Source organism: Lethenteron reissneri, unplaced genomic scaffold (assembly GCF_015708825.2).
Source record: "Lethenteron reissneri isolate LAM-NWPU_2019-01 unplaced genomic scaffold, ASM1570882v1 scaffold_1661, whole genome shotgun sequence".
In the NCBI taxonomy this organism is placed as follows: domain Eukaryota; kingdom Metazoa; phylum Chordata; class Hyperoartia; order Petromyzontiformes; family Petromyzontidae; genus Lethenteron; species Lethenteron reissneri.
This window is the reverse complement of record NW_026891401.1, coordinates 1-68,038: the sequence shown is the minus strand read 5'-3', so window position 1 is coordinate 68,038 and position 68,038 is coordinate 1. Positions and strand designations below refer to the sequence as shown.

The 68,038-nt window shown below is 55.1% G+C and overlaps 1 protein-coding gene across 1 annotated transcript; it reads right to left on the bottom strand.

Annotated features, from left to right (window-relative positions):
• Positions 1-23,039: 23,039 nt before the first annotated feature.
• Positions 23,040-46,277, bottom strand: LOC133339212 (metabotropic glutamate receptor 2-like; the record flags this gene model as incomplete). The annotated part of the gene is made up of 6 exons (XM_061547363.1): positions 45,471-46,277; positions 33,541-33,684; positions 31,143-31,799; positions 30,836-31,046; positions 25,682-26,769; positions 23,040-23,171 (listed from the first exon to the last, which is right to left on the bottom strand). Coding segments are annotated over exons 1-6 (3,039 nt in total), but the record flags the coding sequence as incomplete, so codon positions are not given.
• Positions 46,278-68,038: the final 21,761 nt, after the last annotated feature.

Here is a 68,038-nt window from a genome sequence, read left to right as displayed (position 1 = left end):
GGTTGTAGCCCAAGGGTCATGCACGAAGTGGGCGGGGCTAGTTATGTTAAAGTGAGAAATTTGCATGTCAATGTAAGTTTGGAGAGCTACCGCCACATCGAGGACACGAGCGATAGCGGCTGTGTTAGTGTGAGACATTTAACCTGTTAATGTAAAACCAGAAAGTCGAAAATAACTGCTAACATCGGAAGGTAGGATGGAAACAACACAGCCAGTTATGACTTAAACTGGTTAACAACGTCCTTCCAATGATTTCTCAGTTTGTACCCATTTTCTCGGTTGAAACTGTGTCTGTGTCTATATATGGATAGTGGTAGGAGTCAGGTTTTAGGTAGGCATCCGTATGGGTGGCTTTCCTGTAGACAGTGTCCCATTGAGCCATCTGGTCTCTTTTCAATTAAAACATCCAAGAATGGTAACTTGCTGTCCTTTTCCACCTCCATGGTGAATTTGATGGCTGGGTGTATGGAATTGATGTGGTTGAGGAATTGGTAGAGCTGGTCGGCCATGTGGCCAGATGACGAACGTGTCATCTGCATACCTCTTCCACAAGGACGGACCAAGAGTGGATGCCTGGATGGCATCTGTCTCAAAATTTTCCATGAAAACATTGGCTGCAACTGGAGATAATGGAGAACCCATTGGGGTACCTTCGACTTGTTAGTAGAATGTTCCATCCCAGGTGAAGTAGGTGTTGGTGAGGCAGTGTCTCACCAGGGCCGGTACATCAGCATTCAGTCCATGTTGGACCAAATTTCAATGATTGCAATGGTGTCATACACAGTAACTTTGGTAAACAAAGAGACGACATCGAAACAAACGAGCAAATCACCTGGAGACCGTGAGATGTCCTTAAGTAACGATATCAAGTGAGCTGAGTTGAGTACAGCTAAGGTGGTCTTACCAGTGAATGGTTGAAAGGCATTAGACAGAAATCGGCCAGCTTGTAGGTGGGTGAGTCAATGATGGAGACGATAGGACGAAGGGGTGTACGCTCTTTTTAGATTTTTGGTAAGCCATACAGTCTGGGTGGTCTAGCAGCAGTGGATTTTAAGGAAAACCGTTTGGTTGGTTCGATTAAAGATGTCGAATCTGTGATGATATTGTTGGTTTTCGTAACGAGGCGGTTGTTAGGGTCTCTTTTATTTTTGTATAACTACCATCATTAAGTAGGTCCTGAATTTTGTTATTGTGTGTGGTTTGTCCATGATGACTGTGGCATTGCCCTTGTCGGCTGAGAAGATGACAATGTCATCTCTATTTTTTCAATTGAGGAAAGCGCAAAGCGCTCATCCTTACTGATGTTGCTAATAGGTGTCTTAGCGTTTTTGAGGATTGCAGCGATTTCCAATCTTGCCAACGTCTGCAGTAATGTATCCCAAACCCTCAAGGGCCACGTCGACCTGGGCAATGATACCATCAACTGGGATGTGTTTAGGGGTGACTGCGAAATTCAACCCTTTGGGCTAGAACCGATTTTAGGCTGTCTGAATTTGACTGTTACTCTGATTGATAACAATCTTGTCAACGTCTAACTTTTTGACGTGTGGATCTGGCTTCTTCTTGGAAAGGAGGTTGAACTTGGAAATCAAGTTATCTTTGCATTTCGCTGACATTGAGGCGGATGAAGAGGCTGTCATGTTATCTACATGTTCCTAATCAGATGTAGACATTGTTTCCGTCAATGTTAAGTGTGATTTCAGGATAGTCTTGTCTAAATTGTCTCGTTCAAATCAGAGCAACCTTATTCTATCTACGTGACTTTACCGAAAGACTATGAATTCCTGCAGTTATGAAAGCTTTAAGTCAAGATACAACTTATTATGAAAAATAAACACCACAAATTATGAATAATGATAAATACAACTCGTTATGAATAATAGTGATAAACACAACTCATGAATAATGATAATAATGATAAACACAACTTGTGAATAAAAGGTGAAAAACACAACTTATCTTGAATAATACTAAGCAACATAACTCGGCATCAATCAGCTGAGAACACCTTAGAAATAAAGACCGCATTGTAGCAGCGGCATCATCATCAGCAGCAGGACCCTCCTGATCATGACTCACACGACTCAGCATGGCCCTTCTGGATAATTATTACTACTAACAACCTACTCGTCGAGTTTCCTGACTGGCTGCTGGCTGGACTCCTCTCCACCCCACCGAAGCTAGCTGGGTAGCTGGCTACGTGGCATTTTTGCGAGTAACAAATAAGCGTAGATATGAATTGACACGGCGCCAAAAGTGAGAAAACCTTTAATAACAATATAAATAGTCGATGAAAGCGACGCCAAAAAGGTGGAAGTAATGAATACAATTTGTGCTGGCTGTCATTAATATTGATCTATATGATATCAATACCATACGTATGTACTTTATACAAACAAGAAACACACTCGCGGTACACACATTGTCACAGGCACAGGAGCGAGAATCGGAAATGTCTCGAGTCTGTGTTGGAACGGTGGGGGCGGCAGGGAGTCGGCAGCGCGGATGTCTGGAAATTGCAGAGGGCAGGCACAGCAGAGGAGAATGAGTGACAGCCCCACCGAGTGAGATGAAGGTGAGTGGAGTGAGATGAGAGGGGAGTGGAGTGAGATGAGACGGGAGTGGAGTGAGATGAGAGGGGAGTGGAGTGAGATGTGAGGGGAGTGGAGTGAGATGAGAGAAAAGTGGAGTGGAGTAAGATGAGAGGGGGAGTGGAGTGAGATGAGAGGGGAGTGGAGTGAGATGAGATGGGAGGGAGTGGAGTGAGATGAGAGGGGAGTGAGATGAGAGGCGAGTGGAGGTGAGATGAGAGGGGGCGTGGAGTGAGATGAGAGAGGGGAGTGGAGTGAGATGAGAGGGGAGTGGAGAGAGATGAGATGGGAGGGGAGTGAGATGAGAGGGGAGTGGAGTGAGATGAGAGGGGAGTGGAGTGAGATGAGATGGGAGGGGAGTGAGATGAGAGGGGAAGTGAGATGAGAGGGGAGTGGAGTGAGATGAGATGGGAGGGGGAAGTGAGATGGGAGGGGAGTGAGATGAGAGGGGCGTGGAGTGAGATGAGAGAGGGGAGTGGGTGAGATGAGAGGGGAGTGGAGAGAGATGAGATGGGAGGGGAGTGAGATGAGAGGGGAGTGGGAGTGAGATGAGAGGGGGAGTGGAGTGAGATGAGATGGGAGGGGAGTGAGATGAGAGGGGTGAGATGAGAGGGGAGTGGAGAGAGATGAGATGGGAGGGGAGTGAGATGAGAGGGGAGTGGAGTGAGATGAGAGGGGAGTGGAGTGGAGATGAGATGGGAGGGGAGTGAGATGGGAGGGGAGTGAGATGAGAGGGGAGTGGAGTGAGATGAGAGGGGAGTGGAGTGAGATGAGATGGGAGGGGAGTGAGATGAGAGGGGAGTGAGATGAGAGGCGAGTGGAGGTGAGATGAGAGGGGACTGGAGTGAGATGAGATGAGAGGGGGTGGAGTGAGATGAGAAGGAGTGGAGTGAGATGAGAGGGGAGTGGAGTGAGATGAGAGGGGAGTGGAGTGAGATGAGAGTGGAGTGAGATGAGAGGGGGGTGGAGTGAGATGAGAGGGGAGTGGAGTGAGATGAGAGGGGAGTGAGATAAGAGGGGAGTGGAGTGAGATGAGAGGGGGTGGAGTGAGATGAGAGGGGAGTGGAGTGAGATGAGAGGGGAGTGGAGTGAGATGAGAGGGGGTGGAGTGAGATGAGAGGGGAGTGGAGTGAGATGAGAGGGGAGTGGAGTGAGATGAGAGGGGAGTGGAGTGAGATGAGAGGGGGTGGAGTGAGATGAGAGGGGAGTGGAGTGAGATGAGAGGGGAGTGGAGTGAGATGAGAGGGAGTGGAGTGAGATAAGAGGGGAGTGGAGTGAGATGAGAGGGGAGTGGAGTGAGATGAGAGGGGAGTGGAGTGAGATGAAAGGGGAGTGGAGTGAGATGAGAGGGGAGTGGAGTGGGATGAGAGGGGAGTGGAGTGAGATGAGAGGGGAGTGGAGTGAGATGAAAGGGGAGTGGAGTGAGATGAGAGTTAATTCTGATCTTGACTTGTTACACAACAATGCGGCCGCGGTACCGAATCGATAAATTAACAACAACAACAAAATCCGTCACAATGTCATTAATCCGTTAGAATGTGTACCCTTTCTCTACCATGCACTCACGCCTTGTGTGTCGTGTTGTTGGTTATTGTAGCGTTCTGACCCCGTGCCCCGACTGGACATCCGTGAAAACGATCTCCACAGCGTATCGGATTCCTCCTCCTCCGGTGTAAATACAGATTCATTAGGCAGTCAGAGGGCCGCTCGTTCGCTGCGATGGGGCGAACTTCGTTTAAGAGCGAGCAGAGCCGATGCGCCCAATTGGGACTCGACCGCTCACTTGCAATGCGGAGGGCGGCCTGCGGTGCCAATTAAAGTGGAAGGCCAATTACGCACCAACCGAGACCCACAGCGGCCGTGAGCGGCATCGGTGAGAGAGAGAGGGAGAGAGAGGGGGAGAGAGAGAGAGCAACGCGAGATGTTGACTACCTCGTCTGGTGTCCAGGAGGTCGTGAGATCCAGCCCGACCCTGACGCCTGCTGCTGTATATTTAGAGTCTGCGTGTCTCTCTCTCTCTCTTCCCGTGGTCGCGTAGATTTTTCTTCAGTTCCCCGGGTTTCCCTCTGCACATTTAGAAACACCACCACGCGTTTACAGTATTTGACTGTGACACATTTCCAAGTGGGGATGATAAGCCACATGGTTGAGCTATCATTTGTGATCGGCAGGTCACTTCTGAAATAGAGCTGTACCAGGTAAATAAGAAAAATGTTTAGTTAGGAGTTTGGACTTCTTTCGCGCCGTACGTAGCCAACCGTTGCTAATCCTACGGTGTGGAACATCGCTCTTGAGAACACTCCATTGCGCCTTACTGCTTCCCATGCACGCGGTGTGCACGTTCAGCGCTCCTAGCCCGGCGGTGGAAATTCCACGTTTCTATGGCAGGGGTCAGTGTGAGCCAGGCAGCTCGTGTTTCGAGAGCAATGCATTGTGGGTGTATCGTCACACGTCGAGGTGCGTGAGAGAGAGGAAGAGAGAGAGACGTGGCCACGTATCTGGGGTCGACCTTCCATCATCATCATCAGTGGATAGATCACTGATGATGATGACGATGCAAAGTGATTGGGCATGGGCAGGACACACTGGTGACGGCCCATGGGGAGAGGGGATGCCACGGCGGTGGGATGTTCTCTTTCTCGCCTGGTATGCAGGAGGTCGGGGGTTCGATACCACTCCACTCCCATCCACGCGTTTAGGGGATTTCGCTGCTCATATTTCCACACGATGATAAGCCACTTCGTTGGGCTATCATTTGTCATGGCCAGGCCAGGGCTGCTGAAGAGAGCTACATAGCTCAGTGGGCCCTACCTGGTATATTTTTAGTTGTGTACAGAAATCATCTCGTGTGCGGGGCTGGCGCTGCGGGTGACGTGGGCAGATCACAGGCAGGACGAGAGATGGCGACGGAGTTTGGGAGGCCTTCGTCATCCAGCAGGAGATAGATCTCGGCTAAGGTTCATGGTGAGGACGGTGATTACAACCCGTCAATGTGTGTGAACTCACCCCAACCTCCCTGTCCAACCCCCTGGGGTGGGGGCTCCGGTCGATCTCGGTGACGGGAGCGGAGGAGGGAGCGAGCGAGGGAGAGGAGCGAGGGAGGGTTACGGAGGAGGGTTGGGGTAGCGCAGGGGTCAGAACACCGCTAAACCCGAGCCCAGGGGCCGGCAACCAAAATAACAAGCAGAGACTTGTTTTTATTTCTACAAATTCGGTAAAACCGTCAGTCCGCAGTGCACGGCGTGGTGAGCACGAGAGCGGCGGGTCCCTCGCCACGTGACCAAGCGGCAGTCCTTGCAGAGCCGCATGCGGCCCGCTCCGTGCCGGATCAGCTGCCCCATCCCCCCCGAGCGCCCTCCCACTCTTAAGCCCTTGCCCTACCATGCCCATCCCTGCCCTGCCCCTTCCTGCCTTCCATACCCTGCTCCTCCATGCCTTGCCCCTTCCTGCCTTGCCCCTCCCTGCCACTCCCTGCCCTTCCGCTTCCTGCCTTGCCCCTCCCTGCCCTGCCCTTTTCTCCCCTGCCCCTCCATGCTCTGCCCTTCCCTGCCCTGCCCTTCCCTCCCCTGCCCCTCCCTGCCCCTCCCTGCCACTCCTTGCCCTTCCCCTTCCTGCCCTGCCACTCCCTGCCCCTCCCTGCCCTTCCCCTCCCTGCCTTGCCCCTCCCTGCCCTGCCATTCCCTCCTCTGCTCCTCCATGCTCTGCCCCTCCCTGCCCTGCCCCGCGACGTCTGCTGTCGCGCACTGGGCAGCTAACGTCATGGCCCGGGCTGTAGCGGCTCTCCACCAGCCGCCGACCGCCCGAGTTAATGCCTCTCTGGTTAATGGCACCCTGGTTAATGCCACTCTGGTTAATGGCACCCTGGTTAATCCCGCGGTGGCTTTGTGATTCACCACAACACTTAATACGCACCATCGGCGTATTTATTTTGCGACTAATCTGCTCTACGACGACGCCGGTGATTATTCTGCGTGGTGCGTTCACTGTATGTATGTGTGATAGACTTCTTTCACACCGTACGTAGCCAACCGTGCGAATCGGAGAGATGTGTGTCTGGGTATGGCCTGTGCGTCTAACAGGGAGACGGTGCTTGCCTCTAAACATCTTGGCAGTTCACCAGCATTGGCTGTGAACCACATTGGTTGCAAGGCGCCGTGGTGGCGAGATATTAACTCCCTCGCCTGGTCTACAGGAGGTCGTGGGTTCAATCCTGGCCATGGCGATGCCTGAGTGAGTGTGTGAGATGTTAACTATCTCGCCTGGCATACAGGAGGTCGTGGGTTCGAACATGACCCTGACGATGCCTGAGTGAGTCTGTGAGATCTTCTTGGTTCTTTCGGTAAAGTCACGTAGAATTGAAATAATAAAATAATAAAAATAAAACAATTAAATAATTCTCACGACGTTTCGGCCACAACGCAAGTAGCCGTCCTCAGGTGGAGAACAGGTCTGTCGAGGAGACAGACTCTGTCTTTATTTTTATTTTTTATTATTTCAATTCTACGTGACTTTACCGAAAGAACCAAGAAGATGAATCCCTGCAGTCACGAAAGCTTTAAATCGAAAAGTCTGTGAGATGTTTACTACCTCGCCTGGTATACATGGGGATTGTGGTCGCATGGATTTTTCTCCGGGTCCTCCGTTTTTTTCCGTCCACGTTTAAAATCAATATCACGTGTTTAGCGTATTTGGCTGCTATACATTTCCACACAATGGTAAGCCACTTCGTTGAGCTATAATTTGTGGCCAGGTCGCTTTTGTAATAGAGCTACATCGCTTAGTGGGGCCTTACCTGGTAAAATATGAATAGTTTTACAGTAAAAACTAGAGAAGGCTGACTGCTGATGAGACGCTGAATGTCGAAACACGTGCATAGCTTTGCTTGCACTGAATCGATGTTTGCTAAACGTATGAACTCGTGGATGGAAACCGTGTGGATGATGGGATGTGTAAAACATATGTTACGTGGAGGAGACATATGGAGGCGTTTTCCGGTGAACATAGATCGTTGGTATAACGTTGGGATAACGTTGGGATAACGTTGGTATGTGGTTAGAATCGTCGGGCCAGCGTTGTACCAACGTCCCTTTTTCTGAGCAGCTACCCAGTAATGCAAAGTGTTGACTGAGCAAGCTAGTGAGGCAAACAAGCAACGTTGGGTAAACGTTTGGAAGTGTTTTGGAGGCATTGGGCCTTACGTTGTCCTAGCCTTGGCTTAACGTTGGCTCAACGTTCCGTGTCTACTGGGTAGCTAAACATGCGACGTTGGCACGTGGTTGGAAACGTTGGTCAAACGTTGGCTCAACGTCGGGCAGGTCAAGCAGGTTACGCAGGTCAAGCAGGTCACGCAGGTCAAGTGAAACAAGTAGGTCCAGCAGGTCAGGCAGGTCCACGAGGTCAAGCAGGTCAAGTAGGTCAGGCAGGTCACGCAGGTCAAGTAGGTCATAGCAGGTCCAGCAGGTCCAGCAAGTCAAGCAGGTCCAGCAGCAGTGCTCTCATTATGTAAATGAGAGTGACGAGATGTACATGTTGTTGTTGTTGTTTTTAATTAATTTCCGGTAGTTGTATTCTTTATTTTTGTACATCCAGCACCGTGACCTCATGCTCGTGACACCAACGCGACGCACGTACACACAGCACGGGGGCACAAACGTGGCCCCGAAAAGCTTTTTTTCGTCGTTTACTTCCTGGAACGAAACGTCGGACATCGCGCCGAACGCACATCGCGAGAGAGTCACAGAGAGCGTGAGAGAGAGTGGGGACACAGAGAGAGAGAGAGAGGCAGCGAGAGAGAGAGCGTGAGAGAGAGTGGGGACACAGAGAGAGAGAGGCAGCGAGAGACAGCGCGAGAGAACTCAACACTGTTAGCAACTCGGAGCATTTACCTCTACAAAGCTCAACTTATGGCTGGTTTCGAGTACCACTCGGAGTCTGCCGTTGCAAGACTCGACACAATTGACAGTCACGAGGGCAATGCCGGAGTTTGCCTATGCAGGAGAGCGTGAGAGAGAGCGTGAGAGAGCGTGAGAGAGAGAGAGAGCGAATAAAGTAGCACACATTTATTTTTTTGCACAATGGTAAAACACGTAATACCTTTCATTTAAAAGGGGGGGGGGGGAGCACATGAAGCAAAGCAATGGAAAAAAACCCGAAATGATGAACGAAGCAAAGTGCCGACTAAACCGAGCATCTTCTTGTTTCCTCTGATCGTAAACAAAAGAGAGAGAGAGAGTGGAGTAGAAAGAGAGAGCGAGAGAGCCCCAGAACCTGCTTAGCGTCGATGTCCGCTCCGATCTCCCTCTCGCCGTCACTGCGACTCGTTATAAAACATTCACAATCACTGTGCACGCGCACACGCGCACACACAGACAAATAAACCATTTGCACCGAAATCACAACACTCGCATCATCGACACACGTCCGCTTCTTGTGTCAACGCGTCGGGTAGTGTTATCATCATCATTTATGTGCTGATTACCTTGATTCAATACGTGGGAATATCTCCCAACTCACGACACCAAAGACAGAGATCCCCGTGTAAGCCTGAGCAGACTGTTGGGGCAAGTGCTGTTATAGCGAGCAGCACCTATGAAGGCCGGCACGGCACACGAGGACGTGGGTAGCCTTGCACCACGCCGAGCCACCTTTGTCTCCCCGGTGGCGAGGTTTTTTTTTACACACAGCGCATCAGAAATTCATTTGAGGCTGAGTCGACCTAGGAGGGTAGGCTCAGTCCCGGTTCGGATAAATCGTCACCGGTGTTTGGTGGCCGTGAGCGGGAATCGAACTCGGGTGGCAGCCGTGTTGGTTGCGCAGCGCACGCCAATCGCTACTACACGACCGCTCCCCACCAGCAGCAGCAGCAGCAGCGCCACCACCACACACAGGGCAGGGACGACTCACAAGAAACACTTACACCAGTGGCTCACGGGGGTGTGACGAGGAGGAGGAGGGGGGTCACAACGGGTCCATGATGGCCTAGAGCCAGCGCCGCTCATCATCCTAGATTGTTGATCCTGGGTGTCGCCACGCGGGTTGTTGATATTTTGTTGTTGACGTTGTTGTTGTTGATGATTCTGGCTGTTGACCCAGGAGAGCCTCACTGAATCCCATGGCCCAATCTGTCTCTCAGGAGGGTCCTCCAGCGAAGTTGTCGCGAGCGAGGGGCCCCCACGCGGCGGCCGCTGGCACGGCGGGCGGCGGTTGGAGGCAGCAGCAACAGTGAGTGGTTAGTGGATCACGCACGGATGCGCCCTTCCTACCCGTGGCCGGGCGTCGAGGAGGAGCCGCAGCGTTGTGTCGCCAGCAGAAGGCGGTTCACGTTCAGTAAAACTGCGGACTCCCACCTGTTCCTCCAGTGCGGGGATTGAGCGTTGCCCCCTCTCACGTATGGGTCATCTCCGGGTGCTCTGGTTTGCTCCCACGCGTAAATTGCCCGATAACACCACCATGTAGAGGGGACCGCAGAGCTTGGGGGGACAATTGTCAGTGGTGGCGGCTCCTCGTCACCGCGCGGCTGCTTCTGCTGCTGCCTTTCCACTCCTTGTCTGTGGTCCCTCCTCTCCTGGTGCCTCTAAGCCTCCCTCCCTTCCTCCGAGAGCGAGTGAGCGAGTATACCGCGCAGCGTTACCAGTTGACGTACATTGCCACTCCGTGTAATCCCAACTGAGAAATCCGCGTGGTATAATTTCTCAACGCCTGCACGCCTACTCCCGGCAAATCTTTATCTGCCACTGCATAATGCCGCAGGCAATAACGCACGACCCGCAAACATTAACCAGGGCGGCCGCTGTAATCGAACCTGTGAACCTCTGCCGCGAGCGGAAAAACACGAAAACCCCGCCAGGCCGGAGCCACAGCGAGTTGGAACAAAAAAAAATTCCATCAAAACCTGGCCGCACGTAAACACGCAAACACAGCGACCCCCCCCCCACCGTATAGCCTCAGCAGGCCGTTGGGGCAAGTGCTGTTCGCGAGCAGCACCTATGAAGGCATGCACGACACACGAGGGGGAAGGGTGGCTATCACCACGCCCGGCCGAATTTCGTCTCCCTAAGTGGTGACGTTTACACATCGCACTAGGTACTCATTTGAGGCCGAGTCGACCTAGGGTAGGCCCATGACCGGTTCAGATAATCGTCCCCGGTGTTGGTAACCGTGAACTCGAGTGGCTGGCTTTGGAGCGCTGTTCACTAAACGCTTACATTACCGCTCTCCAAAAACGTAAACACACGCACACACAAAGACAAAGATCCCCCGTATAGCCTCAAAATACTGTTTGGGCAAGTGCTGTTAGCGAGCACCTATGAAGGCCAGAATGGTACACTAGGGGGCGGCGGGTAGCCAATAACACGCCCGACCGCCTTTGTCTCCCCAGTCACTATGTTTTACACATCACACCAGGTACTCATTTGATAGCTGTGGCGACCTAGGGGAGACCCAGGACCGGTCCAGATACTCGTCACCGGTGTTGGCCGTGAGCGGGAATAAAACGCTAGTCACTGGGTTAATAGTGCAGGGCGCTAACCGCTACACTACTATTCTCCACACACAAAGACAAAAATAAAGATCTCCCGTATAGCCTTAACAGACTATTGGGGCAAGTGCTGTTAGCGAGCACCTATGATGACCGACACAGCACCCGAGGGGGTGGGTGGCCAGCACCACGCCCGACCGCCTTTGTCTCCCTAGTGGCGATGTTTGCACATTGCACCAGGTACTCGTTTGAGGCTGAGTCGACCTAGGGGAGGCCCAGTTCAAATAATCGTAACCGGTGTTGGCCGTGAGCGAAAAACTAAATCGCGTTACTGTGTTCTTTACACAGCGTAGCACTAACCGCGACTACACTACCGATCCCACACACACACACGCGCGCACACACCAACAAAGACAGTGGCTCCCATGAAGCCATTGTCAGATAATGAGCCAGCAACAGCTGTGACACGTGGGTTCGACTCCGGGTGCGATGGCCTCAGCCCGGCCGCCCAAGGACTGCGCAAGCGAACATCACTCGTCCGTGCGCTCGGATGAACCTCAGCCAAGTAGGTACCATCTCGGCACGGTGGCGAGATGTTAACTACCTCGCCTGGTGTACAGGAGGTGTTGGGATTGGTCCTGACCCTGACGCCTGCTGTATATTTGGAGTTTGCGGTGTATATCTCTCTCTCTCCCCGTGGTCGCGTAGATTTTTCTCCGGGTCCTTGGGGTTTTCCCCTCCGCATTTAGAATCGAAGTCACCACGCGTTTAGAGTTATTTTGCTACTGCTACACATTTCCACGTGATGACGATGATGATAAGCCGCCACTTATCGTTGAGATATCATTTGTGATGGCAAGGGTGGCTTCTGAAAAAGAGCTACGTCGCAGCTCAGTGGTGGGGGACCTTACATCGTAAAATAAAAATAGGAAAAAAAAGTTAAAACTAAATATTCACATGGTACGACAAAAATAAAAATAGAAAGTAAAAAAAAACTACTTAAAAAATTTGGAATTTTTAAAAATAAAAAGAAGATTGTGAAAAAAATGTAAAAAATGAAAAAAAGTGTAAAAAATAGTTTGTAAAAGTTTAAAAAGTCGTAACAAAAAACCCAACCTCGCCCCGACAACTCACGCGGCAGGAGCCCCACTCAGCTCCCACAGCGTCCCCCGGTCACTTGGCAAACTGTGGGCGGTGACACCGGTGGCCACTCGACGGCGCCGGCTCTCGCGAGCGACGTCACCGGGGGGAGGGGCTTCTTGAGCGTCCGCGAGCAAGCGACGCGGCAGCAACGGCGCGGAGTGTTTCGCAGCGACTGCGACTCCGATGGCGTTCGCCCTCGTGAGAAGGCGAGACGTGGGTGATGCGGCGAGAGAGACACCCCCAATGAGGGGGGGAGTTGGGGAAGAGTTAACAGCCTGAGCATCGAGGCCCACGTGAGGCTTCGGAACGATTGGATGCCACTGGGAGGAGATTCCACCGCAGGGCTTTTGAGTAAAATCTTATGGACAGAGCTTGACTAATACTACATATACACTAACACTGCCTATAGACTAACACTGCCCACAGACTAACACTGCCCACAGACTAACATTGCCCATAGACTAACACTGCCCATAGATTAACACTGCCCATACACTAACACTGCCCATAGACTAACACTGCCCATAGACTAACACTGCCCATAGACTAACACTGCCCACAGACTAACATTGCCCACAGACCAACATTGCCCACAGACTAACACTGCCCATAGACTAACACTGCCCACAGACTAACACTGCCCACAGACCAACACTGCCCACAGACTAACATTGCCCACAGACCAACACTGCCCACAGACTAACACTGCCCACAGACTAACACTGCCCATAGACTAACACTACCCATAGACTAACATTGCCCACAGACCAACACTGCCCATAGACCAACACTGCCCACAGACTAACACTACCCATAGACCAAGACTGCCCACAGACCAACACTGCCCATAGACCAACACTGCCCATAGACCAACACTGCCCATAGACCAACACTGCCCACAGACTAACACTGCCCATAGACCGACACTGCCCACAGACCAACACTGCCCATAGACCAGCACTACACATAGACCAACACTGCCCATAGACCAACATTGCCCATAGACCAACACTGCCCACAGACTAACACTGCCCATAGACTAACACTGCCCATAGACCAACACTGCCCATAGACCAACACTGCCCACAGACTAACACTGCCCACAGACTAACATTGCCCACAGACCAACACTGCCCATAGACCAACAATGCCCACAGACTAAAACTGCCCACAGACTAACACTGGTCATAGACCAACACTGCCCACAGACTAACACTGCCCACAGACTAACATTGCCCACAAACCAACACTGCCCATAGACTAACACTGCCCACAGACCAACACTGCCCACAGACTAACACTGCCCGTAGACTAACATTGCCCACAGACTAACACTGCCCACAGACTAACATTGCCCACAGACTAACACTGCCCACAGACTAACATTGCCCACAGACTAACACTGTCCATAGACCAACATTTCCCACAGACTAACATTGCCCATAGACCAAACTGTCCATAGACTAACACTGCCCACAGACTAACATTGCCCATAGACTAACATTGCCCATAGACCAACACTGCCCATAGACTAACACTGTCCATAGACTAACACTGCCCACAGACTAACATTGCCCATAGACTAACATTGCCCATAGACCAACACTGTCCATAGACTAACACTGCCCACAGACTAACATTGATCATAGACTAACACTGCCCATAGACCAACACTGCCCATAGACTAACACTGCCCATAGACTAACACTGCCCATAAACCAACACTGCCCATAGACTAACACTGCCCACAGACTATCACTGCCCATAGACTAACACTGCCTATAGACTAACACTGCCCACAGACTAACACTGCCCATAGACTAACACTGCCTATAGACCAACACTGCCCATAGACTAACACTGCCCATAGACCAACACTGCCCATAGACTAACACTGCCCACAGACTAACACTGCCCATAGACCAACACTGCCCATAGACTAACACTGCCCATAGACCAACATTGCCCACAGACTAACACTGCCCATAGACTAACACTGCCCACATACTCACACTGCCCACAGACTAATACTGCCCACAGACTAACACTGCCCATAGACTAACACTGCCCACAGACTAACACTGCCCATAGACCAACACTGCCCATAGACTAACACTGCCCATAGACTAACACTGCCCATAGACCAACACTGCCCATAGACCAACACTGCCCATAAACCAACACTGCCCATAGACTAACACTGCCCATAGACTAACACTGCCCATAGACTAACACTGCCCATAGACTAACACTGCCCATAGACCAACACTGCCCATAAACCAACACTGCCCATAGACTAACACTGCCCACAGACTAACACTGCCCATAGACCAACACTGCCCATAAACCAACACTGCCCATAGACTAACACTGCCCATAGACTAACACTGCCCATAGACTAACACTACCCATAGACTAACACTGCCCACAGACTAACACTGCCCATAGACTAACACTGCCCATAGACTAACACTGCCCATAGACTAACACTGCCCATAGGCCAACACTGCCCAGAGACTAACACTGCCCATAGACTAACACTGCCCATAGACTAACACTGCCCATAGACTAACACTGCCCACAGACTAACACTGCCCATAGACTAACACTGCCCATAGACTAACACTGCCCATAGACTAACACTGCCCATAGGCCAACACTGCCCAGAGACTAACACTGCCCATAGACTAACACTGCCCATGGACCAACACTGCCCACAGACCAACACTGCCCATAGACCAACACTGCCCATAGACCAACACTGCCCATAGACCAACACTGCCCACAGACTAACACTGCCCATAGACCGACACTGCCCACAGACCAACACTGCCCATAGACCAGCACTGCACATAGACCAACACTGCCCATAGACCAACATTGCCCATAGACCAACACTGCCCACAGACTAACACTGCCCATAGACTAACACTGCCCATAGACCAACACTGCCCATAGACCAACACTGCCCACAGACTAACACTGCCCACAGACTAACATTGCCCACAGACCAACACTGCCCATAGACCAACAATGCCCACAGACTAAAACTGCCCACAGACTAACACTGGCCATAGACCAACACTGCCCACAGACTAACACTGCCCACAGACTAACATTGCCCACAAACCAACACTGCCCATAGACTAACACTGCCCACAGACCAACACTGCCCACAGACTAACACTGCCCGTAGACTAACATTGCCCACAGACTAACACTGCCCACAGACTAACATTGCCCACAGACTAACACTGCCCACAGACTAACATTGCCCACAGACTAACACTGTCCATAGACCAACATTTCCCACAGACTAACATTGCCCATAGACCAAACTGTCCATAGACTAACACTGCCCACAGACTAACATTGCCCATAGACTAACATTGCCCATAGACCAACACTGCCCATAGACTAACACTGTCCATAGACTAACACTGCCCACAGACTAACATTGCCCATAGACTAACATTGCCCATAGACCAACACTGTCCATAGACTAACACTGCCCACAGACTAACATTGATCATAGACTAACACTGCCCATAGACCAACACTGCCCATAGACTAACACTGCCCATAGACTAACACTGCCCATAAACCAACACTGCCCATAGACTAACACTGCCCACAGACTATCACTGCCCATAGACTAACACTGCCTATAGACTAACACTGCCCACAGACTAACACTGCCCATAGACTAACACTGCCTATAGACCAACACTGCCCATAGACTAACACTGCCCATAGACCAACACTGCCCATAGACTAACACTGCCCACAGACTAACACTGCCCATAGACCAACACTGCCCATAGACTAACACTGCCCATAGACCAACATTGCCCACAGACTAACACTGCCCATAGACTAACACTGCCCACATACTCACACTGCCCACAGACTAATACTGCCCACAGACTAACACTGCCCATAGACTAACACTGCCCACAGACTAACACTGCCCATAGACCAACACTGCCCATAGACTAACACTGCCCATAGACTAACACTGCCCATAGACCAACACTGCCCATAGACCAACACTGCCCATAAACCAACACTGCCCATAGACTAACACTGCCCATAGACTAACACTGCCCATAGACTAACACTGCCCATAGACTAACACTGCCCATAGACCAACACTGCCCATAAACCAACACTGCCCATAGACTAACACTGCCCACAGACTAACACTGCCCATAGACCAACACTGCCCATAAACCAACACTGCCCATAGACTAACACTGCCCATAGACTAACACTGCCCATAGACTAACACTACCCATAGACTAACACTGCCCACAGACTAACACTGCCCATAGACTAACACTGCCCATAGACTAACACTGCCCATAGACTAACACTGCCCATAGGCCAACACTGCCCAGAGACTAACACTGCCCATAGACTAACACTGCCCATAGACTAACACTGCCCATAGACTAACACTGCCCACAGACTAACACTGCCCATAGACTAACACTGCCCATAGACTAACACTGCCCATAGACTAACACTGCCCATAGGCCAACACTGCCCAGAGACTAACACTGCCCATAGACTAACACTGCCCATGGACCAACACTGCCCATAGACTAACACTGCCCATAGACTAACACTGCCCATAGGCCAACACTGCCCATAGACTAACACTGCCCATAGACTAACACTGCCCATGGACCAACACTGCCCATAGACTAACACTGCCCATAGGCCAACACTGCCCATGGACCAACACTGCCCATGGACCAACACTGCCCATGGACCAACACTGCCCATGGACCAACACTGCCCATGGACCAACACTGCTCATAGACTCCCCGAGTCGTTGAGTCAAAAATAAATAGAAAATCTGGAGAAATGTGAACGAGAGATGCGGAATGTTTGCGAATGTCATTTGTCGGATTCGTTCAAGTCGCGCGTGGTGCTGTGTGGTGGCCTCTGAGCCCGTGGTGGTGTACATTCCACGTTTCTATGGCAGCGGACCGGGTCTACGCACTTGAGGGTCAGCCATCACTCCGCCACTCCGAGCCTCAACCACACGCTCGCCGGGAGGAGCGAGGGTAGGAGGTGAGGGGGAGGGGCCAAGGGGGGGGGAGGGGCAGGGCGGGCGAGCGGGGGATTGAGAGAGGGGCGGGGTGGGTTCCCCCATGTATGAATTCTCACCCCACCCCGAACCCCTTTCATAGTCCCGGCACCTGAACCCCTCCTGCTCACCCCCCCAACCCACTCCCCACCACCAGCTGACCAGTTGACCCCACTGGAGTGGCCATGAGATAGTTGACTCCGCTGGAGTGGCGATAAGAAAGTTGACCCTGTTGGAGTTGCTTTGAGCAAGTTGACCCCGTTGGAGTGGTGATGAGAGAGTTGACCCCGCTGGAGTTGCTGTGAGAGAATTGACCCCGCTGGAGCGACCGTGAGAGAGTTGACTCCGCTGGCCAGGCTGTGAGAGAGTTGACCCCGCGGGCAGCGCCGTGAGAGAGTTGACCCCGTTGGAGTGGTGATGAGAGAGTTGACCCCGCGGGCAGCGCCGTGAGAGGGCTCTCTCTCCCGATGAGCAGAGCGCTCACAGCGAGGAGGTGGTGGAGTCGATGACTTCGCGTCCGTTGCACAGAGCGGGGTCGCTCGGGACGAGCACGGGAACTGGGGGAGCGGGGGGGGGGGGTTGAAGGGCGGAGTGAGATACAGAGGAAGAGAGAGGGGGGCAGGGTCGTGATTGATAATTCAAGTCGGGGGCGATGCTGAGATTGTTTATAACACGTTGTAGGCTTTCGCGAACAATATCATCCACAAGAGGTTTTTTGGGTGAGATTTAGTAATTAAAATGTGTCGTGAAACCCACCACACCCGACACAGCCAGTTAGTAATCACATCTATCATCACATCTATCCCTCTATTTACTGGAACTAAACAGGAGGATTTCCCCACAAATCTGGCTGTCCCCTTGATGATGTTGGTTGTAATTACTGGCGAAATGTCGTACTCAGATTGTAAATGCTGTGGGTTTGCTCTGCAACACACAACCGTTTCCTGCTGAAGTAGTAACTAATTGGCATGTTTTATTTACGTGAAAAATATTATTAGTTGGCTGTGTCGGGTTGTCTTGCCTCACGGCAGTTATGGAGCGTACGGTCACAGGAAGTTCCTGTTTTTTTATGCTAATGTTGGTCACGTGACCAGGAAGTGACGATGTCAGATTTCCACTGTACCACACGGGCGTCAGCCATTACACAGATAAGTCAAGATGGCGGCACGCATCGCATCTCAGTGAGACCACAGCCGCACTTGTCCATTGTGGGAGCTTAAGAAGCATTATCTGTAAGTTGTTTATATTCTTATAATATTGGAAATGCTGTTGTAATGTTGGAACCACGTTATAGCAATGTAAATGCCTTTATGGTGCCGTTAAGTTGTTGTAGTAAATACGAGGCCTAGTTAGTAACGAAGCCTGTGACTTTCCTTATTGTGGATGTTACTTGTGATTTAGTAGGTCGAGTCAGACTTGTGCCTATGTTGCGATCCTGAGAGTGATGACGAAGTATCTCATCCACAGTTTAGTGTTAAGTGTAATGTTGTACATTTGGGGTGCAGTGGGATGAATACACTAATAGCCTGTATGCAACGCACCAGCTTGTGCCTTTGTCTAGTTGTTCAGGGGTAATGTGGGGGCCTGGTCCTTCCAGGATCTATTGCTATCTGAGACAATGTTCTGATGCTGTGGTGTTCATTGTGTGGGTGTTTCCGAATTATAACAGATGCTGTATCTGTGTTTTCTCACCAGTTTTACCTGTTACAATCAATAAATGACGATCGGAGTTGGACGGTCATCCTGGCTTCGAGGGTTTATTGAACACATGGTTGTCTACTCGACAAGCGGTGCAACGCAGCACACAGCGAGGCCGAGATACGGGTGGTGGCGTGTTTAACGACACATTTATATTCACGAGATGTAACCCAAAACAAAACCCCCCGAGATTATGGATGCTGAGATTGTTCCCCGAGGAAAGCCTCGCCGAGTCTGTGGGCTCCCCTGGGGAGCGAGGCGGCTCCTGCCCGGCGCCTGCCGCACCAGGGTGGTGGTGGTGGTGTGGCTGGGCGAGACGGCCGCCCCCCCCCCCAACGTTGTTGATCAACCCGAGTGAGCGACGCAACGCCGGGTGCACGACGGCTTCCCGCCCCGGCGGATGACGCTGCAGGGATCGTGAAGCGGAGCGGGCCCCCTTGAGGTGCGTGTGACCAGTGACGAGTGCGGTTAACAGACGGTGGCGGTGGCGGCGGTGGTGGCGACGATTGGGGCGATGATTGTTGCAGTGGGTTATCTGTCGAGTGCGCAGGCGGTGCAACTGCACATTAAGCGGGGGACTTCCCCGTTCAATTCATTGCGGTGATGATTTTGATGATGATGATAATATCGGTGGTAATAATAAACACGATTGACAGCGAGAGTGTATGTCTTGTACATCGGACCCGAAGTTCAATGTTCCATCGAGAACTCAGAGGCGCGGATCCTGAGCTCAAAGTCCCCTCGTTAGCCAGCCTGAACATATAAGAGACTGAATTGGTGAGTGTCTAGACAGGTGAGAGACTGAACCGGTGAGAGCATGAATAGGTGACAGACGGAACTTCATGGGCAGTGTTGAGTCTATGGGCAGTGTTGAGTCTATGGGCAGTGTTGAGTCTATGGGAGGTGTTGAGTCTATGGGGCAGTGTTGAGTCTATGGGCAGTGTTGAGTCTATGGGAGGTGTTGAGTCTATGGGGCAGTGTTGAGTCTATGGGCAGTGTTGAGTCAATGGACAGTGTTGCGTATATGGGCAGTGTTGAGTCTACGGGCAGCATTGCGTATATGGCAGTGTTGAGTCTATGGGCAGTGTTGAGTCAATGGGCAGTGTTGCCTATATGGCAGTGTTGAGTCAATGGGCAGTGTTGCGTCTATGGGCAGTTTTGAGTCAATGGGCAGTGTTGAGTCAATGGACAGTGTTGCGTCTATGGGCAATGTTGAGTCTATTGGCAGTGTTGCATCGATGGGTAGTGTGTATGTATGTTGAATTTCTTGCACACCGTACGTAGCCAACCGTGCTAATCGGAGGTACGAAATGATCATTGCAGGGATCGCCCCCCCCCACTTAAGCCCCCCCCCATCCCCCCCCAGGATCGCGGCGCGTGTCAGCGGAACGACGACGATCGCAGCATTCCCACGGTAATTACCGGTAATGGACTCCTCGCGCGAGGGCGTCATCAGGAGGCTGACAGGCCATCATCTACCCCCCACACACCCCCACCTCGTTATAGAAGGCCAGGGTCGCGCGCCACCCCACCCCAACCCACCCCTCATCATCACCACCAACACCACCGCCACCGCCACCCTCCCATCCTGTCTGGGAGTCGGATCTCCTGTCACCTCACTTTGCTCCTCGTCGCAACCCCCCCCCAACCTAGATGGCGTCTCCCCCTCGTCTCCCCCTCCCCTCGTCTCCCCCTCCCCTCGTCTCCCCCTCCCCTCGTCTCCCCCCTCCCCTCGTCTCCCCCTCCCCTCCCCTCCCCCTCCCCTCGTCTCCCCCTCCCCTCGTCTCCCCCCTCCCCTCGTCTCCCCCTCCCCTCGTCTCCCCCGCTCCTGACAATCACAGTGACGATGATGCTGAAGATGACAGCGGCGAGGTCGTGGCGATGATCGTGTCGCGGCTCTGGGTTTTAGCGAGGTGGTTTTGACGAGGTGGTTTTGACGAGGTGGTTTTGACGAGGTGGTTTTGACGAGGTGGTTTTGACGAGGTGGTTTTGACGAGGTGGTTGTTGGGGTGGCTGTGATGGTGGTGGCGGCAGTGGCAGCGGCACAACCACTGCCACCTCCTCCTCATCACCGCTACCGTTAAACAAAGAACCCCCGCGTAGCCTTAACAGACTGGAGGGGCAAGTGCTGTTAGCGAGCAGCACCTATGAAGGCCGGCACGGCACACGAGGGGTTGGGTGGCCAGCACCACGCCCGACCGCCTTTGTCTCCCCAGTGGCGATGTTTACACATTGCACCAGGTACTCATTTGAGGCTGAGTCAACCTAGAGGAGGCCCAGAACCGGTGCAGATAATCGTCACCGGTGTTGGCCGTGAGCGGGTAATCGAACCCGCTTCGCCGGGTTCGTAGCGCAGCGTAGCGCTAACCGCTACACCACCGCTCCCCACAACCACCGCCACCAACACCGCCACCGTCATCACAAACACCTCCACCGCCACCACTTTCACCATCACCACAACCACCACCACCACGATCACCACAACCACCGCCACCAAGGTCACTACCACCACGATCACCACAACCACCGCCACCACCGTCACCACCACCGCCACCGCCGCCACCACCACCGTAATCACAACCACCTCCACCGCTACCACCATCATCACCACCACGATCACCACACCCACGGCCACCACCGTCACCGCCGCCACCATCACCACAACCACCGCCACCACCACCACCATCACCACCACGATCACCACAACCACGACCACCACCGTCACCACCGCCACCATCACCACAACCACCATCACCAACGCCACCACCACGATCACCACAGCCACCATCACCACCGCCACCACCACCATCACCACAACCACCATCACCACCACCGCCACCATCACCACAACCACCATCACCACCGCCACCACCGCCACCATCACCACAACCACCATCACCACCGCCACCACCGCCACCATCACCACAACCACCATTACCACCGCCACCACCGCCACCATCACCACAACCACCATCACCACCGCCACCACCGCCACCATCACCACAACCACCATCACCACCGCCACCACCACCATCACCACAACCACCATCACCACCGCCACCACCGCCACCATCACCACAACCACCATCACCACCGCCACCATCACCACAACCACCATCACCACCGCCACCACCGCCACCATCACCACAACCACCATCACCACCGCCACCACCACCACAACCACCATCACCACCGCCACCACCGCCACCATCACCACAACCACCATCACCACCGCCACCACCACCATCACCACAACCACCATCACCACAACCACCATCACCATCACCACAACCACCATCACCACAACCACCATCACCACCGCCACCACCGCCACCATCACCACAACCACCATCACCACCGCCACCACCACCATCACCACAACCACCATCACCACCGCCACCACCGCCACCATCACCACAACCACCATCACCACCGCCACCACCACCATCACCACAACCACATCACCACCGCCACCATCACCACAACCACCGCCACCACCGCCACCATCACCACAACCACCATCACCACCGCCACCACCGCCACCACCACCATCACCACAACCACCATCACCACCGCCACCACCGCCACCATCACCACAACCACCATCACCACTGCCACCACCACCATCACCACAACCACCATCACCACCGCCACCACCGCCACCATCACCACAACCACCATCACCACCGCCACCACCACCATCACCACAACCACCATCACCACCGTCACCGCCGCCACCATCACCACAACCATCGCCACCACCACCACCGTCACCACCACGATCACCACAACCACGACCACCACCGTCACCACCGCCACCATCACCACAACCACCATCACCACCGCCACCATCACCACAACCACCACCGTCACCATCGCCGCCGTGCTCACCCGCACTCTGCTGCGACGTCACGGAGCCGCCGACTCCGACGCGGATCGACACGCCTCGCTTCGCCTGCTGCTGCTGCTCCTGCTGCTGCTGCTCCCGCTGCTGCTGCTGCTCCCGCTGCTGCTGCTGCTCCTGCTGCTCCCGCTGCTGTTGTTGCTGTTCCCGTCGCAGCCGCTGCTCCTCCCGCAGCAGGACGTAAAGCTTGGGCGCGAAGAGGCAGCAGAGGACCACGGAGCCACTGAGGCTCACAAACATGCACATTGAGGCGGTCTGCACCTGCGGAGGGCCGACAGACACCCGGCGTCTTCGTGTTTAATCTCACGAGGTAAGGTCCCCCCCGCCCCACACACCGACTGAGCTGCTACGTCGCTCGTTTTGCAGAAGCCCTGACGTGGCCATCGCAAATGATGGGTCAACAGAGTGGGCTTATTATCATCATCGTCATCACGTGGACGTTCATGGTAGGAGCCAAATACTCTTAAACGCGCGACGTTGATTCTAAATGTGGAGGGGAAAAAACCGGAGGAACCAGAGAAAAATCCACGGGGAGAGAGACGCGCAAACTCCAAATATACAGCAGCAGCAGGCGTAAGGTTTGGATCGAACCCACGACCTCCTGTATAGCAGGCGAGGTATGGTGGTGGTGGTGATCATGGTGGTGGTGGTGATCATGGTGGTGGTGGTGATCACAATGGTGATGGTGGTGGTCACGGTGGTGGTGATCACGGTGGTGGTGGTGGTGATCACGATGGTGATGATCACGATGGTGGTGATCACGGTGGTGGTGGTGATCACGGTGGTGATGGTGGTGATCACGGTGGTGGTGATCACGGTGGTGGTGATCACGGTGGTGGTGATCATGGTGGTGGTGATCACGATGGTGGTGATCACGATGGTGGTGATGATCACGGTGGTGGTGATCACGGTGGTGGTGATCACGGTGGTGGTGGTGATCACGGTGGTGGTGGTGATCACGATGGTGGTGATCATGGTGGTGGTGATCACGGTGGTGGTGGTGATCACGGTGGTGGTGATCACGGTGGTGGTGATCATGGTGGTGGTGATCACGGTGGTGGTGATCACGGTGGTGGTGATCACGGTGGTGGTGATCACGGTGGTGGTGATCACGATGGTGGTGATCATGGTGGTGGTGATCACGATGGTGATGGTGGTGATCATGGTGGTGGTGATCACGATGGTGATGGTGGTGATCATGGTGGTGGTGATCACGGTGGTGGTGATCACGGTGGTGGTGATCACGGTGGTGGTGATCACGGTGGTGGTGATCACGGTGGTGGTGATCACGATGGTGGTGGTGATCACGGTGGTGGTGATCATGGTGGTGGTGATCACGGTGGTGGTGATCATGGTGGTGGTGATCACGATGGTGGTGATCACGATGGTGGTGATCACGATGGTGGTGATGATCACGGTGGTGGTGATCACGGTGGTGGTGATCACGGTGGTGGTGGTGATCACGGTGGTGGTGGTGATCACGATGGTGGTGATCATGGTGGTGGTGATCACGGTGGTGGTGGTGATCACGGTGGTGGTGATCACGGTGGTGGTGATCATGGTGGTGGTGATCACGATGGTGGTGGTGATCACGGTGGTGGTGATCACGGTGGTGGTGATCACGGTGGTGGTGATCACGGTGGTGGTGATCACGATGGTGGTGATCACGGTGGTGGTGATCACGATGGTGATGGTGGTGATCATGGTGGTGGTGATCACGATGGTGATGGTGGTGATCACGGTGGTGGTGATCACGGTGGTGGTGATCACGGTGGTGGTGATCACGGTGGTGGTGATCACGATGGTGGTGGTGATCACGGTGGTGGTGATCACGGTGGTGGTGATCACGGTGGTGGTGATCACGGTGGTGGTGATCACGATGGTGGTGATCACGGTGGTGGTGATCACGGTGGTGGTGATCACGGTGGTGGTGGTGATCACGGTGGTGGTGATCACGGTGGTGGTGGTGGTGATCACGGTGGTGGTGGTGGTGATCACGGTGGTGGTGGTGATCACGGTGGTGGTGATCACGGTGGTGGTGATCACGATGGTGGTGGTGATCACGGTGGTGCTGATCACGGTGGTGGTGATGGTGATCACGGTGGTGGTTGGTGATCACGGTGGTGCAAATGAGACTCATCCTCTCGTGTTTCTTGAGCTCTCAAGTGAAACGTAACCGTGCTCTGTGACAAGTGGTGACTACGCTGCTGCTGCACGCTGCTGCTGCTGCACGTGACTGCTGCCTCTGTGCGTCGTGGAGACAGCAGCGAGGGTTGGTGGATCGCGCCACAGATGGGCTGTGAAACTCCATTCTGCCCGTGAGTGTCGAGGGGGAGCTGTACCCTGGCTCGCCGGAAGAAGGCGGCACAGCAAAGTGTGGACTCATCTCCATCGGGTCCATCTTTCTTACCTGTCGAGGCGGTGCTATTTCCTGGCTCGCCAGCGGGAAGGTGACACAACAAAATGCTGCTCCATGTGTACAGGATAGAGCGTTGCCCCCTCACACGCGTGTATTTATTCCGGATGCTCCGGTTTTCTCGCCCACGTATAAACCTTAATTGATTGGACGATACTATTTTTGTATATAGAGGACCGCAGAGCTTGGGCACTTGTTGGTAGTGCCGGATGCTGCTGCTGCCTTCCAGCTCCTCGTCTGAGGTTCTTTCTCCAGACCCCTCCGAGTCGCCCTCCCCTCCCCCTCTGTCCCTCTCTCTCTACGAGAGCGATCGGGCAAGCCGGTGAGCGGGTTACCGACCGAGAGGCGCGCTTACCCTGTAGTCGCTGGCGGTGGCGTAGAAGATGGGCAGGAAGGCGAGCCAGACGACGCACGTGGTGTACATGGTGAGGGCGACGTACTTGGCCTCGCCGAAGTTCTCGGGGCACCTGCGCGCCCTGTAGGCGTACAGCGTGCACAGCACGACGAGCAGCACGTCGTACGCGAGCGACGCCAGCATGCTGGAGTCGCGCACGTTGCAGCGCAGCACCACGCGCTCCCTGCGCTCGGGCGAGGCGTCGCGCACCACGCCGGGCCGCTCCACCACGAGCCACACGCAGGCCGACGCCAGCTGGCCCGCGACGAGCGCCAGGCAGAGGAGCAGCCGCGACGCGGGACTGATGAAGCAGAGGCGGCGCGCCCCCACCCCTCCTCCTCCGCTGTCGACGCCGCGCGCCGCTCGGATCGTCTTGGCGAGCAGCGGCGCGTAGCACGCCGCCAGCGACGTGCCGAGGCCCAGGCGGCGCGCGGTGCACGCGGCAGCCGACGGGCGCGCCACGAACGCGAACGTCGTGCCGTAGCACGCGGCCACGCCGAGCAGCAGCACGCCGCACAGCGCGCGGTCGGACGCCCGCGCCGCCGGCGAGCGGCCGTGCCGCGCCAGCGCCGCGCCCGCCAGCGCCGTGCCGACGACGCCGAGCACGGCGAAGCAGACGGACGCGGCGGCCGGCGCGTCGCCCCACGCCAGGTGCTCGGCGGGGAGGTCCCGGCACCCAGAGAGGTCGGCCGAGGGCCAGCGGCCCGGCCCGCAGTCCCGGCACGTGGCCTCGTCGGCGAGGTACTCGTGGGGCCGGCAAGGCGCGCACGACCAGCAGCAGGCGTCGCCGGGCGGCCGAGCGCTCCGGGCCTCGCCGGGGCCGCATGGCTCGCTGCAGCGCGACGCGGGCGGCGCGCCGCCGTGGCGGGCCCAGGCCACGAGGGTGGCGTTCACGCGCAGGGCCTCCTCGTCCCAGTGGCCCACGCGCACGTAGCGGTGGTGGTGGCGCCGCGGCGGGTCGCGCTGGAACGCGTAGATGTTGTAGCGCACCACGCCCTCGCCGCGCGCGTCCAGGCGCACCTTGCCGGAGCCGGGGGAGCGGTACGGAGCTGCGGCAGGGGGATGGGGGGGAGGGTGTAGGGGAGCGGAGGGACAGCAGTTGGGCGTTGTCACGAGATCGAGAGGCCGCTCGGAAACCTCGTGGAGCGGTGGTCAGAATGGCCCCTGGAAGCAAACATAACACATCTACCACTGAGATCCGCTCTTCATCAAGTGACTCTCTGGTCTCTACAGATCAGGCCCGTCGAAGTAGACATGACAGATCTACGACTGAGGTGCGTTCTTCTTCAAGTGACACTGGTCTACCCAGAACGGCCCTCAGAAGCAGACGTAACAGATCTACCACTGAGATCCGCTCTTCTTCAAGTGACACTCTGGTCTCTACAAAACAGGCCCATGGAAGTAGACATGACAGATCTACGACTGAGATCCACTCTTCTTCAAGTGACACTCTGGTCTCTACAGAACAGGCCCGTGGAAGGAGACATGACAGATCTACCACTGAGATCCGCTCTTCTTCAAGTGGCACTCTGCTCTCTATAGAACGGCACACGGAAGCAGACACTCTGTTCCACACAGAACGCCGCATAACAATGAAACTGATATTTTAATTCCCAGAGCTGAAATTTAGCCAAGAGAAGTGCAGAGCCATGTTCATATACGGTTGGGTTATTTCGTGTACAGTCATTGGTGACAGATTTTGAGAGCCCCATATCGCTCGAGTTGAGAACCCTGCTTAATGAACACTCAGCCTATGCGAGTATTTGGGTTTCTGTGTGATTCTACGGGTCTCTATGTGAGTCTATGGGGCTGCATGTGAGTCTATGGGTCTCCATGTGAGTTTATGGGTTTCTGTGTGATTCTGTGGCTCTCTATGTGAGTCTATGGAGCTGCATCTTAGTCTATGGGTCTCGATGTGAGTCTATGGGTTTCTGTGTGATTTTATGGGTCTGCATGTTAGTCTATGGGTATCTATGTGAGTCTATGGGTCTACGTCAGTCGCTGGTGACTGGGTTGAGAAGCCGGTTTAATCAGAGCGAGCGGCTGAAACCCGGATTTGAACCCAGGGCTCAGCGGTGGGGGGTGCAGTGATCAGTGGCGAGTGGTAGCACAGTGGTTCGTGCACTGTGCTACAAACCCATCTGGTTGGGCATAATTCCCAGCCACGGCTAACATCAGTGGCGAGTTGATATCAGAACTCATTTGGCTGCTGTAAATGTCCACGTGATGAAAAGCCACTTCGTTGAGCTATCATTTGTGATAGCTGGGTCCTTCTGAAATAGAGCTGCATGGCAGCTCATGGGGTCTTACAGCTGATAAAATAAAATAAAAATTGTTGTAGTAGCGGTTCTCACGCTGAGACCATCAACGCAACTAAACTCGAGACGCCGGTTCAACCGCAGTGGGCGGCCAAAACACGGACTGGAACCTCGGACCTCAGCGGTGCCGGATCAGCGATCTGACCTCTGACCCGTGAGCGCTACAGGGCCACTTGTACGCTTGCGTTGGAGTTTCGAGCGAGCGAGCGAGTTATCGAGCGAGGAGGGGAAATAGATGTGCATCCCCGCACCGAGAAGAAAACGAAAGCATGCGTTAGACGTTTAATACTCAGCCGAGTGTGGTGGGGTAGCTCTCCGGTGACTCCGATGGTCTGGGATCGAGGTGCCCCCCCCCTCTACCCTCTCCACCCCCCAGGTAAAGTCCGCCAGCGCCGCTAATTAGCGCTCACCCGCTGCCAGTAAGAAAATAAACTTCAGACGGTGCTGCGGCAGGAGTGATCATTAACGCCGGACTTTACTAATTCTTACGCGGACGTCGAGGGGAAGGGGGGGGGGCTCTGACAGGTGGCCGATGGATTATTCTTTATTTCGGGGGGGGGGGGGGGCGGGTACTCCCTTCCCTCTAAACCTTGCGGCGAGGGGAGAGAATCAACGCGCCTGCCTCATTATCGGGAAGCCGTCTCAAGACCACGGTCGAGCCGCCGCCGCCACCACCATCGCCACCGCCACGCGCCTGGAACAACAACAACAAGACGGCGGCGGTGTGCGTGCACGCGCCGTTTGTTGTTGCTTTGCGCGCTCCCATAGGGGAGGAGGGAGTGAGGGAGTGAGGACTTTAATGAAATGTTGCCAATTACCGAGTCCCGGTGGGCGGCAAGCGGGGAGGATGGCTGGGGGTGTCTGCTGCTGCTGCTACCGCGGGGCGGGCGCCGGGCTAATTTACTCGGAGATTTTCTCTCGTGACCGGCAGGAGAGGTACGGGCGGGGGGGGGGGAGAAGGAACTCCGCGGGGAGATGGGAGAGAGAGTGGGAGAGGACTGCCTGCCACTTCTCGGGAACAAAGATGTCATCGACACGGGGGTGGGGTGGTGGTGTGGTGAGTGCGGAAACGATCGGGCGCATTTTCAAATCTTAGAAATCGGGACGCGACGATGGGAAGTCTTTGGTTCAGCAGCGGATAGAAACTGTGGCTGAACGCCGAGCAACGGATGTCATCACCGCCGTTCGTACGTTTTTGCTGCAGCATTCAATGTAGTGGTGGCTAGGAGATGTTGACTACCTCGCCTGGTATACAGGAGATCCTGGGTTCGATCCCAACCCTGACGATGCCTGTTATATTTGGAGTTTGCGTGTCTCTCTCCCTGTGGTCGTGTAGCATCAACATCACGCGTTCAGTGCATTGCGCTGCTGATATACATTCACACGTGACGATATGCCACTTGCGTTGAGCTATCAATTGTGATAGCCAGGTAAGGGCGTCTAAAATAGACCTACATAGCAGCTCAGTGGGGCCTTACCTGATAAAAAAATGTTTTTAATACGAATCGAGTGAAAAGGTGGAAGAGTGCCCAGCCAGCAGGTTCTGGCCGCAGCGTCGACAGAGCGGCTCCAGCTCAGCGTCAGAGGCGCAAGTGAATGACGTGCGAAGCGCCGAGTGACTTTATTGGCGGTGGCGGCGCCGCCACGACCGGGCAGGGGGAGTCAAGGGGACCATGGGGGGAAGATGAGACAGGGAAGGAGACGGGGGTGGGGGGGAGAACGAATAGGGGGAGTGAGAGGAGGAGGAGGGAGGAGGAGGAGAAAGAGGGAGGAGAAGAGAAGAAGGGGAGGGGGTAGAGTGAGGCATAAGGAGAGAGAGGGGAGCGGAGGAAGGAGGAGGGGGGGGGGATGAAGAGGAGGGAGGAGGGGGGAGGAGGAGGAGGGATGAAGATGAGAGGGGAGGAAGAGGAGGGGGAGGAGGGCGAAAGATGAGGGATGAGGAGAGGAGGGGTGAGGAAGAGGGATGATGAGGGAAGAGGAGACAGGGGAGTTAGAGGGTTGAGGGTGAGACGGGATGAGGAGGAGGGCGGAGGAAGAAGGGGAAACACGGGGAGAAAGAGGGATGACGAGGATGTAGATTTGAATGGATTTTTCGTATTGTCAATTGTCAATCGAGGATGGAGATGTCACACACGCCGGAGATGCCCCGACGCCTCGCGACTTGGCAGCAGTCGAGATGAGACATCGGAGGCGTGAAGTTTTCAGCAACTTAAAGTAAATGTCAAAACAAGAACTGGACGAAGTGAAATCCTGACAGTGATGTTCGCACACATTGGGGCGAATGCCAACCCCCCCCCCACCTCCGCAACCCGAAATAATATTTTTTTTGATATTTACCACGGCGAATATGATGTTTTATTCATTAGCACAGGGCACTGTTTAAAATAAATTAGATGTCATGACCTCTTCTCCACTTTGGAAAGTTCCTAAAGTCACCAACATTCCTCTCGCCCGCTCATTCATTCGCTCGCCCGCTCGCTCGTTGTGTCACTCGTTCGTTCCCTAGTTCACTCATTCGTTCACTCGTTCATTTGTTCACTCGCTCCTTCGTTCGCTCACTCATTCACTTGTTTATTCACTCGCTCCTTCATTCGCTAGCTCACTCGTTCACTCACTCGCTTTTTCACGCTCATTCGCCCGCTTGTTATCTCGTTCATTCGCTCGCTCCTTCCTTCGTTTGTTCACTGGTTCGCTCACTCGTTCATTCGCTCGCTCCTTCCCTCGCTCCTTTGGTCTCTCGTCAGCTCACTCGTGTTTTTGCTCGCTCGCTCGTTCGTTCATTCGCTCGCTCGCTCACTGTCGAAGCTGATGTTGAGCACGAAGTCGTTGAAGAGGCGGCCCCCGTCGATGGCCTTCATGGCGTTGCACAGCCTGGTGGTGTTGGGACACAGCACCCTCTGCATGTTGTGCAGCGCGTGCGCCATCGCGTACACCGCGTTGATCACGAACATCACCTTGGGCTCCTGCTCGTGCTTCGTCTGCTTCAGCAGCGACTTCCGGCCGCACATCTTGGTGGGAGCAGTGGCACCGCCACCACCACTCGCTGTGCCACCACCACCACCGCCGCCGCCACCGCCGCCGGCGGTGCCGGCGGCGGCGGCGGCCGCGGCTTGGGCCCGCGTGTCAGGCAACGTGCAGTGGAACCGCCGCTCCCAGAACTCGCGGAACCACGGGTTCCTGCGGTTGTTGGCCGGCGTGAGGCTCTGGAAGTAGCGGTCGAACTCCTGGACGGGCCACGACGACAGCTCGACGGTGATGGCGCCGTCGGCCGCCCGCTCCCGGCCCCGCACCACCTCGTCCAGGGCGCCCCACCCGTCGCTCGCCACCCACTGGAAGGAGACGTTGAGCCGCTGGGCGGCCGCCAGGAGGCCCCGGGCGTCCTCGGCGCGCACGAAGAGGACGGCCACGCGGGCCGCGCCGGCTCCGCGCGCCAGGCCGCGCACCGCCGCCTCGTAGGACGCGGGGGCCCCGCCAGCGCCGCCGCGGCCCGCCGTGGCGGAGGCGGCCACGCAGATGTTGCGCGCGCGGGCCTCGCGCTCGAAGGCCGCGAGGGCCGCCTCGCCGTAGTCGCCCTCCGACGCCACGGTGGAGACGTAGGTCCAGCCGAAGTGGAGCAGGAGGTCGGCGATGGCGCGCGCCTGGTGCGAGTCGGGCGGCACGGTGCGCGCGAAGAGGTCGTAGCGCGAGCGGTCGCTCAGCGTGGCGCTCGTCGACGCGTAGCTCACCTGCGGGATGCGGAATAGGCGCAGGAGGTTCGCCACCTGTGCACACGTGGGGGGGGAGATTTGGGGAAGGAGGTGGAGGATGATGAGGTGGGGGGGGATTAGAGAAGAGGGGCAGGAGATAGACGTGGAGGAGGAGGAACAGGAGGTGGAGGAGGAGATGGAGGGTGGAGGAGGAGGAGTAATTGGAGAAAGAGGAATAGGAGGAGGGGTGGAGGGAGCGGGGGAGGGAGGGAGACCGCGGGTTCGGATTCTGTAAGTTGCCGAGGCGTTCACGGTCTCGGCGTGGTGTAAACGCCACCACCGCGCGTAGAATGCTGCACACGGCGTCACAAGGTGCACGGGTTAGAGGAGAATCTGCGGATTTCGGGATGGTGAGCGAGACCGAGACACGCACGCGTGTGTGTATGTGGCTGCGTGTCTGGGGGAGCGGTGGTGTAGCGGTTAGCGCTACACTGCGCTACCAACACTGGGCCCCGAATTTGATCCCTAATCACGGCCAACACCGGTGAAGATTATCTGAACCGGTCCTGGGCCTCCCGTAGGTCGACTCAGCCTCAAATGAGTACCTGGTGCGGTGTGTAAATTTTGTCACTGGGGAGACAAAGGCGGCCAGGCGTGGTGTTGGCCACCCACCTCCTCGTGTGCCGTGCTGGCCTTCATAAGCGATCGCTAACAGTGCTTGCCCCAACAGTCTGTTAAGGCTACACGGGGGATCTTTGTCTTTGTCTGGGGGAGCAGTCACGCAGCGGTTAAGTGAACGCACAAAAACACCCGGCTTACTAACACGTGCACTTACGACCCAGTTTACGTGAAATATACATACATACTTTTACACTGCCTCTACAGGTGAACGTTTAAGGCACTGAACCCCTGGACGATTTGGTTTAGCGGAGCGATCCTCCGTGAGATGTGGTGAGTCAACCTCGAGCGGGGAGTTAGGGGCCATCCATTTAGCACGGACACATGGAGGGGGGAGGCGGGGGGTAATTCAAATGCGTACCGCTACTGACGACGTAGCATAGAAAACGGGGGGGGGGGGGAGTGAAGCCTTGATAATAATTTGTCGACATTGGCCTTCAAACAACGAGTTCGATAGTCCGGTGGTGGACTATCTGTTTGCTTCAACACGTTCATATTATTAATCCGTTTCTGCGTGGATTAATTATCGGCCGTTCTATAAGATTCGGGGGGGGGGGTGCGTCAGGCGTACGTACGCAGGTGGGGGTGGGGGGTAAAGAGTTCGCGTGCGTACAGGGAGGGGTCAAGTTTTGTGCACCGACTCAATGGATGTCCCCTTAGTGTGCGTGTGTGTGCACCCTCGCGCACATGTGTGTGTGTTAAAGAAGTGTATTTGTGAAAGTGAGTGTGTGTGTGTGAAAGTGAGTGTGCGTGTGTTGGCTCAGCCTTAAATAAGTAACTGGTGCGGTGTGTAGTAAACATCACCACTGCGGAGACAAAGGCGGCCGGGCGTGGTTCTGGCCACCCACCCCCTCGTGTGCCGTGATGACCTTCATAGGTGCTCGCTAACAGCACTTGCCCCAACAGCCTGTTGAGGCTTTTGTGCGTGCGCATGCGGATGCGCATGTGTGTGCACGTGTGTGCGTGCGTGCACGTGTGTAAATGTACGCGCGTGTGTGCGCGTGTGTGCGCGTGTGCACATGTGTGCACGTGTGTGCATGTGTGTAAGTGTGTGCATGTGTGTAAGTGTGCGAGCATGTGCTAAATGAAGTCGCGCCAGCGTGCCCACTCACACCTGTCCGCCCACCGCGCCCCGCACCTGTATGGAGACGCTGCTGTCAGAGCCCCCGATGACGCCGGCGATGGGCAGCGGCCGCTTCTGCTGCACGGCGTAGGAGCCATCAGGGCACACGAACTCCGTCTCCTCCACGCGCTGTAGGGACGAGCGCACGAACTCCAGCGCCTGCGGGTGACGAGGAGGAGGGGAATAACGAGGCGAGGAGGAAACATCGAGAGGAGGGCGACGTGGAGAGACACTAGGAGACGCAGGCAGACGTGGTGGGGAGACAAGGAGATGAGACAGGGGAGACACTGGAAGGGGACGGGGAGACACGAGGAGACAGGGGAGAGACGAGGTGGAGACAGGGAAGACACAAGGAGGAGACAGGGGAGACACGAGGAGGAGACAGGGGAGACACGAGGAGACAGGGGAGACACGAGGTGGAGACAAGGGAGACACAAGGAGGAGACAGGGGAGACACGAGGAGGAGACAGGGGAGACACAAGGTGGAGACAGGGGAGACACGAGGAGGAGACAGGGGAGACGCGAGGAGGGGACAGGGGAGACACGAGGTGGAGACAGGGGAGACACGAGGTGGAGACAGGGGAGACACGAGGTGGAGACAGTGGAGACGCGAGGAGGGGACAGGGGAGACACGAGGAGGGGACAGGGGAGACACGAGGAGGAGACAGGGGAGACACGAGGAGGAGACAGGGGAGACACGAGGTGGAGACAGGGGAGACACGAGGAGGAGACAGGGGAGACGCGAGGAGGGGACAGGGGAGACACGAGGAGGGGACAGGGGAGACACGAGGTGGAGACAGGGGAGACACGAGGTGGAGACAGGGGAGACACGAGGTGGAGACAGGGGAGACACGAGGTGGAGACAGGGGAGACACGAGGTGGAGACAGGGGAGACACGAGGTGGAGACAGGGGAGACACAAGGAGGAGACAGGGGAGACACGAGGTGGAGACAGGGGAGACGCGAGGAGGGGACAGGGGAGACGCGAGGAGGGGACAGGGGAGACACGAGGTGGAGACAGGGGAGACACGAGGTGGAGACAGGGGAGACACGAGGTGGAGACAGGGGAGACACGAGGTGGAGACAGGGGAGACACGACGTGGAGACAGGGGAGACACAAGGTGGAGACAGGGGAGACACGAGGTGGAGACAGGGGAGAAACAAGGAGGAGACAGGGGAGACACGAGGTGGAGACAGGGGAGACACGAGGTGGAGACAGGGGAGACACGAGGTGGAGACAGGGGAGACACGAGGTGGAGAAAGGGGAGACACTGGAAGAGGACGGGGAGACACGAGGAGACAGGGGAGACACGAAGTGGAGACAGGTGAGACACGAGGTGGAGACAGGGGAGACACGAGGTGGAGACAGGGGAGACACGAGGAGGGGACAGGGGAGACACGAGGTGGAGACAGGGGAGACACAAGGAGGAGACAGGGGAGACACGAGGTGGAGACAGGGGAGACACGAGGTGGAGACAGGGGAGACACGAGGTGGAGACAGGGGAGACACGAGGTGGAGACAGGGGAGACACGAGGTGGAGACAGGGGAGACACGAGGAGGGGACAGGGGAGACACGAGGTGGAGACAGGGGAGACACGAGGTGGAGACAGGGGAGACACGAGGAGGAGACAGGGGAGACACAAGGAGGAGACAGGGGAGACACAAGGAGGAGACAGGGGAGACATGAGGTGGAGACAGGGGAGACACGAAGAGACAGGGGAGACACGAGGAGGGGACAGGGGAGACACAAGGAGGAGACAGGGGAGACACGAGGTGGAGACAGGGAAGACACGAGGAGGGGACAGGGGAGACACGAGGTGGAGACAGGGGAGACACGAGGTGGAGACAGGGGAGACACGAGGTGGAGACAGGGGAGACACGAGGTGGAGACAGTGGAGACGCGAGGAGGGGACAGGGGAGACACGAGGAGGGGACAGGGGAGACACGAGGTGGAGACAGGGGAGACACGAGGAGGGGACAGGGGAGACACGAGGTGGAGACAGGGGAGACACGAGGAGGAGACAGGGGAGACGCGAGGAGGGGACAGGGGAGACACGAGGAGGGGACAGGGGAGACACGAGGTGGAGACAGGGGAGACACGAGGTGGAGACAGGGGAGACACGAGGTGGAGACAGGGGAGACACGAGGTGGAGACAGGGGAGACACGAGGTGGAGACAGGGGAGACACGAGGTGGAGACAGGGGAGACACAAGGAGGAGACAGGGGAGACACGAGGTGGAGACAGGGGAGACGCGAGGAGGGGACAGGGGAGACGCGAGGAGGGGACAGGGGAGACACGAGGTGGAGACAGGGGAGACACGAGGTGGAGACAGGGGAGGACACGAGGTGGAGACAGGGGAGACACGAGGTGGAGACAGGGGAGACACGACGTGGAGACAGGGGAGACACAAGGTGGAGACAGGGGAGACACGAGGTGGAGACAGGGGAGAAACAAGGAGGAGACAGGGGAGACACGAGGTGGAGACAGGGGAGACACGAGGTGGAGACAGGGGAGACACGAGGTGGAGACAGGGGAGACACGAGGTGGAGAAAGGGGAGACACTGGAAGAGGACGGGGAGACACGAGGAGACAGGGGAGACACGAAGTGGAGACAGGTGAGACACGAGGTGGAGACAGGGGAGACACGAGGTGGAGACAGGGGAGACACGAGGAGGGGACAGGGGAGACACGAGGTGGAGACAGGGGAGACACAAGGAGGAGACAGGGGAGACACGAGGTGGAGACAGGGGAGACACGAGGTGGAGACAGGGGAGACACGAGGTGGAGACAGGGGAGACACGAGGTGGAGACAGGGGAGACACGAGGTGGAGACAGGGGAGACACGAGGAGGGGACAGGGGAGACACGAGGTGGAGACAGGGGAGACACGAGGTGGAGACAGGGGAGACACGAGGAGGAGACAGGAGAGACACAAGGAGGAGACAGGGGAGACACAAGGAGGAGACAGGGGAGACATGAGGTGGAGACAGGGGAGACACGAAGAGACAGGGGAGACACGAGGAGGGGACAGGGGAGACACAAGGAGGAGACAGGGGAGACACGAGGTGGAGACAGGGAAGACACGAGGAGGGGACAGGGGAGACACGAGGTGGAGACAGGGGAGACACGAGGTGGAGACAGAGGAGACACGAGGTGGAGACAGGGGAGACACAAGGTGAAGACAGGGGAGACACGAGGTGGAGACAGGGGAGACACGAGGTGGAGACAGGGGAGACACGAGGTGGAGACAGGGTAGACACAAGGAGGAGACAGGGGAGACACGAGGTGGAGACAGGGGAGACACGAGGTGGAGACAGGGGAGACACGAGGTGGAGACAGGGGAGACACGAGGTGGAGACAGGGGAGACACGAGGTGGATACAGGGGAGACACGAGGTGGAGACAGGAGAGACACTGGAAGGGGACGGGGAGACACGAGGAGACACGAGGAGACAGGGGAGACACGAGGTGGAGACAGGTGAGACACGAGGTGGAGACAGGGGAGACACGAGGTGGAACCAGGGGAGACACGAGGAGGGGACAGGGGAGACACGAGGTGGAGACAGGGGAGACACGAGGTGGAGACAGGTGAGACACAAGGAGGAGACAGGGGAGACACGAGGTGGAGACAGGGGAGACACGAGGTGGAGACAGCGGAGACACGAGGTGGAGACAGGGGAGACACGAGGAGGAGACAGGGGAGACACAAGGAGGAGACAGGGGAGACACGAGGTGGAGACAGGGGAGACACGAGGTGGAGACAGGGGAGACACGAGGAGGAGACAGGGGAGACACGAGGAGGAGACAGGGGAGACACAAGGAGGAGACAGGGGAGACACGAGGTGGAGACAGGGGAGACACGAGGTGGAGACAAGGGAGATACGAAGTGGAGACAGGGAAGACACGAGGAGGGGACAGGGGAGACACGAGGTGGAGACAGGGGAGACACGAGGTGGAGACAGGGGAGACACGAGGTGGAGACAGGGGAGACACGAGGTGGAGACAGGGGAGACACGAGGTGGAGACAGGGGAGACACAAGGAGGAGACAGGGGAGACACGAGGTGGAGACAGGGGAGACACGAGGAGGAGACAGGGGAGACACAAGGAGGAGACAGGGGAGACACAAGGAGGAGACAGGGGAGACACAAGGAGGAGACAGGGGAGACATGAGGTGGAGACAGGGGAGACACGAAGAGACAGGGGAGACACGAGGAGGGGACAGGGGAGACACAAGGAGGAGACAGGGGAGACACGAGGTGGAGACAGGGAAGACACGAGGAGGGGACAGGGGAGACACGAGGTGGAGACAGGGGAGACACGAGGTGGAGACAGAGGAGACACGAGGTGGAGACAGGGGAAACACAAGGTGGAGACAGGGGAGACACGAGGTGGAGACAGGGGAGACACGAGGTGGGGACAGGGGAGACACGAGGTGGAGACAGGGGAGACACGAGGAGGGGACAGGGGAGACACGAGGTGGAGACAGGGGAGACACGAGGAGGAGACAGGGGAGACGCGAGGAGGGGACGGGGAGACACGAGGAGGGGACAGGGGAGACACGAGGTGGAGACAGGGGAGACACGAGGTGGAGACAGGGGAGACACGAGGTGGAGACAGGGGAGACACGAGGTGGAGACAGGGGAGACACGAGGTGGAGACAGGGGAGACACAAGTTGGAGACAGGGGAGACACGAGGTGGAGACAGGGGAGACACAAGGAGGAGACAGGGGAGACACGAGGTGGAGACAGGGGAGACACGAGGTGGAGACAGGGGAGACACGAGGAGGAGACAGGGGAGACGCGAGGAGGGGACAGGGGAGACACGAGGAGGGGACAGGGGAGACACGAGGTGGAGACAGGGGAGACACGAGGTGGAGACAGGGGAGACACGAGGTGGAGACAGGGGAGACACGAGGTGGAGACAAGGGAGACACAAGGTGGAGACAGGGGAGACACGAGGTGGAGACAGGGGAGAAACAAGGAGGAGACAGGGGAGACACGAGGTGGAGACAGGGGAGACACGAGGTGGAGACAGGGGAGACAGGGGAGACAGGGGAGACAGAGACAGGGGAGACACGAGGAGGAGACAGGGGAGACGCGAGGAGGGGACAGTGGAGACATGAGGAGGGGACAGGGGAGACACGAGGTGGAGACAGGGGAGACACGAGGTGGAGACAGGGGAGACACGAGGTGGAGACAGGGGAGACACGAGGTGGAGACAGGGGAGACACGAGGTGGAGACAGGGGAGACACAAGGTGGAGACCAGGGGAGACACGAGGTGGAGGACAGGGGAGAACACGAGGTGGAGACAGGGGAGACACGAGGTGGAGACAGGGGAGACACAGGTGGAGACAGGGAGACACGAGGTGGAGACAGGGGAGACACGAGGTGGAGACAGGGGAGGCACGAGGTGGAGACAGGGGAGACACTGGAAGAGGACGGGGAGACACGAGGAGACAGGGGAGACACGAGGTGGAGACAGGTGAGACACGAGGTGGAGACAGGGGAGACACGAGGTGGAGACAGGGGAGACACGAGGTGGAGACAGGGGAGACACGAGGAGGGGACAGGGGAGACACGAGGTGGAGACAGGGGAGACACAAGGAGGAGACAGGGGAGACACGAGGTGGAGACAGGGGAGACACGAGGTGGAGACGGGAGACACGAGGTGGAGACAGGGGAGACACGAGGTGGAGACAGGGGAGACACGAGGTGGAGACAGGGGAGACACAAGGAGGAGACAGGGGAGACACGAGGTGGAGACAGGGGAGACACGAGGTGGAGACAGGGGAGACACGAGGAGGAGACAGGGGAGACACAAGGAGGAGACAGGGGAGACACAAGGAGGAGACAGGGGAGACACAAGGATGAGACAGGGGAGACATGAGGTGGAGACAGGGGAGACACGAAGAGACAGGGGAGACACGAGGAGGGGACAGGGGAGACACAAGGAGGAGACAGGGGAGACACGAGGTGGACACAGGGAAGACACGAGGAGGGGACAGGGGAGACACGAGGTGGAGACAGGGGAGACACGAGGTGGAGACAGAGGAGACACGAGGTGAAGACAGGGGAGACACAAGGTGGAGACAGGGGAGACACGAGGTGGAGACAGGGGAGACACGAGGTGGAGACAGGGGAGACACGAGGTGGAGACAGGGTAGACACAAGGAGGAGACAGGGGAGACACGAGGTGGAGACAGGGGAGACACGAGGTGGAGACAGGGGAGACACGAGGTGGAGACAGGGGAGACACGAGGTGGAGACAGGGGAGACACGAGGTGGAGACAGGGGAGACACGAGGTGGAGACAGGAGAGACACTGGAAGGGGACGGGGAGACACGAGGAGACACGAGGAGACAGGGGAGACACGAGGTGGAGACAGGTGAGACAGGAGGTGGAGACAGGGGAGACACGAGGTGGAACCAGGGGAGACACGAGGAGGGGACAGGGGAGACACGAGGTGGAGACAGGGGAGACACGAGGTGGAGACAGGTGAGACACAAGGAGGAGACAGGGGAGACACGAGGTGGAGACAGGGGAGACACGAGGTGGAGACAGGGGAGACACGAGGTGGAGACAGGGGAGACACGAGGAGGAGACAGGGGAGACACAAGGAGGAGACAGGGGAGACACGAGGTGGAGACAGGGGAGACACGAGGTGGAGACAGGGGAGACACGAGGAGGAGACAGGGGAGACACAAGGAGGAGACAGGGGAGACACGAGGTGGAGACAGGGGAGACACGAGGTGGAGACAGGGGAGATACGAAGTGGAGACAGGGGAGACACGAGGTGGAGACAGGGGAGACACGAGGAGGAGACAGGGGAGACACAAGGAGGAAACAGGGGAGACACGAGGAGGGGACAGGGGAGACACAAGGAGGAGACCGGGGAGACACGAGGTGGAGACAGGGGAGACACGAGGAGTGGACAGGGGAGACACAAGGAGGAGACAGGGGAGACACGAGGTGGAGACAGGGGAGACACGAGGAGAGGACAGGGGAGACACAAGGAGGAGACAGGGGAGACACGAGGTGGAGACAGGGGACACACGAGGTGGAGACAGGGGAGACACGAGGAGGGGACAGGGGAGACACAAGGAGACAGGGGAGACACGAGGTGGAGACAGGGGAGACACAAGGAGGAGACAGGGGAGACACGAGGTAGAGACAGGGGAGACACGAGGAGGGGATAGGGGAGACACAAGGAGGAGACAGGGGAGACACGAGGTGGAGACAGGGGAGACACGAGGTGGAGACAGGGGAGACACGAGGTGGAGACAGGGGAGACACGAGGTGGAGACAGGGAAGACACGAGGAGGGGACAGGGGAGACACGAGGTGGAGACAGGGGAGACACGAGGAGGGGACAGGGGAGACACAAGGAGACAGGGGAGACACGAGGTGGAGACAGGGGAGACACAAGGAGGAGACAGGGGAGACACGAGGTAGAGACAGGGGAGACACGAGGAGGGGATAGGGGAGACACAAGGAGGAGACAGGGGAGACACGAGGTGGAGACAGGGGAGACACGAGGTGGAGACAGGGGAGACACGAGGTGGAGACAGGGGAGACACGAGGTGGAGACAGGGGAGACACGAGGAGGGGACAGGGGAGACACAAGGAGGAGACAGGGGAGACACAAGGAGGAGACAGGGGAGACATGAGGAGGGGACAGGGGAGACACGAGGAGGGGACAGGTGAGACACGAGGTGTAGACAGGGGAGACACGAGGTGGAGACAGGGGAGACACGAGGTGGAGACAGGGGAGACACGAGGTGGAGACAGGGGAGACACGAGGTGGAGACAGGGGAGACACGAGGAAGAGACAGGGGAGACACGAGGTGGAGACAGGGGAGACACGAGGTGGAGACAGGGGAGATACGAGGTCGAGACAGGGGAGACACAAGGAGGAGACAGGGGAGATACGAGGTGGAGACAGGGGAGACACGAGGATGGACAGGGGAGACACGAGGTGGAGACAGGGGAGACACGAGGTGGAGACAGGGGAGACACAAGGAGGAGACAGGGGAGACACAAGGAGGAGACAGGGGAGACACGAGGTGGAGACAGGGGAGACACGAGGAGGAAACAGGGGAGACACGAGGAGGGCGGCACACTGAGACGTGGAGAGGCGCTGTGGCGTGAAGCCGAGTGAAGTTGTCCAGCAACACCGCTGTGGAACGCAACAAACGCCACAACACGGCCATCCGCAGCACGGCATCACGTGGCATGGGATATCCACAGTCAGCCGCATCAGCATCATGTCGAAATCATCATTGAGCTGTGGTGGGAATCGGCATAGTCACCAGTGACCTTCAAAGAGAGCCATAGACTCACACAGAGACCCATAGACTCACATAGAGTTCCATAGACTCACACAGAGACCCATAGACTCACATAGAGACCCACAGACTCACATAAAGACCCACAGACTCACACAGAGACCCATAGACTCACACAGAGACCCATAGACTCACACAGAGACCCATAGACTCACACAGAGACCCATAGACTCACACAGAGACCCGTAGACTCACACAGAGACCCATAGACTCACACAGAGACCCGTAGACTCACACAGAGATCCATAGACTCACACAGAGACCCATAGACTCACATAAAGACCCATAGACTCACACAGAGACCCAAAGACTCACACAGAGACCCGTAGACTCACACAGAGACCCATAGACTCACACAGAGACCCGTAGACTCACACAGAGATCCATAAACTCACACAGAGACCCATAGACTCACACAAAGATCCATAGACTCACACAGAGACCCATAGACTCACACAGAGAACCATAGACTCACACAGAGACCCATAGACTCACATAAAGACCCATAGACTCACACAGAGACCCATAGACTCACACAGAGACCCGTAGACTCACACAGAGATCCATAGTCTCACACAGAGACCCGTAGACTCACACGGAGATCCATAGACTCACGCAGAGACCCATAGACTCACACAGAGACCCATAGACTCACACAGAGACCCGTAGACTCACACAGAGATCCATAGACTCACACAGAGACCCGTAGACTCACACGGAGATCCATAGACTCACGCAGAGACCCATAGACTCACACAGAGACCCATAGACTCACACAGAGACCCATAGACTCACAGGGAGATGAGTGCATCTCTAAAGAGCGCTCAGCCTCCCGTCGTAGCGAGGGTGAAAGGGAATCTCAAAGAGGCGGTGCTGGTCGTGGCTCCGCTGCTGCTGCCTGCATTGATCCAGCGCTGGTGAGGCAGCAGCGAGGGTTGGTGGATCACGCAGTGAGTGTCGTAACACTCCCTCCCAGTCGGTTGGCGTTCAGGAGGAGCCGTACGCTGGCTCGGCAGGAGAAGGTGGAACGGCGCGTTTAGGTAAAATTCCGGACCCTCCCCGCTTGTGGTTTCGGACTAGCACGGGTCTCAAGTTGGGGTAGTGGGGGGGGGGGGTCTCTGGGTGCGGCAGTGTGGGGAGGGGTTTCTGGTAGATGGACATCACCCTCACCACAACAACAACCGCCATTCGCCACGAAGTGGCGGTGACGTCACCACGAAGCTTGTGCCAGGCTCTGCGCACCTTGAGGCCACGTGAAGTGTCGACCTCCCGCTGGCACCCAGGTGCCATGGGTCGACTGGCTGAGATGACTGGCCGATGCACCACCTGTGCCCCCTACTGTGCTAACTTGATGTGCTTTAGCCACCTGGCGTTCTGCTTATTTTTGTGAGAATCTCTCCTTGGCCTCCTTTTCTGCTTGCTGGAGGGCGACTGCCTCCAACTTCCCAGTAGCATTCTTCACGAGCCTCCTTCACAGAGGCCAATCTTAACACAGCTGGTACCGGTCATCGGCAAGTCCACTCATCTCCACATCCTCCTGTACTCCATCTCCTCTCTAGCCTGTACCGCGCCCATTTAGCCCCCTCTATCTAGCTGAACAATAGCTGTTTAGGCATGCGGTGGCTGGGCATGCGGGCGACATGACCCAGCCAACGCAGCCTTCCCTGCCGGAGGATCTTACCGATGGGACATTGTCCAGATCTTTCAAGGATTTGTGAGCTCCTCACACAATCCAGCCTGGTTAAACCCAGGATGGATCGTAGGCAAGCCAGCCTAAATGTTTCTAACCGGCGAAGATGTTCCATTAGGGGGTTCCACATTTTGCAAGCATAGAGAATTGATGGAATCACTGTGGCCGAAAGACCCAAAGCTTCGTGTGGAGCGACAGACCAGGTAACTTCCACACCGCATTACGCAACAGATGAAAAGATAATGCTACTCGACTGATTCGGAGACTTTTGCTGTCAAACTGGAGCCGGTCATGAGCACACTGCCCAGATATGTAAAACTCTCCACTCTCTCCACAACTGTGCCATGACCAATTAGGAGTTGTGTGGGTGGAGTGTCCGATGGTATAAAATACCAGGCAGGTGCTTAGTTTTGGTGGGGCTGATGGTAAGTCCCGACCTCTTAGTGGCACGCTCCAGGTTTAGCAGCAGCACCTCCAACTGCTCCTCTGAGTGAGCAGCAATTACCACATCATTGGCATTCATAACATGGTTGACCAATAGGGAGCCATCCCTTGACCATACCCGGGCATCGATCAGCCTTCCATTGTATCTGTCCCAGATGGAAATTCTTCCAATATAGCCATTCCAGGCCCCACGAACTACGTGGTCGAAATATATGTTAACTAATTGTGGGAGCCAGAGGACATCCCTGTTGCACACCAAGGTGAACAGGGATTGGCTCCGACTCCCTGCCACATAGTTTTGCCCGGACCAGCTCACCATCATGAAGCTCCTTAATGATCGTGAGCAGAGAGTCAGGGACTCCGAAAGCATGCAGAACCCATAGCCCAGGACTACTCATGGTACCATAGGCATTTACCAGGTCAATAAAGCAGAAATGTAGGTCTTGTTGGAATTCTCTACACCTCTGCTGTAGCAGAGAGACAGAAAATATGGCGTCTGTACAGGACCTCCCTTTCCTTAAACCACATTGGGACTCTGCAAGCCTCTCCTCAGCGTGCCTGGCAAGGCGATGTTTAATATTCCTTTCCAGGACCTTTCCCCGCATACTGAGGAGTGAGATGCCCCTGTAGTTGTTACAGTTTGTTGTTACAGACTGTTACAGTCTGTTACAGTCTGTAACAACTACAGGGGGACCACCAGGTCATCCTTTCAATCCTGCAGAACCCATCAAGTGGCCCAGACTGCTGTAATGATGTCATGTAGGGTAGTCTGTGCACACACGCCACCCTCCCTCAGCATTTCAGCTTGGGAGATCATCTCCTCCCGGTGCCTTTCCTGGTCTCAGACTCTGGATTGCCTTCAGTACTTCCTCAACAGATGGCACCTCAGCCAGCCACTCACAGGGGGTGGCTTCTTCCAATATTTGATGCACCACAGCCTTAGCACGGTCATCCCCACTTTGTCCCACGATGTTTGCAGGCTGAGGGATTTCCCCTCCTCCAGGACCTCACAGGAATGCTCAGAAAATCTGGGGGTCGGATATTGGATCACCGTTCTTTCCCCTAATGATGGTAATAGGTGTGGAGCTGCAAGTTATTTTTTTGATGGAATTAAAGAGCGATTTGTGATCGTTGGCCACTGAGGCAGACTCCATCTCCTCAGCAACCCATGACCACCACCCATCCTTGCAGCACCTCATGGCTCTCCGAACCTCCGAGCGAAGGCTGCGGTAAGCCTCTCACCACCACCACTTCACAACCCTCACCCTCCCGCTCACCTGCTCGAGTGTATACCTCACCAAACTCACCGTCACCTCTCTCACCTGCTCGAGCACGTACCTCACCGCACCACTCCGCACCCCTCCGCTCACCTGCTCGAGTGTATACCTCACCAAACTCACCATAACTTCTCTGCTCACCTGCTCGAGCGCGTACCTCACCGCACAACTCCTCATTCCTCCACTCACCTGCTCGAGTGCGTACGTATCCGTGAGGCAAGAGTCGAGGACGCGCGCCCCCAGGCGCACGCCGGGCAGCACGCGGGCGCTGCGGTTGATGTCGTCGATGGCGAACATCATCGCCTCCATCCTCTGGATGCCGCGGCCGAAGCTGATGGGGCCGCAGTCTCCGCCGCCGGTGCCGCCGGAGCCGCCGCCGGGGCCCCTCTCGTGGACGGGGAAGATCCCCCCCAGGATGAGCTCCCCCTCGATCCTCGCCACCTTCTTGCCGGACAAAGCGGACGAGGCGGATTCACCGCCCGCGCCCGGCGTCATCTTTGCGCCGGCCCCGGCGGTGGCCCTGGCGGTACTGGTGGCACCTGCGGTGGCCCTCCCGGCACCGGCGGTGGCCCTCCCGGCACTGCCGGCCCCGGCAGTGGCCCTCCCGGCACCAGCGGCTGCGGCGGTAGCCCTGGCGGCACCGGCGGTACCGGGGGCGGTGGCCCTGGTGGCACCGCCGGTGGCCCTCCCGGCACCGGCGGCCGCGGCGGTGGCCCTGGCGGCACCGGCGGCCGCCCGGGCGGCGCCGGCGGTGGCGCCGGTGGTGGCGGTGGTGGACCCGGTGGTCCGGGCGGCGGCGGCAAACCCGCACGGCGAGCTCAAGGTGAGCAGGGTGAGGGTCATGGTGAGCAGGCTCGTGGTGAGCGCCGAGGTTGTGGTGCCGGTGTTGCTGGTGGTGGTGGTGTGTGCGGATGCGTCGGGGATTCCGCCGATCTGGAGGTGGTAGATCAGCATCGTCATCACCATCGTCGTCGTGGTCGTCGTGGTGGTCGTCATCGTCCCGGCGCCCGGACAGCGTCCGCTGAGGTCCACCTGCGAAGGCAGCGGTCGTCTGATTGACGGAGCGAGCGGGCGAGCGAGCGAGCGATCGATGGCTTTGATTGGTTGGTTGGTGGGCAATTACTTGAAGTGATTGACTGCTCAGTTGATTGGCCGCGATTATCGTGAGTCGATGAGACTGCTGCTCATCATCGAGGTTACTGGGTTAGATCGCGTGAATATAACTAGTAAGGTTTTGACACGTAAACAAACAAATGCCAATTAGTTCAGCACTGCACCGGTTGTGCGTTGGAGAGTAAACAAACCACAACAGTTACTATTCGAGTACCGTGGTGTTACGCCGGTAATTACAACAACGAGCAACATCATCAGGCGACAGCCACAGAGTTGCGGCGAAATCCTCCTCCTGTGTCGATCTTAAATAGAGGGCTGGGTAAAGTGAAATGTCCGACACTTGTAAAGCCAATCAGGTGCAAAGGCCAGACTGCTGCTGCTGCGTTGGCAAGTGGTACACGAGCACCAACAACAAACAACAACGAACAACAACAAACAACAAACAGCAGCAGCAGCAACACGACCCAAAGCTAAGGACGCGACAGTCGGAACGGCCGCATTTTCTCGAGCCTCGGGTGGTGCCCAACGACACAACGGCGGCCGCTCGCGTCCAGTTCTGCCGAGCTGTTGGTCACGATAAGGCCGAGATGAAGCGTACGTACGGTGCTGCTGAGGCTGCTGCACTCGCATGTGTGCGTGTTGTTGTTGGAGGGGAGAGCGGTGGGGGAACGGTTAGCGCTGCGCTGAGTACGAACCCGGTGACCCGAGTTTCGATTCCCGCTCTCGGCCACCAACACCGGTGACGATTGTCTGAAAAGGTTCTGGGTCCTCGCCTAGGTCGACTCAGCCTCAAATGAGTACCTGGTCCGGTGCGCAGTAAACATCACCACTCGGGAGGCAAAGACGGCCGGGCGCGGTGGTGGCCACCCACCCCCGTTTCGTGCGCCATGGAGGCCCTCATAGGCGCTGGTAGTCGCGAACAGCACTTGCCACCACAGCCTGCACGGGCTACAGGGGGTCCTTTGCCTTTGTGTGGTTCGGCAGGTGGCCCCGTTCTCCTGCAGAGTGGCCTCGCCGAGGCCACCAGTTGACTAGCGACGTCGTAAACAAACAAGCCACACCGCAACCACCCTACAGGAGAAGGTAGCTGATGTTTAGAAAATCATTATTTTATACCCGTAACCACCAGAAAAAAGTTACAATAATAATAACGACGCTCGTAATTCCCATTTGGAAGATTTTTTTTCTCCAGAAATTGGGGGTTGCTGGTCGTTCCGGTGAATGATGGTGAAGTGTCATCATCGGGCGAGGAGAGAAATCACGGATAATGATGCAGCCCCATCCCCCAATCTTCTCCGCTGGCTGCATGGCTACGTCTCATCTCTCTCTGTTGCCTCTCTCTCACCCCTCTCTCTCCCTTGCCTCTATTCTCTGTCTCACCTCTCTCTCACCTCTCTTTTTTACGATCAGAGGAAACAAGAAGATGCTCGGTCTAGTCGGAACTTTGCTTCGTTCATCATTTATTTTTTTTCGTTTTTTTTCAATGCTTTGCTTTATGTGCCCCCCCCCCCCTTTTTTAAATGAAAGATTTCACTGAAGATTTCACGCTCTGCTCTCCTCCTTCTTACCCCTTCCCTCTCTCTCTCTCTACCCCCTCTCTCTACCCCCTCTCTCTACCCCCTCTCTCTACCCCCTCTCTCTACCCCTCCCCTCTCTCTCTACCCCCTCTCTCCCTACTCGATGTCTATGTTCCCCCTGTTTTCTATGTTATAGATATAATTTATTTACTTTTACTATGACAAGTGCTGCATCTGCACCCAGCTCTTTTCGCAGTCCTACGGCCTCCGACGGGTAGCGCATAACTCCACGCGGAGCTCCCCGTCATCTGCCACCGAGCACACGGCCTCCTCCAGCGCCCACTGCTCCTTGAAGGCCGGCACGGCGTGGGTCAGACGCGCGTGGCGGAACTCCAGCCCACACACCCTGGCTCCGACCAGAGCGCGGAAGATGCCCAGGCTGCTGGCCGGACGTTTCCCCTCCAGGGCCACCTTCCTCGCCCTGTACATGGCGAGCTTGGCGTAGCGACGAGCACGTTGACCAGCCCCTGAAGATGTTGGGGTCGGTCGCCATTTGGGTATCTAAAGATGAGGACCGTTGGGGAGAAGTGGAGGCTGAATCTTAGGAGGATGTTTCTCAGGACCTTGAACGCCAAGTCCAGGCTCTTGCACTCCACGTATTGGTGCGCCACCGTCTCCACTTTATCGCAGGACCGACACTCCGTGGACGTGTCGGTGACGCGCGTCAGGAGGCGTTGGTGGTGACGGTGCCGTGGGCTCTCTCTCTTGCCTCTCTCTCACCGCTCTCTCTTTACACCTTGATTCTCTCCTCTCTCTCACTTATCTCTATATCTTGCCTCTCTCTCTCACTGGCCTCTCTCCTCTCTCTCACCTCTCTTTTTATTCCGATCAGAGGAAACAAGAAGATGCTCGGTGTAGTCGGCACTTTGATTCGTTCATCATTTTTTTTTCAATGCTATGCTTTATGTGCCCCCCCTCTCTCCATCCCTTGCCTCTCTCTCATTTCCCTCTCTCTCTCTCTCACCTCTCAGTCACCTCTCCCTTGCCTCTTCCGCCCTCTCCTCTTTCTGTCTCTTGGAGAGAGAGAGCACTGGGCACTCCTTGGGACGAGAGAGGCCTCCGACGAGGAGGAGGATGGAAGATCTCTCTCCGCTGATTCCGCAGCGTCGCTTTGGAGTTGTTCGGGGCCGGGCATCGGGTTTCTTTGGGCGTCACGGCTCGCAACACACCCCCCCACCCCCATTTTTGTAGTAAATATAATATAGGGCGTGTGTGTGTGCGTGTGCATGCGTGTGTGTGCATGCGTGTGTGCGTGCCTGTGTGTACGTGTGCGTGTGTGCGTGTGTGTGTGCGTGTGTGTGTGTGCGTGTGTGTGTGTGTACGTATGTGTGTGTGTGCACGTATGTGTGTACATGTGCGTGTGTGCGTGCGTGTGTGTGCGTGCATGTGTGTGTACGTATGTGTACGGGGGATCTTTATCTTTGTACGTGTGCGTGTGTGTGTGTGTACGTGTGCGTGTGCGTGTGCATTACTTAACAAAAAAGAATCAGAGCCCCAGTGAATTTTGGCTTGAAAATGATGAAAGATCTCGGGGGGGCGTCTCACCGGAGCCCCCTCGGCGACGATGACAACGGCGAGGCCAGCGGTCGCGTTCCTCGATATAAATAAATAATAAATGCTTCTCCAGAGAGACAGGGAGAGCGAGGGTGGAGATGGGGGAGGGGGAAAGGCGGAGGGGTTACTGGGGGAGACTTTTCGCTGGGAATTTCCTCGAACCCTTAATGTGGAGTGGCTGCGATCGAACGGTGACGGCGATCGACGGAGCACGTCGAGGTCACGCGGTCGTACGGAGGTCACGCAAGGCACGTGCCTCCCACCATGCACCGCCACCGCACACCCCCCCAACCCCACAGCTCACCTCCCACACCCCCCGCACCGCTCACTCACCCCCTCACCACCACTCACCCGCCCCCCCCCCCACCACCGCTCACCCACAACTACCGCTCACCCCCACCCGCTCACCCCTCCCCACCACTGCTCACCCGCCCCTCCCCTCCTCCACCACCGCTCACCCCCACCTACCGCTCACCCTCCACACCGCTCACCCCTCCCCACCACCGCTCACCCGACCCCCACCACCATTCACACCCCCCCCCCCCACCACTGCTCACACCCCCCCCACCGCTCACCCTCCCACCGACCATTAGAATCTACGACCCCTGTACATGAAGCAGTCTCCCTCCGTCACCTCATTCCGCTCCTCTCTTAAATCCTCAACCTCTCCTCCATCGCCCGTTCCCTTCCCTCTTCCCTCCCCTCGCCCCTCCACTCCGTCCCGTCCCTCCCCCGTAGCCCTCTCGTGACATCCCCACGTGTGCCCCCTGATGTGGTCACTCGTTCCTCGGCCCTTGCATACTGCCCCTTGCCATCTACATCATTCCGTTGGAAATGCGTGAGTCAAAGAGCTTTATAGCTCAACGGATTCCTGGTGGCTCAACGGATTGCAAATCGGAAGTGACCAGTTAAGGAAGACGAACGAGTTAAAGTGTCTGCGTGCAACAACGATGTGGTGCTGATGGGTCACTAGAAGGAGAGGTGAGAACGAGAACAACGGCTGGATGGCTGGAATGGCGAGAGATGACCCGTGTGGTGTGCGATAAGAGGGTCCCGGTTTGGTTGGAGGCAAAAGTGTGTAGTGTATAGTGTAGTGTAGTAGTATATAGCGTAGTGAGTATATAGTTCAAGACAGTGGTGAGGCCGGTGCTGTTGTATGGGGCCGAGTGCTGCTGGGGCACAATAAAGAGGGAGGACCAAGCTACGAGAGTCACAGAGATGAGGATGTTGCGGTGGATGCTGGGTTCGACAAGGAAGGACAGGGTTAGAAATGAAGGAGTGAGAGGAAGACTCAAGGTGGTAGAAATCACAGAGAAGATGGGAGAGAGAAAAGGCTCTGGTGTGGTTCGGTCAATGTGGAGAGACAGCAAGCAAATTACGTGGGTCAGAAGGTGCAAGTGATGCAAGGAGAAGGAAATAGATCAAGAGGAAGGCAGAAGAAGAGGTGAGGGGGGGGGGGGCGATGCGGTGCGATCGGACACAGTGGCTCGAGGAGCGGAAAGAGAGATGGCGCAGGACAAAGCGGCGTGGTGGAGGTGGGCAAGGGCAGCGGAACACCCAGCATCACAAACGCGTGGAAGCAGAAAAGGATTCCTCAGGGTATAAACACTGATTCTGATTGTGCCACTGCTGCCAAACTAACGATGGAAAGCGTCTTGAGCTAAGGCGCTCTACATCATTAGACCTCCTTTGCCTCCTTTGCCAGCACCTATTATATTTTGGTACTGGCAAAGGAGGTCTAATGATGTAGATGCTTACCCTAGCGCTCATTACTTTGATAGTGCATTGTCTTTGAGCTGTACGCCTTTTGGCGTCATCTGGTCGAGCACAAATTAAGACGAGGCTCAAAAGAAAGCTGTCTCTGCTGTAGACCAATCAGTTTCAAGGACAATGCATTTATTATCAGTGTGTTTTTTGTTTGCATTTTAACTGCAAATATTGTGGTTAATGCAAACACGAATCCTTGTAAAAAAAATCAGTTTGTTGCCAAAAAAGGGGAAAAACCCTATTACTAAGGCGCTCTTTTAATTTAAAATAAGATAATACAAAAAGAGTAATGCCCAGGTGCCTAGTCACCTTGTGGTGTACATTGACAGCTATCACTGGGGTGCCCTAGGCAAGACCACGCAGCAATCATCGCCCCATACTGGCCAGATGTTAACTACCTCGCCTGGTATACAGGAGGTCGTGGGTTCAATCCCGACCCTGACGCCTGCTGCTCTATATTTGGAGTTTGCGTGTCTCTCTCTCCCCGTGGTGACACGGATTTATCTCCCGGTCCTCCGGGTTTTCCCTCCACATTTAGAATCAACGTCACGCGTTTAAGAGTATTTGGCTGCTATAAATGTCCACGTGATGATGATGATGATGAGAAGCCCACGTCGTTGAGCTCTCATTTGTGCTAGACAGGTCGTTTCTGAAAAAGAGCTGCGTAGCTCAGTGGACCCTTACCTGGTAACGTAAAAAAACTAGTAAGAAATTGTATTTAAATAGACTAATACCCATTTGTAGGCCACATACCCAGTGGCCATTGTAGCGCACAGGGACAGCTGCCCTGTAAAAACACAGAGATGGCGACTCAGAGAGAGAGGGCGACTCAGAGAGAGAGGGCGACTCAGAGAGAGATGTGAGATTCAAAGAGAGAGGACGACTCAGAGAGAGAGGACGACTCAGAGAGAGAGGTGAGATTCAAAGAGAGAGTGGGCGACTCAGAGGCACCAGGAGGAGGAAGAACCACAGACGAGGAGCGGGAAGGCAGCAGCAGCCACGCGGTGACGAGCAGCCAGCGCTACCCAACGATTGCCCAAGTTCTGCGTTCCTCGATAAATTAAGATGTTGACTGCCATTAAATGAGTGTTCACCGCGCGCGCACGCAGGCAATGTTTTTGGTTTGTTTCTTAAGGCCGAGTCTACCTAGAGGAGAGACAGGCCAGGGCTTATCGATTGCAATTGCTCATGATGATGATGCTGCGCGTACGTGTGCGGGGGATAGCATGACACACGCATGCGCACACGCATGCACCAACGTGCACACTAAGGCGCACACACGCACACGTATACGCACGTGCATGCACGGACACGCACGTACACGCACGCCCACACGCACGCACATTCATACGCACGTACACGAGCGATCGCTCTCTCAGTGGTACATCGATGTCCGCAGGCACGGCGCGTCGATTTTGGCCGGAGGAGCACATTTCTTCCGGGTAATCATTGAGTCCTCCTCCTCCTCGGTAATTTGAGTCTTCTTAGAATTCCACTGATGAAATTATTAATTACCCCTCTCATCCAGGCCTGGTGTTACCCCGAGCTTCCTTAACTCCCCTCATCCTCCATATCTTCCCCAAGAGTGTCGAGCCAAATCCGATAACGGACGAGCTCTCTCTCTCTCTCCTTCTCTCTCCTCGCTCTCTATTTCACTTTCTCACACTCTCTCTCACTCACTTTCTCTCTATCTCACCTTACCTGGCTCACAAGCGCCACGACCTCACCAACTTCGTCTGCGCTCAAGCGAAGATGGTGCTGTACAAGACGAGAAAATTAATTCTGAAAGGTGACACTGACGGCTGCTCTGTGCGTCCAGTTTTCAGGGGCCTGCTCAAGGCGCGGCTCCGGCTAGAGCACGCCATGTACCACTCACATGCCGGTGATGTGCAGCGCGTCTTCTTCGAACGCAGGGGCCAGAAAAGCCCCTCTCTGCACCAGCGTGGACGCCACCCTCGTGTTCACCTTCTGAAGCGCTCGCTCATCACCGTAGCGTGCGCGATTACTACCACAACCACGTGACTTTTCTTTCGTGTAGTGCGCGACGTATTTAGCGCCACAGCGCGTGGATTTATAGCGTTTGTATTTGTTGCTGGTGACTTTGTATTTTGTATCGAAATCGCATCCAGTGCTGTTGCTGCTGGCGGCAATAAAAGGTGTCTAAAAAGTCAAAAGTCTAACTCTCTCTCTCTGTGCATGCTGGGAAGAAAGTGTGTCTATCGTACTCCAAGCGTTCCCATTACCTGCTAGTGAGGGCCTAGTTTTTCATATGCATCGTTGACTCACCTGAGAGAGTTTTTGTACTTCCCGGCGACCTCTTTCACTCTCCGAGCTCCATCGAGTGCTCATCATCTCTCCTCCAGCACTGTGAGTGCCTCCAACAACACAGGGTCGTGCTGTCTCCCACCTCTGTACCCCTTCCTCCTCTTAACATACTCGTTACTCGGCAGGCCATAGGCCTGCCGAGTAACCCGAGTTCTCACCGCCATTCCTCCTCCCTCTATTACATCCTTCCTATTTTCTGCTTCATTGCAGACATTACAATCACTCCTCTTTCTCACTCCTCTCCTCTCTGCTCCTTCTCACCTTTTCCTTTCATTACAGTTGTTTCCCTGCCCCTGCAGCACCCATCACTCAGAGGGATGCTCGTGACTCAGTGGCTGCCTGCCAAAGGCAGCTTCAGCTCCCACCAGCTATGGTGGGACAACACAAAGGCGCAGGTCAGGGCTCTCTGTCAGCAGTTCATGAGCCAGCACGCCGCCGCCAAGAACGAGGTGGCGTGCCAACTGCAGAACGAGCTGCTGGCGCTAGAGGCGGAGCTGAGCTCACCCCACGGCACACAGCAGGGTGAGACGTGACTGGAGAAGCAGCGGCTTTTCAGGTCCATCACGGACGAGCAGGTACATGCTTTTTGTGCAAAAGATGCAGCACCTGTCGCAAATGGACTCTCCCTCTAAGTTTTTCTTCCGCTTAAACAAAGCACCAGCCAACACCAACAACATTTCCAGATCGCCAAGACCACCAGGGATTTCTACTCGCTACTTTTCGCCATCGAAACCATACACGACAAGGCTGTTCAGGAGCTACTGGACGGGGGCCCTGCCTCAGGAGTCCCCGAGCGGGATCGTCTGGACAGCCCCATCACCCCGCAGCAGGAGCTCCACATCGCTGGAAAGGGCTCGCAGCTGGTAAGGCCCCGGGGATCGACGGCCTGCCGGTTGAGTTTCACGTGGCCTTCTGGGATGAGCTTGGCCCTCCACTAATGCCACTGTTGACAGAGAGCCTGCAGAAGGGTGAGAGCTGCAGGAAAGCAGTGGCCTCGCTGCTACCCAAGAAGGGGGACCTGCGCCTCATCGAGAATTGGTGACCCAATTCTCGATGGACGTACCAGTAGAATTTCCATCTGGTAGGGGTGCGGTTAAGGGATGGCTCCCTACTGATTAACCATGTTATGTATGCTGATGATCTGGTGGTTGCTGCTCACTCTGAGAAGTAGTTGGAGGCGCTACTGCTGAACCTGGAGCATGCTACTCAGAGATGGGAGCCTTACCATCAGTCCCACAAAAACGAAGCATTTGCCTGGGTATGTTGTACCATCAAATACTCCATTCCCTCCGCTCTCCATGAGTGATGGGGCAGTTTGGAGAGAGTATAAACGTTTCTGTAGCTGGGCAGTGCGCTTCAGAGCACAATATGGTTTGGCAGTGGAGGTCTCAGCCGGGCGGCATTAACTTTTCATCAGCTGCACAACGTTGTGTGGAATCCACCTCGCCTGTCGCTCCAGGCGAAGCTGCGGGTATTCTCAGGCACAGTTATGCCCTCCCTTCTCTATGCTTGCGAAACTCCGAGCCCTTTAAAGGAACATCTGTGCCGGTTCGAAACTCTTCAGGCTGGCTTGCCTACGATTCATCCTGAATTTAACCAGACTGTATTACGTGGGATCACAGATCATTTGAAAGATCTGGACACCTTCCAATTAATGATCTCTTCCAGCAGGCGAGGCTGCTTTGGCTGGGTGTTGTCGCCCACATGCCCAGCCACCGCGTGTGCAAGCAACTTCTGTTTGACCGAATAGAGGGGGCTAAACGGGCACGGCAAGGGCTCGAAAAGAGGTGCAGTAATGCGGTACGGGAGGATGTGGAGCTGAGTGAAAAATTGGTGCCAGCGATGTTGGAGGCAGACTGCCTCCAACAACAGCGGAGGGCAGAAGAGCGATTTCCGCTCACGGCCAACACCAGTGACGATTACCTGAACCAGTTCCGGGCCTCCGCCTCAAATGAGTACATGGTGCGATGAGTAAACATCGCCACTTGGGAGACAAAGGCGGCCAGGCGTGGTGCTGGCCACGCAACCCCCGCCTCGTGTGCCACAGTGCCGACCTTCAGAGGCGTTGCTCGTTAACAGCATCTTTGTATCTTTGGGAGTTTCCAAGCACTGCTCCCCAGATTTTGATGCCGGTAACAATTCGTCATCTTATCTTTTTCAGATGATCCCCCCCCCCTCTGCTTTCCCTCCAACTACCATGCCCCCTCTCCCCCCACTAAGTCGGCTTTTGTTTTGACATCGTGCATTGTGCTTCAAACGCGGTGTCACCACGTATTGATCCATCAACATAAAAGCAGATAATTGATGTTCATATTGAAATCTGGTTTCAAGAGCGGAGGGGGAAAGCGGCCACTGCGGAGGTGGCAATGGGACACTGAGTTGCGCACTGGGCTTGCAATCTACGTTTGCGATGAGATGTTAACTCCCTCGTCTGGTATGCAGGAGGTCGTGCTTTCGATCTTGATCCTGGCCCTGAGGCCTGCTGTATATTTGGAGTTTGCGTGTCTCTCTCTCTCTCTCCCTGTGGTCGCTTGGATTTTTCTCTGGGTGCTCCGGTTTTTCCCCTGCGCATTTACAATCAACATCACTCGTTTAGAATATTTGGCCGCTGCTATAAATTTCCACGTGATGATGCAGATGATATGGCCACTTCGTTGAGCTGTCATTTGTGATGGCCAGGTCGCTTCTGAAAAATAACTCCATAGCTCAGTGGGACCTTACCTGGAAAAAACATAGCTTAAATAGCTCAAGTTTAGTTTAGTTGAATCCAGCTCACCGGTTTTATTCCATCTCCCGGCGCGGCAGCAGAAACAATGGGGGCAGGCATCTTAAATTCTCCTCCACCGCCACCCCTGTCCACCCAGCAGCCGCGTGAATGCGTTCACGACAGTCTGTCAGCGATCGGCAGGATCGCCCCATGTGGGGGGGTACATCGTGGGTGACTGCCACCCCTGCCGAGACGCCTTGTGGCCCACAGAATGGAAGAGTAGGAGAAATACTGTCTTCGCAAGAGGGGAAGTGACGGTGGCAGTGAGTCTCTCCATCGGTGCCGTGTCGGGGCACATCGTCACTTTGAGATTCACATCTCTGGGTTGTTTTGCTTGGGGGGTTTCAAATTACGGAAGAAGAAGACGCAAGCAGCAGAAGGTGGGAGAAGACAGAAGAAGACAGAAGTAGGCAGAAGAATGAGACAAGCTGTTTCTCCCACCATACAGAAACAGCCACATGAAACTCCGACCAAAACTATCACGTTGCCATACATAGCAGGCGTGACCAAAAAGATCTCCAAAATTCTAAACAAACATAAGATCCAAGTCCGATTCAGTACAGTGCATAAAATCCGTGATTTGATTCCATCTGTGAAGGATGTCGTTCCTGACTTACAGTATCCTGGAGTCTACAAATTGAGTTGCATTTGTGGTGATTGCTACATTGGAGAAACGAAACGTCATGTTTCTGATCGTGTCCGCGAGCACAAGTCAGATCTGAAACACGGCAGAACTGATTCTTCGGCCGTTGCCGATGATTGCTACAACTCGGTGGGCTCTCATGAAATTGTATTTTCTGAGACCAAGCTTCTCTGCAAACCTCCTGGCAACCTCTTCTTGGTTCTTTCGGTAAAGTCACGTAGAAGGGAAGTAATAAAATAATAAAAATAAAACATAATAAAATTATTCTCACGACGTTTCGGCCACAACGCAAGCAGCCGTCCTCAGGTGAAAAACCAGGTCCGTCGAGGCGACAGAGTCTGAATGAAACAGCACACGAGCTCGTGTGCTGTTTCATGAAAGCTTTAAATCAAAACTCCTGGCTACCATCAAAGGTTTGTACACGAAGCCATACAAATATACAAACACAGACATAATTTCAACCGTGATGACGGTTACAAACTGAGTAATCATTGGAAAGATGTGATTAACCATGCAAAAAAGATTTAACTACACTTATTTGCCAATCTTATTTGACAGACAACCATCACAGTTTTACCATGTTTAGTGGTGGTCTCCCTGTTACAGGTTGAGTCACAAACCGCACCTCTCCAAAACAAAGGCTCAGCCTTTGTTATGCAGTCTATTCTTAGTCTTAAGCCTCACCTTACCATATTAATAAAACGTATGCGGCCCTTGCCCCACCACCTTCTCCAACCAGAATATAAACGGAGTGGTAGCTCCTACAATCTCTCATTTACTTGATACAGCTGTCGTGGCTGTGACGGTACCACCTGAAGATGGAAGCTTGTGTTGCCTCCGAAACGTCGTGATTTTTATTTTATTTTACTTTTTAATGTTTTTACCTACGTGACTTTACCGAAAAAACCTAAGAATATGAATCATTGCAGTCACGAAAGCTTCAAATCTAGAAAGAAGAAGAAGGCTCACCTGATCGAGTCGCTAACCTTTCTCACGAGATGCCGCGACAACAAGGCAATACCGATCGCATTTACACTCACATCTGCTGCTGTCACTTCTCCTAACGCTAAATGGATCTTGTTCAAAGCCAGCCCAATCGCTAATCTCAGAGAGGATAAGACTGCTCCGTTTTGAACTTGATAATTTAAACAAATGTCTCTTACAATCACACTTAGCATTAACAGATCAAATGTCCACATCTGATTGGGACCTTGTAGATAACATGACTGTTTCTTCTGCCGCGACAATGTCAACCAAATGCAAAGTTAACCTGATTGCAAAATTCAACATCCTGTCAAAAAAGAAGCCAGATCCACACGTTAAAAAGTTAGAGGTTAACATGATTGTCATCAATCAGTAACAGCCCAATTTCCGATAGCCTAAAATCGGTACTAGCTAGAGGGCTGAACTTTGCAGTCACCCCTAAACACATCCCAGTGGATGTTATCATTGCCCAGCAGACGTGGCAAGATCTGAAATCGCCGCCATCCTCGAAAACGCTAAGAAACCCATTAGTAACATCAGTGTAATGCGGGCGTAAACGGCCCTCCGGAGGTGACGTCATGAGGGGAGGAGTTAGGTCACGTGGGGGGAGAGGGGTTAAGCTATAGAGGGAGGGGAACCGGAAGAGGAGAGGGAGTGACGGGGGACCAGGAACGAGAGAGGCCACGAAGGGCGAACACGGAGGGTGGCGAGATCGCCACGAACACAAGGGAGCGAGGATCGGCACCGTTGGCCAGCGGTGACCGACCCGAAGCAGCGAGGAGGCTGCAGTCAGCAGCGGGTCTGCATACAGAGTAGCAGCCAGAGGTGGGACAAAGTCATTGTTATGCAAGTCCAAGTCGAGTCTCAAGTCATCAAATTCATGACTCGAGTCTGACTCGAGTCCAAGTCACATGACTCGAGTCCACACCTCAGAGGTGGGACAAAGTCATTGTTATGCAAGTCCAAGTCGAGTCTCAAGTCATCAAATTCATGACTCGAGTCTGACTCGAGTCCAAGTCACATGACTCGAGTCCACACCTCTGGTAGCAGCCAAGAGGGTCTGCACATAGGGTTAGCAGCGGGGGGTCTGCATAAGGAGTCAGCAGCGATTCTGCAGGGAGAGAACGGAGGTTACAGAAGAGGAAGCAGAGAGTCTGCGGGAAGAGAAAGGAGGCTACAATAGCGATAGCAGCCGGGGGCTACAAATACAGTGTCTATAAGAGAGTGCCGTGTGGGAGAAGACAAGAACCCAATAAAGGACACGAAGTCAGAGAGAAGCGTCTGAGTCATTTTATTACACTAGAGTCAGAAGTGAAACGGCATGGCGAAACAATTGAGGAAAAAGAATATTCCATCTCCGGCGTCGGCTTCATCTTCAGACGACGACGATCTTCCTCCTGCAGTCGGCTTGACTTCGGCAGAGGAAGAGATCCAAGAGAGTCCGGGTGTCGAGGAGGTTGCCGCGTCGTCGGACCCATCTGCTTTAAAGAACGATGATTTAAGATGGACCCAGATGGCGGAGCAACTGGCAACTCTCAAAAACGTCATCACACAGTTGTGTGACCTTGTTACGCCAAGGGCGGCGTTGGAAGCTGATGGTGGTGATCGGCAGGAGCCCGGGTCGTCTTCGATGGCGCCGCCATCGCCCACGCGGCGCGAAGACGCCATCTTGGGCGTGGCGCACCACGGAAAGCGGGAAGCCGCCATTCTGGGACCGCCGCGACGGTCGTCCGCCATCTTGTCGACACCGCGTTGCGACGCCTTGTTGAATTTACCACGGAGGAGTCAGCGGCGGAAGGAAGCAAGCCAAGGAGTCGCAGTCGTCACCTAACAACCGTCAAAGAATTCTCCATCGGGGGCGATTGGAATGCGTTCGCCTGTAGATTTTTGGCGGCGGTACGTACAGCAAGGTGGACGGACGCTGAGGCACTGGAGGTGCTTCCGACTCTTCTTGACGATGAGTCCGTTCGTTTTTTTTCGCTCCATAAAAGCTGCGAAGAAGAAGACTCTGCGAGGGGTGTTCGACGAAATGGCGGACGCGTACGAGCCACCGGATGACGCCCATCGCCGATTCGTGCAACGGCAACGCGCACCTGAGGAATCACCAGTGGCGTATAGGGGCACCGTGTTGAACTCGCTATGGCCGCTTACCCGGAGACGGAGCCTGACCTGCTGGAACCTCTCATCCTGGGGAAGATGTTGGAGTTGTCTCGAGATCTTGGCATTCCTATGCCGGCGTGCGGTCACGAAAAGCTCACGTCCCGGGCCGCGGCCAAGTGTCTGGACGCCCAGTTTAATCTCCGCCGCTGGAAACAGGTCACGGCGTGGACGGGCGGTCCTGTCGTCGATGGGGGTGCCGTAGGGTGGGGACCCTACAAAGGCCGTGTACGTGCCGGATGGGAGCGGCCAGAAGGAGTTGTCGGCTGCCTCTGCTCCGTGGCCGGCCCGAAGCGGGCCGGGGCCGCGGGCTGCGCCGCCGGTGCGGCCGCGTCGGGACGGGGTGCCCGCTGCGCGCCGCTCCGACGTCGAGTGCTTCCGCTGCGGCCGTCGGGGCCATTATGCCAGGGACTGTTGGGCCCGTGTTCCGGGTCCGCCCCAGCAGGAGGCCTCGACAGCGGACGCTCCAAAGAAAGATCCTCCAGCACAGGCAAGTCGGTGCGCACCAGACACCCGGCAAGGCCCGACACCTCACTCATCGCCGTTGTCGTGCGACGCGGATGTTGTTGAATACGGGAGGCCAGTATCTGTGCCTTGTCGCTCGATAACGCAGTGGCGTAAGCTGGCTCGGCGGGTTGTCGCGGCCGCTACCGGTTCGTCCACTGTACCTGGGTCGATCCAAGGGGTGGACGTACGCATTTTGGTGGATTCCGGTGCGTCCGCGACCATTATTTCGGATGTGATATTCCATCTTCTGAACATCCCACCGGGGGCCGTGAGGCCGGCTTACGCTTCCTGCATCGCTGCAAACGGGGGTAGTATGGGCATCGTGGGCCAGGTGGACGCTAACATTTCTATCGGGGGAGTCTCGGCCTCGGGCGTTGTGTTAATTTCGAGGTCCCTGGCAGTTCCTTGCCTGTTGGGTACTGATTTTTTGGCTAAGATGCCCATTCTAATTCGAATCAATGAAAATTGCATTGAACTACCGGGGGGCCGGAAATTGGCATTTTTACAGTCCGCCTGGGGGCGACCGGCTCCTGTCGCCCAGGTGCAGGCGTTATCGGAAGTTTCGGTTGATATTCTACCTGGCTCGCAGATGCTCATTCCCTTACGATATCGGAAGCCGGTTCCGGGTCGGCAGGGTGCTTTTGGGATTTTGCTGTCGCCGTCCGCCGCTGTTACGGGCGGATTGGCGCTAGTGGGGGCGCAAACTATTGTCCGTCCAGATCAGCGGCCGTTTTTGCAGGTGTTAAATGCGAGTACTGAAAGTGTGTGTGTGCCGGCTGGTACCGTTGTGGCACATGCCACTACGGCGTTTACGGCTCAGAGTGATCTGCCGGACGGAGGGCTGGTGGGTGGTGTTTTACACGATGGAGGGGTGGATGATCGTTGGATCGCTGAATTATGTGGGGAAAATTCGGCCCTTTCCACCGAGCAGCGTTGTGCGATTCATAAATTATTATCGAGTTATTCGGATGTGTTTAGCTCGGACGATTTGGACTTGGGACGCACCTCGCTGCTTTATCATCATATCGACACAGGGGACGCTGCCCCTATCCGCTTGAACTCGCGTCGGATGAGTCCGGCTGAGCGTGAGCATGTTCGAGGGGCAGTGGATGACATGTTGAAAGCGGATATTATATCTCCGTCTAATAGCCCGTGGGGCGCGCCTGTTGTGTTGGTTAAAAAGAAGGATGGTAAGTTGCGATTTTGTGTGGATTTTCGGAAGTTGAATAAAGTGTCGGTGGCAGATGCGTATCCCCTGCCGCGTATGGACGATTCTCTCGACGCCTTGTCAGGGGCTAAGTTTTTTTTCAACGCTAGATCTCTCTTCGGGCTTCTGGCAGCTCCCCCTTGACGAGCCCTCGCGAGAAAAGACTGCTTTCCGTACGCCGCAGGGGTTATTCCAATTTAACTGTCTTCCGATGGGGTTGAATGCGGCCCCTGCCACTTTTCAGAGGTTGATGGAGTTGGTATTAACGGGGTTGCAGTGGGAGACATGTCTGATTTATTTAGATGATATTATTGTCTTCAGCCGCACATTTGATGAGCATTTACTGCGGTTGGAGGCTGTATTCACCAGAATGCGTTCCGCTAATTTGAAATTCAAGCCAAAAAATGTCACCTACTGCAACACTCCGTTCGATACTTGGGACACATTGTTAGTGCGGACGGGGTGGCCACGGATCCGGAGAAAAACTGCGTGTGTCCGTGATTGGGCAACCCCGGCCACGGTGGGTGATGTGCGTCGGTTTTTGGGGTTCGCCTCGTATTATCGGAGGTTTGTTCCGAATTTTGCTACTATCGCGAGGCCCTTGCATCTCCTTACTGGGAAGGGACACAAATTTGCTTGGGGTCCGCCGGAGGAGGCGGCGTTCGGAGCCTGCGCGATTTACTGGCTACTGCACCGACGTTAGATTATCCAGACTTTGAACATCCTTTCATTCTGGATACTGATGCAAGTGACACTGGTATTGGGGCGGTGTTGTCCCAGTCGAAAGGTGGAGTTGAGCGCGTGGTGGCGTATGGGAGTCGGTTTTTGTTCTCCTGCGGAAACCCGCTACTGCGTCACTCGCAGGGAACTTTTGGCCATTGTTTTTTTTCTCCGCCAATTTTCGACCGTATCTGTACGGTCGGTCGTTTATTGTCCGCACGGACCATGCGGCCTTGCAGTATGCTCTTAAGATGGACCAGCCATCCGGACAATTGGCGAGGTGGCTGGACACGCTGCAAGAATTTTCCTTCCAAATTCACCATCGGAAGGGTGTGCGTCACGCTAATGCGGACGCACTTTCCAGGTTGCCGCAACAATCCCCTTGTGCGTGTGCGTCGGGGACGCATAGGTGTGGACCGATTCAGCTCCCCCCTCAGCCTGTCGCGCTGGCGGTGGATGTTCTTGAAACTCCGCTTACACCGGGACCGGTTGATGGGGGACCGGCTGATGGGATTTTGCGTCTCCCGCGGTCTGTGTGGATTCGGGAGCAAATGTTGGACGATTCCTTGGTGACGTTACGAAAACAAACGGAGAAGGCAAGTAAGGGACTCGGTGCGGGTGGTGTACCGGAAACTGCTCTCCGAGATGGGTTGCTGATGTGGAGGGAAGGGATACAGGAACACTGGCGTCTCGTTGTACCTGCGTCATTGCGGTACGAATTGATTAGATCTCTGCATTGTGACACACTTTTACATCTGGGGGTGCAGAAAACCCTATTGACGCTGCAGCGAGGACTATTATTGGCACGGCATGACGACAGATGTCGTCGGTCACGTTCGCGCGTGTCCCGATTGTGCCCGCCGTAAGCCGCCTAACAATCCATATGTTCCGCCGATACAATCGATTCAAGTATCTCGGGTTTAATGAGCTGGTGGCGTTAGATATTTTGGGACCCTTTCCCGCCATCCGCTAAGGGAAATAAGTATTACTGGTGGGGGTGGAGTACCTCTCCCGCTGGCCGATGGCCTGGCCTTTGCCTGACCAGTCAGCGGCGTCTATCACTGACGCCTTTCTATTTGGGTATGTGATGGACAAGGGGCGCCGGAGAGGCTCCTTACAGATCAAGGGCGTAACTTTTCGTCCAAATTGTTGGGGGAGGTGTGTGCGGCTCTTGGAACTAAAAAGATACGGACATCCCCCTACCACCCACAAACGGATGGTATGATGGAACAGTTGAATCGGACTCTGTCCGCCATGCTGTGCCATACAGTCGGGAAAATCAATCTGATTGGGATTTGCATATCCCTGGGGTGCTTTCGGCGTATCGCATGACGCCGCACGCGGCTACTGGATACTCGCCGTTCTTTCTTATGTACGGCCGTGAAAATGTGCCGCCGATCAATGAGCAGTTGGGAACCGGTGCGAGGGGACCTGTTAAGCCTCTTCCTGAGTATATTCAGGACAACGTTCGCCGTGTCACTGAGGCAAGGGAGAGAGCCCGCATGGCTACGGCCAAAGCCCAGGCCAGGAATGAGCGGTGTGCCCGACGTTCAAAGGGGAGTGCCCCTGGAAAACGGGGGACCTGGCCTGGCTTCATTGCCCACAGGTGCGGCCAGTACCTCTCCTAAATTACATAAACCATGGCAAGGACCGGTCCGCCTCATTGAGGTTCCCAACCCACAGTCGGCACGTGTTCGGGTTGGTTCGCGGCGCTGGTTCGTGCATACATCCCGGTTGAAGCCGTACATTGCCCCGCGACCGGATGCGTCATCTCCCGAGGTTCCCTTGCCGGGGTCTGTTGCTGCCGACTCGCCCTTGCTGTGCCTGCTGACCTTGCAAGAGCGCCTGTCGTACCTTTTACAGACAAGCCGGCCGTGACGCCGCATGACGGAGGACGTTCTGCTCGTGGGATGCCGACCGGAGCCGCAGAACCTACGGGACCTGCAGCTCTTCCTATCCCTCCGCGAACGCGACCGGGACAGTGGCGGGCCTCCAATGGCAACGGACGAACTTGCTCCCGTCGCCCTTAAAACCCTGCCACGTTCCCGCTCGGCGGGTTGGGCTGCCGACCGTCCGGGACGGCCCGGCTACCCGTACTCGCTCGAAATCCCTCACGTTTCGTTAAATTGTGTTGTGTTGTGTTCTTGTTATATTGTTGTTGCATGCTTCGTGTCTTTTTACGTGTTGGTCCTTTACACCCGCATTGCTTGTCAAGTTGCATTTCAGCCGAGGTCGGCTGGATTTTCTTTATGAGGGAGGGTGATGTAATGCGGGCGTAAACGGCCCTCCGGAGGTGACGTCATGAGGGAGGAGTTAGGTCACGTGGGGGGAGAGGGGTTAAGCTATAGAGGGAGGGGAACCGGAAGAGGAGAGGGAGTGACGGGGGACCAGGAACGAGAGAGCCCACGAAGGGCGAACACGGAGGGTGGCGAGATCGCCACGAACACAAGGGAGCGAGGATCGGCACCGTTGGCCAGCGGTGACCGACCGAAGCAGCGAGGAGGCTGCAGTCAGCAGCGGGGCTGCATACAGAGTCAGCAGCGGGTCTGCATACAGAGTAGCAGCCAAGAGGGTCTGCACATAGGGTTAGCAGCGGGGGGTCTGCATAAGGAGTCAGCAGCGAGTCTGCAGGGAGAGAACAGAGGTTACAGAAGAGGAAGCAGAGAGTCTGCGGGAAGAGAAAGGAGGCTACAATAGCGATAGCAGCCGGGGGCTACAAATACAGTGTCTATAAGAGAGAGTGCCGTGTGGGGAGAAGACAAGAACCCAATAAAGGACACGAAGTCAGAGAGAAGCGTCTGAGTCCTTTTATTACATCAGCAAGGACGAACCCTCTGAACTCGCTGAATTGAAAAAGAGAGGCGACATTGTCACCCTTTCAGCCGACAAGGGCAATGTCACGGTCATCATGGATTAAACCACATACAATAGAACCTCTGGTCACGAACGCTTCTGACCACGACAAATCGGGTTCCGACCAAAAAATTCACAAAAATTTTTAATCTGGTCACGAACACAAACTCGGGTGGCGATCAAACACGGCCGCGGCCGATTTCCCCTTCCGCTCCATTTTTTTTTGTAAGCGCCAAATTTCCTGTTGTTTGTTACAAGAAACACAAAGCGTAACAGTTATGTATATAACTTTTGTTATATAAAATTCCTAGAAAAATATTAATTTTGTGAGTCTAGTTCATACCCCTCCCCCTCATTCAAGCCGAATTTAGAGAGCGAAAGTGCTGAGTACGTAAATCGCTAACATAAGAATCCGTTCATCTCTTCTCGCATCATTCATACGATGATGCGGTGAAGTAAACGATCATACAATATTATCCTGAATGCTTCCAAAAACAATACTGTACCCAAATATTACTGTTAGCTTGCTTTCAATAGAAACATGAATTGCTCATATGAATATTCTCTCTCTCTCTCAGAATCGACCGACTGATGTAGCAGACGAAACAATCATCTTGTTGAAAGATTCTAAACCTTAACGCGGCAATGTTAGTTTTCTCTGTTGTTCAAGGTTTTTCTCAGTGTTATTCAATGTTTTTTACATTTAGTTTACTATTGCACTGTGAATTCTATGGCATAATTAACTATTTTTGTGTGCTTAAAAATCTTAAAAAAATAATATTTATATACATTCGTAGGTGTCTGGATCGGATTAATCGTATTTACATTCCATCCAATGGGGAAATTAGGTTCGAGTCACGACCAAATCGGGTTGCGACCAAAGTTATGGAACGAATTATGGTCGTGACCAGAGGTTTTACTGTACAATAACAAAATCCAGGACCTTCTTAATGATGGCAGTTATACTAAAATCAACAAAGATCCTACAAACCGCCTGGCTACAAAAAAAACAACAATATCATCACTAATTGACTTCTCTAATCGAAACGAACCAGCAGCTCTCTCTAAAACCTTCGGCTGGTAGACCACCCAGATTGTATGGTCTTCCAACTATCTATAAACAAGGTACTCCACTCTGTCCTATCGTTTCTACCATCAACTCACATACCTACAAACTGACCCTGCTTCCATTCACGGGAAAGACCACCTCAGCAGTACTTAATTCAGCTCACTTGGTTTCTCTAATTAAGGACATTTCACTGTCTCCAGATGATTTTCTTATCAGCTTCGATGTAGTCTCTCTGTTCACTAAGGTACCTGTACCTGACACCATAGCAATCATTGAAGATTTGGTCCAATAGGGACTGAATCCTGATGTGCCAACTTTGGTGAGGCACTGCCTTACCAACATTTACTTCATCTGAATGGTACATTCTACAAACAAAATGAAGATACCCTATGGGTTCTCCCTTACCACCAGTGGTAGCGAAAGTTTTCATGGAGCAATTTGAAACATGCCATCCTGACATCCACCCTACGTCCTTCTCTGTGGAAGAGATACGTAGATGACACTTTCGTCATCTGACCACATGGCCAGCCAGCACTGAACCAGTTTTTCAACCACATCAATTCCATACACCCATCCATCATATTCACCAAGGAAGTGGAAAATTAAGGAAAGCTACCATTACTTGATGTTTTGATCGAGAAGAAGCCTGATGGCTCGTTGGGACATTCCATCTACAGGAAAGTCACCCACACGGATTCCTATTTAAAGCCTGACTCCTGTCACCATCCGGTCCAGAAGAACTCCCTCATCAAACACTACACCATAGGGCCCGCTGCATCTTCGACCAGCGCCACCTAGCCAGTGAACTGGAGCACGTACACCAAGCCCTCAAGATGAATGGATACTCAGACCACACAATCCGCATAGCTGTAGCCCCTGTAACCATCTGAGGACCAACTCAAAACCATCACCTTGCCATACATTGTAGGTGTTACAAAAAAGATTTCCAAATCTTAAACACAAGATCCATGTCCGATTCAATACAATACACAACATCCGTGATCTCATCCCATCTGTGAAGGATGTCATTCCTGACATGCAATACCCTGGTGTCTACAACTAAGTTGTGTCTGCGGCAGCAGTTACATTGGGGAAACGAAACGACATGTCTCAGACCGTGTTTACGAACACAAGGCAGATTTGAAACACCAGAACCAATACCTCTGCAGTGGCTGATCATTGTTATAATGCAGTGGGCTCGCACAATATAGTTTTTTCCGAGACCAAGTTACTCTGCAAACCTTCGGGCTACCATCAAAGATTATCCATAAAGCCATCCAGATATATAAACACGTAGACAATTTCAACCGAGAAGATGGGTATACGCTGAGCAATCACTGGAAGGACTTTAATAACCAAACAAAGTCGTAACTTGCTGTGGTGCTTCCATTCTTCCCTGCCGTTTGGCTGTTATCTCCGACTCTCTGAGTTGCATTGCCCTGTTAGTGCCTTTGCATTAACGGGCTGGGTCTCACTAACATGGCCACCTCTGCTCCCTTAGCCTCGATGTACCG